The following is a 72,089-nucleotide window of genomic DNA, read 5'->3' as shown; positions in this document are numbered from 1 at the left end:
ATGCTGATGTTCACAAAGTTGACATTCCTCGCATTTTTACATCTGTAACGGGACAAACAAACTTTTTGGGAGACAACGACGAGAGGAAGACATACGGAAGGGATCAACGACAGACATGGAAATGTACAACAAGAGGAAGACATTCGATACGGGGTACGACAGACAAGGGAATGGGCAGGTAATGATAACAGTTTTACATCGGGAACTTTCAAAAATTGGTGGACCAGGGACATGTACTCGAGATCAAGGCCCGACAACACTTCCCTAATAGGCTTTGGTTGTTTTCCTCGGAACCGGAGATGTTAAGTTAGCGCAGATCTGGGGCCACGATGCTCCTCGCACGCCCACACGACATGATCGATGTCCTGATAATCCTCGCCGCAAACACAGAGATTCCCTTCCGAGAGCCCCACTCTGAAAAGATGTGCATTTAGAGTGTAGTGATTGGACATTAGACGACACATGTATCGAATGAAGTCTCGTCCCACATTCAATTTTTTGAACCATGGACGCTTCGACACCTGCGGGCGAATTGAATACAGCCATCTACCCAACGCCCCATTTGTCCATTTCTGTTGCCAGCTGTTCAAGGTTTCCTGACGAACTAATGTGAAAATTCATCGAAGGTGATTTTCCGATCGTAAATATCACCTTCCATAGCGCCCACCTTAGCCAAAGAGTCCGCTTTCTCATTTCCCGGGATCGAGCAATGAGAAGGGACCCAAGCCATGGTGATTGTGTAAGACCGTTGTGATAAGGCACTCAAAGCTGTCCGTATCCCATTCAGAAGATACGCTGAGTGCTTAATCGGTTTCATTGACCGAACAGCCTCCAAGGAACTTAGACTGTCGGTGAAGATGAAAAAGTGGTCAGGAGGTAGGGATGCGATTTGCTCGAGCTAGCTCAGCAGTATACACGGAACAAGGCTCTTTGAGCTTAAAGTAGGCGCTATGAAAAACGTTGAAAACACCGAAACCAGTGGAGTCATCAATTTTTGACCCGTCTGTAAAAAAGCTTCTCTCCTCACTGGCGTGCCCGTATTTGCTTGCAAATAATGGAGGTATGACCTCCGCACACAGAAAGTCTGGTATTCCATGAACCTCCTGCTTCATGGACAGATCAAAGATAACAGAGGAACTGTAAAAGTCTACGAAGTTAGCACGATTGGTATCTACCGAAGAAGGGCTTACCTCCAGCGTTATGTACCAATGATAAATACTCATGAATCGAGATTGAGGGTGTTGTTCGAGCAGCTTCTCGAAGTTGTCAATGACCAATGGATTGAGAACCTCACAGCGGATGAGGAACCGGAGCGATAATTCCGCGAAACGATCTGTTAGTGGCAGTACTCCCGCAAGTACTTCCAAGCTCATCGTATGTGTCGAATTCATACATCCTAACGCGATACGGAGACAGCGGTATTGAATCCTTTGAAGCTTCAGCATGTGTGTTTTAGCCGCGGACTGGAAGCAGAAACTACCGTATTCGAGGACCGACAAAATGGTTGTTCTATACAACGTCGTAAGATCTTCGGGATGCGCTCCCACCATGTTCCGGTTATTGATCGCATGAAGTTGATCCGTTTCTGGCATTTTTGTGTCAGATACACAATGTGCTTCCCGAAGGTACATTTCGAGTCGAACCAGACCCCGAGGTATTTAGAAGACATGCTATGAGTGATTGTCTTACCCATCAGTTGGAGCGGGAACTTTGCCGGCTTATGTTTTTTTGAAAAGACAACCATCTCAGTTTTCTCCGGAGAGAATTCGATACCCAGCTTCGTAGCCCAAGTGGACAAATTGTCCAAAGTATCTTGCAATGGTCCTTGCAGATCAGCTGTGGTTGGCCCCGAAACGGATACAACACAATCATCTGCAAGCTGCCTTAACGAGCAATTTGGCATGAGACATTCATCAATGTCTCTGACGTAAAAATTGTAAAGAAGGGGGCTTAAACATGAGCCCTGGGGGAGACCCATGTAGCTAATTCGTGAAGTTGCCGAGTCACCATGAGAAAAACTCATACGCTTCTCTGACAGCAAATTGTACAAATAATTGTTTAAAATTGGTGAAAGTCCACACGAGTGGAGTTTGTCGGATAAGACATCAACGCAAACTGAATCAAAAGCCCCCTTAATGTCCAAAAACACTGAGCCCATTTGCTCTTTTTTAGCGAAAGTAAGCTGAATTTCTGAAGAAAGCAACGCAAGACAGTCGTTCGTTCCCTTGCCCCTGCGGAAACTAAATTGTGTATCTGACGAAAAACGATTCGATTCAACCCATTTGTCTAGCCGGAAGAGAATCATCTTCTCCTACAACTTCCGAAGACAGGACAGCATCGCGATTGGGCGATACGAATTATAATCCGACGCAGGTTTTCCGGGCTTCTGGATGGCTATCACCCTCACTTGCCTCCAATCATCCGGAACAATGTTGCACTCCAGAAACTGGTTGAACAGGCTCAATAAGCGCCTCTTCGCGACGTCTGGGAGGTTTTAAAAGCAAATTGAACTTGATTCTATCCATCCCTGGAGCGGAATTGTTACATGAAAGGAGAGCAAGTGAGAATTCAATCATCGAAAAGGGACGATCCATATCATCCCTGTCAGCAAAAGCATCACGTAGCTCTTGCCTCACCGGTACCGAATCCGGACAAACTTTCTTTGCGAAGTCGAGTATCCACCGCGACGAGCTTTCACGATCTTCGTTTACGGACGACGCGTTGCGCATTCTTCTCCCGACGGTCCACAGAGTTTTCATTGAAGTCTCGCGCGATAAACCTTCAACAAAAGTGCGCCAATATCCGCGCTTCTTCACTTTAACCAGTTTCTTGAACTGGATTTCGAGCGCGGTGTATCGTTTGTGAAGAACGATCGCCCCGTGTTTCCGAAATTCTTTGAACGCGGCGGATTTCTCGCGATAAAGTTGCGTACACTCGATGTCCCACCACGGACTGTAGGGTTTCCTACGAACCGAAGCTCCTGGCACCGGCCGACGTTGTGCCTGAAGAGCGCTTTCAAGAATCAACTGCGATAGAAACTTGTACTCTTCCCGCGGGGAAGTGCTTCTATCGACTGTATGCCATCGCTGATGGCGTCCGCATATTTGCCCCAATCGATGTGCTTCGTGAGGTCATATGAAAGATCGATGGAAGCAGATTGCTTATGTCCATTGGAAATCGAAACTTCGATCGGCAAATGATCACTACCATGGGGATCTTGGACCACCTTCCAAGTACAGTCCAACGATAATGAGCTCGAACAAATGGAAAGATCTAGACGGCTATCTCTTGCTGGAGGAGCCACTCGTGTAACTTCTCCTGTACTCAAAATTGACATATTGAAGTCGTCGCAGAGGTCGTATATCATTGATGAACGGTTGTCGTCGTACAGTTCCCCCCAGCCTGTTCCGTGGGAGTTAAAATCTCCCAGGAGCAACCGTGACTCGGGCATAACCGAGCAGATGTGCGAGAGATCTCTTCGAGATATCGCGGTGTTTGGAGGAAGATATATCGAGGCGATACTGAGGTCTTTTCCTCGAATAGTCACCTGACATGCGACAGCTTCGGTGCCAGACATCGACGCAAGATCGACTCTATAGAAGGAGTGCTGTTTTTGATCCCTAAAGCACCCTCCATATCGATTTGCCCGATCGCGGCGGATTATGTTGGAATCAGGAAAATGAAGGTTCACATCAGGTGTAAGCCATGTTTCACATAAAGCAAAAGCATCGCATTGTAATTTGTTAACTAAAAATTTAAAAATATCTAATTTTGGAAGAATACTTCGACAGTTCCACTGTAGAATCGAAATCATGTTACCCTTATTGACTAAGTTAGCCATCGAAGGATACAAATGACTCGAGGAGGGGCATTTTCGAAGCCAGCTGCTTCAGGAGAGGAGTCAGAATAGGAAGAACAGTTTTGACCATGTTCTTCACGGGGTCGGAAGCATCAAAGAAGTTGAGGATGAGCTCCACGATGCCAGAAAGTGTGAACATTGGAGCAGCCCTGTCGTCGTAAAATATGAGCTACTTAGTCGCCTATTTTTAAGGGGGCGCTGATACAATGAGGTGGTTAATAGGGCGCATATTCGAAAACTACGGATGTCCGTGGGATTGGGGATTGAAAGTTCGATTCGTGGAACTACAAATCTCTCAACTTCATCGGTAGCACACGGATGCTCGCGGATGTGTTGGAAGGAATCAATGGTGTGAAAGTTTAGTCCTCTATAATCATACCATCTACTAGAGATGGCTCGACGAAGAGTGATTCGGGAGAAGAAGGGCGCATCGCAGGCGGTCGCGCTGTAGCAAGAATCCCGGAAGAAGGTGGAACGCTTTAGACGGAAACGGAGAAGCTCATCATATCCCGCAAAGGCTCCATGTTGCGGCGAGTTGTGCAGGATTAAGTATGAGAGCATTTTGGCGTATGAAAGGTAGAAGCAACACTTTCAGGAAAAATTAAATGGCGCTGAGAGCACAAGCAGTGAGGGTCAATGCAGCAGAAGAAACGACTACATCAGTTAAGTGGACGATGGAAACCTACCAGCCCACATCTAAAGCACAATACAGCAGCTAGTAAGGATAATATCGGAACTAAACTCATCGAGATGAAAGATGTCCACTTATTTGCAGAGACTGATAGTCTGAATCTAGAATTAAGAACAGTTTCCCTAGGAGTAGAAGGAAGGGGTTAGAACAATCAAGCAATCATGATCTTGAATGCTGCCTATGAAGTGATATCCCAAATCATATTTCGGCATCTGACACCAATAGTGAATGAGTTCGTAAGAAGTTATCAAACCGGCTCTTCGAAAATATTGTAAATGGTTATAACCATTAACATTAATCACTATTAATCACTAACATTAAACGTATTTTCGGTTTGTTATTTTAAAATAACACTGCGCATTGAACACGCGTGCTTAGGGGCAAGAGTGGCGGTGTGCAAAAGAACGGTGTGTAGAGGCGAAAAATGAACCACGAGCTCGCCTAACTTAACGGCGCACCCAGTATCCATAAGATAGCAAAAGCTGAAAGAATACGATGGGCAAGGGTTGTTGCAAGAATGCCGGACAGCAACCCTGGCTGGAAAGATGGCGAAGACCTTCAATACGACAGGCGGAAAGTGCAGCGAGCTAGATGGGCAAACCTGTTAAAAACGTTCAAAACAAAGCAACCGAGGATGAAGCTAACTATTGTGAATTTTAAGACTTATACCTATGTTTCTTACCGAACCTTTCCGCAAAACCAAAATTTTAGATATTGATATACTGGAAACGAGGTATGAAGCGTACCTCATTGCCTTCTGCCAAGTCGATCGGGCTTACGTGCCCGGCTTACCACCATCGTCCGATTTGTGCAGTGTGAACAATGAATGGTTCTCCCAACAACTGATGTAATCTGTGGTTCTTTTTCCTTTTACACATACAGTATTCATTTTGCAACCCACCATTCCTGCCCATGAACGCATATTGGAAAAATTTCGAAGAATTCGACTAACAAAATTCTTTGTGCAATTTTTGGCGAATTTTAGAAAATTATCTAGATTTTAATACTAATACGTTTCACAAGGGCCCCTTCTTAGCCTTAGCCATCGCGCTCCGGAGTTATTGAAAAACATCGTTTTTTCTCCATTTTTTCCAAAGGTCGTTGAAAAAAATTCAAAATCGATTTTTTGTTTTCAAAAACTGCTGTAATGCATTCAAATGAACGCAAATAAATGTGAATTGGTGGAAATAACTGAATCTATCTCCCTAATGTTCAATTTTGACCTCTCTTATTTGCTTTTCTTGTTACATTTTATAATACATGAAAAAGGCACCATAACCTCTATTTAGGTGTGGTAGAAGTGCTGTAAGTGCAGTGAGAACTAGTAATTACGGTTCAATTGAAAATTCTGGAATCACTTTCAACAAACTATTGTCGCCGCTATGACTGATTGCCGATAATGATTCCTATTCACATATAACACTAGATACGCACTGGGTTATATAATCCGGAAGTTTGTTCATGGATCCATTGTCCAATTGATAATGGTAGCATTAACGGACGGGCTTATAGTAAGTGAAAGTGGCCTCGGACTGGCCATAAAATACTAGGCAGTCTGAAATGGGTCACTGGATCTGCAGTAGAGGTAACACCTTCTAACTCCCGGATTAAATCTATCTGTAAAACAGACAGCTTTCTTCCATGACATCACTGCCAGCCAGTGGGGGTTAGAATGGGCAACCACGCAGGAAGGCACCATAACCTCTAGGTGGATAATTCTGGGTTTTCATAATTCATTATCGGAATCTGGGAAACTGCTACCGGAGGAGTGGAAGGAACGGGTCATTGCGTCGAAGACAAAGTACATGCAAGTGGGCGGAACCGAGCGTGACGAGGTGGTCGATGAATTCGTCTACCTTGGATCCTTGCTAACGGCTGGTAATAAAGTTAGTCGTGAAATGCGAAGGCGCATCATCTGTGGGCTTAGTACGGGCTTCAGAAGAAACTGCAGTAAAAAAAAATTACACCCACATCAAATGTATCATGCACAAAACGCTCATAAGATCGGTAGTCCTCTACGGACATGGAACTTGGACCATGCATGCTTGAGGAGGACTTGCAAGCACTCAGAGTATTTGAGAGACAGGAGCTTTGGACCATCTTTGGTGGTATGCAAGAGGACGATGTGTGGAGGCAATGGATGAACCACGAACTCGTCCAGCTCTACGGCAAACATCGGGTATCATCAGCATGGCATGTTTCAAGAATGCCGGATAGCAAGCCTGCAAATATGATGTTCGCTTTCGATACTGCTGATACAAGAAGGCGCGGCGAGCGAGGTAGAATACATTCGAGGATGGAGAGATGTGGCTTCAAAACGTGAATTGTTGCGTCAAATTGTTGATTCAGTGTTATCTGTTAAAGTGTTAAAGCTAAATTCAAAAATGAATATCCCGCAGAACAATCTTCAAATTCAATTTTAACCTTGGAATTGCTTTGAACATTATCCTATGAACGGTTTTCGGCAGTGAAGTAATCAATTACGAAAAAAATAGTTTTACAAAATATTTTGAGTTTTTAGTGGAATGTCTTTATTTGTCAGTAGCAGACCCGACGAACTTCGTTTCGCCTAAAACCGATCGTGTTATTTCGAAATTTCTGTTTCATTTGTATGGGAGCCCCCCTTTCCAGAAGAGGGAGGGGTTTCGAACCACCTTAAGAACCTTCCCCGGTCCCAAAAACCTCTGCATACAAATTCACGCCGATCGGTTCAGTAGTTTCCGAGTCTATAAGGGTCAGACAGACAGAAATTCATTTTTATGTATATAGAAGAAGATAAGATGAGTTCATCTTCTTCTTCATTGGCATTACACGGGACATTGCTGCCTTGCAGCTTGGTGTTTATTAAGCACTTTAACAGTTATTAACTGCGAAAGCCAAGCTACCATTTTTGCACCATTTTTGATGATACACGATGATAATTTTATTCCCAGGGAAGTCGAGACAATTTCCAACCCGAAAATTTCCTAGACCGGACCGGCAATACGAACCCAGCCACCCTCAGCATGAAGAAGAATTTGAAAATAAGCTTTCAATATTTTTGCTGCCCACTGCATTGATAAGGTTTCAAAAACTTTCAAATGAAGTGAATACACAGGATTCTGTTTTTACACGATTTTTTTTTCGCTCGTATTTTTGATTGTGTGACTTCAGTCACAGAATCCAGTGTAATTTATATTTAATACGTCTTTTATTGACAATGGCGACTCTACCACAGGCGCTGTCAAGACAATCATTATATAGATAACATAAGGATCTCTTCTAACGAAGAGTCCTAAAAACGTTTAAGTTATAAAGGTAATGTGTACATTATGAACTGTTAGAAAGTTGAAAAATTCATCATCCTTACCCATTAAAGAGCGGGCAATTCAGTCAAACACCATTAAAAAACAGATTGATCCGCCTAGCGGCGATGATTGTCGTGCATCGTAAAATGTAATGAAAAAATCATCAGTTTTTATCCAAATAAGCTAAAATTTTCAGAGGGCACGGAAAATATGAGACAGAATCGATTGAGCATGGTGAAGCAAAATCAATTAAGAAGATAGATTTTTGGTATAGCTTAACTTGAACCTGTTACTAATACAGCTATTACCTGTACATCGACCCTATTGATTTTAAAATATGTTTCTTTATTTCAGTTAAATGCTCCCCCGAACACACGCTACGCGGCTATCGCATTGATTCTATCACTGGATCGTTGCATTCTATAGGTTAAAATAACGCTTCGGTACCATCGCGACAAATAGTCGCCGCAGTCGTCCAGCGATAGTGACAGTGCGTTGTGTTTGGGGAAATTATAAGCACGTCAGGTAATCACTGATGATTGTAACTAACCAAATGGTTGATTAGAAAAAAAAAATCGTTTACGCATAATAGTAGCAATAGTGATAATAATTTTAAAGATTTCAAAATGATCTTAAGCGTGCAAACTCAAGTACTGACCGAAATTTTCGTGCGGTTCGTGTGACCGTTACTCTCGGCAGCCGGTAAATCGAATGAAAAACAGTTCAAGTTATTCGTCGTTGGGGCTTTTTGTTTACCCAGTCAGTTATCGGAATCTATTTGTGCCGTGCGGTTCGCGTTGTTGTATTTCGTGATAGTTTTGAAGAAAAAGCAAAACACAACAGTTTCATTAGCAGAATATTGACTGTTTTTGATGTAATTTAACACGCAAGTGACGGTCGTTTCGGTCGTGTGGTGGGCTTTTTTTTAGTGAATTGGGGCTTTAGTTTATAAGAGTTTATAAGTGCACTTCGTTTTGCTGCGGAGTAAATGAATGCGAATATATGGATTTCGCAGAGTGGAAGTGATATATTCTGTGTATGGAAAAAAATAAGGAATTTGTTTTGTAAAATATGTCTGCAGTTATGAGACGTCGCAACTCATTAAAATTAGTACACATGATAGTGCATCCGATGCGTGCACTACTATTGACTATTCTAATTGTCGCGACACGCGTCGCATCGCGAGTGCTCAATTGCGCGTCTGGTTTGGCCCGATAATATGATCGTCGGAAAGTGTTTTTTTGCAATTCCTCATCATAATATTTGATTTACAGTTCGTCTTTGAGTGATAGAACGGCCTACTTTTCCATACTTACGAAATGGGTGCTTTAACTAACATTATGCAACTGAAATGGGTTGCATAATATTCATTATAACACTCATTTGGATGCTATAATGAAAAGCGAACATCAGAACAGTAGTTACATGACTACATTTTGCTGAATGAGCTTAGGTAAGTGTTCAAATAGTGTATTCTCAGCGTCGCGTAATAAATGAAATAGTTTGATGGACATGACATCAAAAATTTCCAAAAGCAAGTAAACACTTCATCACTTCACGGTTTATCGAATTTTGCAATGTGGCACGGCAATATAGAATCTCTGCAGCAACATAATTTATTGGTAAGAATGTTCATGTGTAGTAAATTCTGGAAGGAATTAAACAAGTACAAGTCTCGCGCTTAGTTTCATAGGGGCATAGCTGTATTGATCGATTTCTCTTCATCGATGTTTTCTTTTTATTATTGTACCGAAATGCGCTAGTTTTCCGATAATTTAATGATTTGGTGTGATAAAGGATGATTATATCTTGCACCAGAATCAATAATCACGGTTGTAGCTTTTGAAACAATTGAGTTATTAACCAAATATATAATCGATTAATAGAAATCGATCAATACAGTTACGCCCCTATGAAACTAAGCGCGAGAAGTATAATTTTGGTACAGATATTTCATATTAAAGTCCATTTTTCGTCATTGAAAAAAGCCTGTGCAGCTCGTTGCAAAACTCGATTTTTTCAGCACTCGTAGTATTTATCCAACTCGGCAAGCCTCGTTAGATAAACGTACGACTCGTGCTGTAAAAATCATCTTTTTGCAACTTGTTGCACAAACTACTATTTTCGTCATTGCAAAAAATAGAGTGTGTAACTTATTGCAAAACTCGATTTTTTGCAACTTGTCGCACAAATTACTATTAGAACATCTATTTGTGAAAAATAATATGAATTATAATGAAGTTAGCAGCTAAAAATATGTAGAAGATAAGAAAAACGTTATCTAATTGTTGAACTGTAGAAAACGGAGGAGTGTTATTGCTCGGAACGCCAACCCCACCCCTCCCCCCAGACCAATTTTCTGGCTACGCCACTGGTGCGAACACATTATTAAATGTATTATTTGAGAACTAAGATTTAACTTTCTAACTGCAAGTTGATTGCAGCGTCGCATTCTAGATGGATTTTAATTCAGGTTTGATGGCTTCTTCCAGAACACATGAAAACGTTGTACACCCAGTTTTTTTACGCGATTGGAGTTCATTAAGTTCTTAACCGAGAAATTGATTAATTTTCTTTGATTTTTAGTAATTTTTTTCGTGGGAATAACTCATTGCTTCATTATTGACGCTGAAGGTCTTAAACGACCTAAACCAAACCGTGTAAAAAAAACCTGGGTGTATTCTGATAATCCTCCAACTTTCCAAGCAATATTTTACATCTTTTCAAAGCTATAAACACAGCAGATCTCAATTGGTGATTTGGCGTTGCAACAAAAAGAAGAAGCAGAATGTCGCGCATTCAAAAAATTAGCACGGGAAAAGATAGGAGGAAAAATTTCAAACCCTTCTCAAAAATTCTAGAAGTATGTAATTTAATTAAAAACGGTTATCAGCGCGTTCTTGGAATTCTCTTGCACTGCGTAATAGACGAATAATTTAGATTTCAAAATTTTGGTTTTGATTTTTCGTTTTATTCACAGTATTAAATATTTCCAACCTCGTACTGACAACCGTTTTTAAATAAATTACCTCTAGAAATGTGGAGGAGTCTTTTATTTTTTTCCATTTCCCGTGCTTATTTTCCGAATTCTGCTTCTTTTTTTTCTTGCAATGCCATATCGCCAATCCGAACCGATACGTGAGAAGACCATCCGTTCGGGAGTTATATTGCCTCAAAGGAAAGCAAACTTATTTTTATATTTTTAGAGCAGAGCTTGTACATACAAGCTCTTAATACTTAAACTTTGCATCGCGTGAGTGACGAGCTGTAAACTGCAACATCGTTTTGCGCGAACTCGCTCTCTTTAAACCATTGTAGCTCACTTCCCGAAACAAAAAGCACGAATGAGGGTGGAGAGCGCAGAAGTAGTGCTCACCGACTTCTTGACTTTTCAGACAAGAGAGGCATCATTCAATAACAGCAATAATTTACACAGTAACCGTAAAAGAGTGGATAGCGTACACGCATCATTCTGGCGGTTTTGTTGGTGCTCTTGGTTCGAATCCAAGAGGCAGCCATGGGAGGGGGAAGGGGGTGGGACATTTAAAACCGATTGGTTTACTATTTTTTGTACACACAGTTGATAGTAACTATCATACTGAGACCTATATAGGCGACTCTGAGTTTTAATGAGCTAAAATAGACCAAAACAAATTTTTGCTTTAGGGGAAAGCTTCTTAGTTGTCGACTAAGCGTGACTAAACAGGACGGCAGGGCTGTATGACTCAAGTATCCCAAAATAAAATATGTTTTCAGGGGATGTTGGAATGCGATTTTAGGTGAACAATAGAATACTTTCAATGCAGAATCAAGACCCATATGGGCGCCGGCAGTGCGAAGCCGTACTCACGGATGCACAACATGTTAGCTTTGGGGGAGTTGATAGTAACTATCAGCGCTCAACTGCGACTCATGGGGGCGCCGGCAGTGCGAAGCCGTACTCGCGGATGCACAACATGTTAGCATTGGGGGAGTTGATAGTAACTATTAGCGCTCAACTGCGACTCATGAGGGCGCCGGCAGTGCGAAGCCGTACTCGCGGATGCACAACATGTTAGCATTGGGGAGTTGATAGTAACTATTAGCGCTCAACTGCGACTCATGGGGGCGCCGGCAGTGCGAAGCCGTACTCACGGATGCACAACATGTTAGCATTGGGGAGTTGATAGTAACTATTAGCGCTCAACTGCGACTCATGGGGGCGCCGGCAGTGCGAAGCCGTACTCACGGATGCACAACATGTTAGCTTTGGGGAGTTGATAGTAACTATCAGCGCTCAACTGCGACTCATGAGGGCGCCGGCAGTGCGAAGCCGTACTCGCGGATGCACAACATGTTAGCTTTGGGGAGTTGACAGTAACTAACACCGCTCCACTGCGACTCATGGGGGCGCCGGCAGTGCGAAGCCGTACTCGCGGATGCACAACATGTTAGCTTTGGGGAGTTGATAGTAACTATTAGCGCTCAACTGCGACTCATGGAGACGCCGGCAGTGCGAAGCCGTACTCGCGGATGCACAACATGTTAGCTTTGGGGAGTTGATAGTAACTATCAGCGCTCAACTGCGACTCATGAGGGCGCCGGCAGTGCGAAGCCGTACTCGCGGATGCACAACATGTTAGCATTGGGGAGTTGATAGTAACTATTAGCGCTCAACTGCGACTCATGGGGCGCCGGCAGTGCGAAGCCGTACTCGCGGATGCACAACATGTTAGCTTTGGGGAGTTGATAGTAACTATTAGCGCTCAACTGCGACTCATGGGGCTCCGCCAGTGCGAAGCCGTACTCACGGATGCACAACATCGCGGATTTAAAACCGATTGGTTTACTATTTTTGTACACACAGTTGATAGTAACTATCATACTGAGACCTATATAGGCGACTCTGAGTTTTAATGAGCTAAAATAGACCAAAACAAATTTTTGCTTTAGGGAAAGCTTCTTAGTTGTCGACTAAGCGTGACTAAACAGGACGGCAGGGCTGTATGACTCAAGTATCCCAAAGTAAAATATGTTTTCAGGGGATGTTGGAATGCGATTTTAGGTGAACAATAGAATACGTTCAATGCAAAATCAAGACCCATATGTGCGCCGGCAGTGCGAAGCCGTATTCGCGGATGCACAACATGTTAGCTTTGGGGAGTTGATAGTAACTATCAGCGCTCAACTGCGACTCATGGGGCGCCGGCAGTGCGAAGCCGTACTCGCGGATGCACAACATGTTAGCATTGGGGAGTTGATAGTAACTATTAGCGCTCAACTGCGACTCATGAGGGCGCCGGCAGTGCGAAGCCGTACTCGCGGATGCACAACATGTTAGCATTGGGGGAGTTGATAGTAACTATTAGCGCTCAACTGCGACTCATGGGGGCGCCGGCAGTGCGAAGCCGTACTCACGGATGCACAACATGTTAGCATTGGGGGAGTTGATAGTAACTATTAGCGCTCAACTGCGACTCATGGGGGCGCCGGCAGTGCGAAGCCGTACTCACGGATGCACAACATGTTAGCTTTGGGGGAGTTGATAGTAACTATCAGCGCTCAACTGCGACTCATGGGGGCGCCGGCAGTGCGAAGCCGTACTCGCGGATGCACAACATGTTAGCTTTGGGGGAGTTGATAGTAACTATCAGCGCTCAACTGCGACTCATGGGGGCGCCGGCAGTGCGAAGCCGTACTCGCGGATGCACAACATGTTAGCTTTGGGGGAGTTGATAGTAACTATTAGCGCTCAACTGCGACTCATGGAGACGCCGGCAGTGCGAAGCCGTACTCGCGGATGCACAACATGTTAGCTTTGGGGGAGTTGATAGTAACTATCAGCGCTCAACTGCGACTCATGAGGGCGCCGGCAGTGCGAAGCCGTACTCGCGGATGCACAACATGTTAGCATTGGGGGAGTTGATAGTAACTATTAGCGCTCAACTGCGACTCATGGGGGCGCCGGCAGTGCGAAGCCGTACTCGCGGATGCACAACATGTTAGCTTTGGGGGAGTTGATAGTAACTATTAGCGCTCAACTGCGACTCATGGGGGCTCCGCCAGTGCGAAGCCGTACTCACGGATGCACAACATCGCGGATTTAAAACCGATTGGTTTACTATTTTTTGTACACACAGTTGATAGTAACTATCATACTGAGACCTATATAGGCGACTCTGAGTTTTAATGAGCTAAAATAGACCAAAACAAATTTTTGCTTTAGGGGAAAGCTTCTTAGTTGTCGACTAAGCGTGACTAAACAGGACGGCAGGGCTGTATGACTCAAGTATCCCAAAATAAAATATGTTTTCAGGGGATGTTGGAATGCGATTTTAGGTGAACAATAGAATACTTTCAATGCAGAATCAAGACCCATATGGGCGCCGGCAGTGCGAAGCCGTACTCGCGGATGCACAACATGTTAGCTTTGGGGGAGTTGATAGTAACTATCAGCGCTCAACTGCGACTCATGGGGCGCCGGCAGTGCGAAGCCGTACTCGCGGATGCACAACATGTTAGCATTGGGGAGTTGATAGTAACTATTAGCGCTCAACTGCGACTCATGAGGGCGCCGGCAGTGCGAAGCCGTACTCGCGGATGCACAACATGTTAGCATTGGGGAGTTGATAGTAACTATTAGCGCTCAACTGCGACTCATGGGGGCGCCGGCAGTGCGAAGCCGTACTCACGGATGCACAACATGTTAGCATTGGGGAGTTGATAGTAACTATTAGCGCTCAACTGCGACTCATGGGGGCGCCGGCAGTGCGAAGCCGTACTCACGGATGCACAACATGTTAGCTTTGGGGAGTTGATAGTAACTATCAGCGCTCAACTGCGACTCATGAGGGCGCCGGCAGTGCGAAGCCGTACTCGCGGATGCACAACATGTTAGCTTTGGGGAGTTGATAGTAACTATCAGCGCTCAACTGCGACTCATGAGGGCGCCGGCAGTGCGAAGCCGTACTCGCGGATGCACAACATGTTAGCTTTGGGGGAGTTGATAGTAACTATTAGCGCTCAACTGCGACTCATGGAGGCGCCGGCAGTGCGAAGCCGTACTCGCGGATGCACAACATGTTAGCTTTGGGGGAGTTGATAGTAACTATCAGCGCTCAACTGCGACTCATGAGGGCGCCGGCAGTGCGAAGCCGTACTCGCGGATGCACAACATGTTAGCATTGGGGGAGTTGATAGTAACTATTAGCGCTCAACTGCGACTCATGGGGGCGCCGGCAGTGCGAAGCCGTACTCGCGGATGCACAACATGTTAGCTTTGGGGGAGTTGATAGTAACTATTAGCGCTCAACTGCGACTCATGGGGGCTCCGCCAGTGCGAAGCCGTACTCACGGATGCACAACATCGCGGATTTAAAACCGATTGGTTTACTATTTTTTGTACACACAGTTGATAGTAACTATCATACTGAGACCTATATAGGCGACTCTGAGTTTTAATGAGCTAAAATAGACCAAAACAAATTTTTGCTTTAGGGGAAAGCTTCTTAGTTGTCGACTAAGCGTGACTAAACAGGACGGCAGGGCTGTATGACTCAAGTATCCCAAAATAAAATATGTTTTCAGGGGATGTTGGAATGCGATTTTAGGTGAACAATAGAATACTTTCAATGCAGAATCAAGACCCATATGGGCGCCGGCAATGCGAAGCCGTACTCGAGGATGCACAACATGTTAGCTTTGGGGGAGTTGATAGTAACTATCAGCGCTCAACTGCGACTCATGGGGGCGCCGGCAGTGCGAAGCCGTACTCGCGGATGCACAGCATGTTCGCTTTGGGGGAGTTGATAGTAACTATCAGCGCTCAACTGCGACTCATGGGGGCGCCGGCAGTGCGAAGCCGTACTCGCGGATGCACAACATGTTAGCTTTGGGGGAGTTGATAGTAACTATTAACGCTCAACTGCGACTCATGGGGGCGCCGGCAGTGCGAAGCCGTACTCGCGGATGCACAACATGTTAGCTTTGGGGGAGTTGATAGTAACTATCAGCGCTCAACTGCGACTCATGGGGGCGCCGGCAGTGCGAAGCCGTACTCGCGGATGCACAACATGTTAGCTTTGGGGGAGTTGATAGTAACTATTAGCGCTCAACTGCGACTCATGGAGGCGCCGGCAGTGCGAAGCCGTACTCGCGGATGCACAACATGTTAGCTTTGGGGGAGTTGATAGTAACTATCAGCGCTCAACTGCGACTCATGAGGGCGCCGGCAGTGCGAAGCCGTACTCGCGGATGCACAACATGTTAGCATTGGGGGAGTTGATAGTAACTATTAGCGCTCAACTGCGACTCATGGGTGCGAAGCCGTACTCACGGATGCACAACATGTTAGCTTTGGGGGAGTTGATAGTAACTATCAGCGCTCAACTGCGACTCATGGGGGCGCCGGCAGTGCGAAGCCGTACTCGCGGATGCACAACATGTTAGCTTTGGGGGAGTTGATAGTAACTATCAGCGCTCAACTGCGACTCATGAGGGCGCCGGCAGTGCGAAGCCGTACTCGCGGATGCACAACATGTTAGCATTGGGGGAGTTGATAGTAACTATTAGCGCTCAACTGCGACTCATGGGGGCGCCGGCAGTGCGAAGCCGTACTCACGGATGCACAACATGTTAGCTTTGGGGGAGTTGATAGTAACTATCAGCGCTCAACTGCGACTCATCGGGGCGCCGGCAGTGCGAAGCCGTACTCGCGGATGCACAACATGTTAGCTTTGGGGGAGTTGATAGTAACTATCAGCGCTCAACTGCGACTCATGGGGGCGCCGGCAGTGCGAAGCCGTACTCGCGGATGCACAACATGTTAGCTTTGGGGGAGTTGATAGTAACTATTAGCGCTCAACTGCGACTCATGGAGGCGCCGGCAGTGCGAAGCCGTACTCGCGGATGCACAACATGTTAGCTTTGGGGGAGTTGATAGTAACTATCAGCGCTCAACTGCGACTCATGAGGGCGCCGGCAGTGCGAAGCCGTACTCGCGGATGCACAACATGTTAGCATTGGGGGAGTTGATAGTAACTATTAGCGCTCAACTGCGACTCATGGGGGCGCCGGCAGTGCGAAGCCGTACTCACGGATGCACAACATGTTAGCTTTGGGGGAGTTGATAGTAACTATCAGCGCTCAACTGCGACTCATGGGGGCGCCGGCAGTGCGAAGCCGTACTCGCGGATGCACAACATGTTAGCTTTGGGGGAGTTGATAGTAACTATCAGCGCTCAACTGCGACTCATGAGGGCGCCGGCAGTGCGAAGCCGTACTCGCGGATGCACAACATGTTAGCATTGGGGGAGTTGATAGTAACTATTAGCGCTCAACTGCGAGTCATGGGGGCGCCGGCAGTGCGAAGCCGTACTCACGGATGCACAACATGTTAGCATTGGGGAGTTGATAGTAACTATTAGCGCTCAACTGCGACTCATGGGGGCGCCGGCAGTGCGAAGCCGTACTCACGGATGCACAACATGTTAGCTTTGGGGAGTTGATAGTAACTATCAGCGCTCAACTGCGACTCATGAGGGCGCCGGCAGTGCGAAGCCGTACTCGCGGATGCACAACATGTTAGCTTTGGGGAGTTGATAGTAACTATCAGCGCTCAACTGCGACTCATGGGGGCGCCGGCAGTGCGAAGCCGTACTCGCGGATGCACAACATGTTAGCTTTGGGGAGTTGATAGTAACTATCAGCGCTCAACTGCGACTCATGGGGCGCCGGCAGTGCGAAGCCGTACTCGCGGATGCACAACATGTTAGCTTTGGGGAGTTGATAGTTACTATCAGCGCTCAACTGCGACTCATGGAGGCGCCGGCAGTGCGAAGCCGTACTCGCGGATGCACAACATGTTAGCTTTGGCGGAGTTGATAGTAACTATCAGCGCTCAACTGCGACTCATGGGGGCGCCGGCAGTGCGAAGCCGTACTCGCGGATGCACAACATGTTAGCTTTGGGGGAGTTGATAGTAACTATCAGCGCTCAACTGCGACTCATGGGGGCGCCGGCAGTGCGAAGCCGTACTCGCGGATGCACAACATGTTAGCTTTGGGGGAGTTGATAGTAACTATTAGCGCTCAACTGCGACTCATGGAGGCGCCGGCAGTGCGAAGCCGTACTCGCGGATGCACAACATGTTAGCTTTGGGGGAGTTGATAGTAACTATCAGCGCTCAACTGCGACTCATGAGGGCGCCGGCAGTGCGAAGCCGTACTCGCGGATGCACAACATGTTAGCTTTGGGGGAGTTGATAGTAACTATTAGCGCTCAACTGCGACTCATGGGGGCGCCGGCAGTGCGAAGCCGTACTCACGGATGCACAACATGTTAGCTTTGGGGGAGTTGATAGTAACTATTAGCGCTCAACTGCGACTCATGGGGGCGCCGGCAGTGCGAAGCCGTACTCGCGGATGCACAACATGGTAGCTGTGGAGGTGTTGGTAGTCACTATCAGCGCTCAACTGCGACTCATGAGGGCGCCGGCAGTGCGAAGCCGTACTCGCGGATGCACAACATGTTAGCTTTGGGGGAGTTGATAGTAACTATTAGCGCTCAACTGCGACTCATGGAGGCGCCGGCAGTGCGAAGCCGTACTCGCGGATGCACAACATGTTAGCTTTGGGGAGTTGATAGTAACTATCAGCGCTCAACTGCGACTCATGAGGGCGCCGGCAGTGCGAAGCCGTACTCACGGATGCACAACATGTTAGCATTGGGGAGTTGATAGTAACTATCAGCGCTCAACTGCGACTCATGGGGGCGCCGGCAGTGCGAAGCCGTACTCGCGGATGCACAACATGTTAGCATTGGGGGAGTTGATAGTAACTATCAGCGCTCAACTGCGACTCATGAGGGCGCCGGCAGTGCGAAGCCGTACTCGCGGATGCACAACATGTTAGCATTGGGGGAGTTGATAGTAACTATTAGCGCTCAACTGCGACTCATGGGGGCGCCGGCAGTGCGAAGCCGTACTCACGGATGCACAACATGTTAGCATTGGGGGAGTTGATAGTAACTATTAGCGCTCAACTGCGACTCATGGGGGCGCCGGCAGTGCGAAGCCGTACTCACGGATGCACAACATGTTAGCTTTGGGGGAGTTGATAGTAACTATCAGCGCTCAACTGCGACTCATGAGGGCGCCGGCAGTGCGAAGCCGTACTCGCGGATGCACAACATGTTAGCTTTGGGGGAGTTGATAGTAACTATCAGCGCTCAACTGCGACTCATGGGGCGCCGGCAGTGCGAAGCCGTACGCGCGGATGCACAACATGTGAGCTTTGGGGGAGTTGATAGTAACTATCAGCGCTCAACTGCGACTCATGGAGACGCCGGCAGTGCGAAGCCGTACTCGCGGATGCACAACATGTTAGCTTTGGGGAGTTGATAGTAACTATCAGCGCTCAACTGCGACTCATGAGGGCGCCGGCAGTGCGAAGCCGTACTCGCGGATGCACAACATGTTAGCATTGGGGAGTTGATAGTAACTATTAGCGCTCAACTGCGACTCATGGGGGCGCCGGCAGTGCGAAGCCGTACTCGCGGATGCACAACATGTTAGCTTTGGGGAGTTGATAGTAACTATTAGCGCTCAACTGCGACTCATGGGGCTCCGCCAGTGCGAAGCCGTACTCACGGATGCACAACATCGCGGATTTAAAACCGATTGGTTTACTATTTTTTGTACACACAGTTGATAGTAACTATCATACTGAGACCTATATAGGCGACTCTGAGTTTTAATGAGCTAAAATAGACCAAAACAAATTTTTGCTTTAGGGGAAAGCTTCTTAGTTGTCGACTAAGCGTGACTAAACAGGACGGCAGGGCTGCATTGGAGCGCTCGGGAGTTCTTCTGCTCGCTCTGTATGCTCTCTTTCTGGCTGAGAAATCGCAAAAAATGGGGCATCTGGGATTTTAGATGTTCCCGGAAGCGGTGGAAACTCTCGATCATCCCGATGTGAAACCACAAAAGTTGAACGTTTTTGAGTATTTCCACCCGCTTTGAATTTGACCATGTTGGATTGGGGCTCACTTTGAGGCTGTTTTCTAGGCTTTTTTGAGGGTCGCTGGCTCTGTTTTATTCTCTTCCTCGTTGAGCCATTGAAAACAAAGGGAACCCCATTTCCAACCTCGGAGTCAGAGCTACCTTGATCGTCCAAAGGAAGAGATGAGTAGATGGTGTCAGAAACGAGTGGAGGAGCGGCCTTCCTCAACATTTCGGCGTAACTTCGCCGAGAACGCTGCTGAAGAGACCGCTTCTGGTGTATTCGCTGCTGTATGTACGTTGGGCAAGCTTCAAGAGCATGTGGAGGGCTTTCGTTACAATAGACACATTTCGGTGCAGTCTTGCACGCCCGCTCCACATGCTTCTCTCCGCATGATGCACAGCGAGGTTTATTGCAGCAGTACTGAGCGGTGTGGCCCAGCTGCTTGCAATTAAAACAGTTTTCACAGAAGTTTTCCAATCACTACGTAGTCAGGCAGTGCGGACCAGCAGAAAGAGTCAGACAGGGAATAATTCCGTTTCTCTCCCTCCTGCGACACCGAATATATTTGTTTGCAATCCAATATCGCAACAGGAGGCAAAGAAACGTTCTTGAAACGACCGTAACCTTGTTTCAAATCGTCGCATGTCATACGATCTCACACACTGCTGACGGTAAATACACCCTATATTCGAGAGTGAAAAGCTCACAGGTGGCAATCTCGTTGGCCTGTTTGCGATCACTGACCGTGACACGGAGTTTACTGGACCCAACCATGTCAATGGTCGTGACAGACGAAAATCGCTTTTCCAGATCTTTGCTAATCTGGCTGATATTCAAACGTTTGCCTTTGGGTCGAAAGAAAACAACATACGGCCCACTAGAGTCGTGAGGGTAGACCTTGGGACGGGGGCTCGTAGAGGAAATTTTAGCGTTGCTGGTGTCCATTTCGTTTTGGTTTGGAACACCCGAATGCAACGAAACATCTGACATGGAATACGAAGTACCGTCAACTTCGCCTTCGCGCATTGCGGACACGAAATGCGCCGCTGCAGCGAGGCACAATCTATTTTAAAACTAAACAATTAGGGCAAACAAGGGCAGAAAAAAAATACACACACACACAAACAAAATAATGATTTGGTACAGAGGGGAAGACGAGTAAAAAAGAAAGAAAAAACTATTCCAATAAGATGGTGAAGAGAGGGGAACAATGAGAGGAAGCTCAATTAAATACTTGCGTTCACACTGCTGTGTTGCTGGCTAACAGTTCTGGAAGCACACACTAGCTCGATGGACATTCGCCGGTGGTCGAAGCGAACCACGCTATTGTTGGTGCTCTCGCCGCACCCAACACTGCAACTGGGTGGATGGATGGTGGCAGGACGGCAGCGTCTGTGTTGGTGGAGACGCACGATGGATGATGATTGTCGGCGTGGGACGATGATGCCTGCGCCTGCGATGGACGCCGAATAAACTGCAAAGTTTTGCGTAGTTGCAAAACCAACGAAATGGCTACTTAACTGCTACAGCTAAGCACCACTTCCACTCAAACCCTATGCTTCAAAACACTTTCGGAAAAAACCACTACCTGTACTTCAGGAAAAAAACCGAAAGAGAAGCAGACCGTACGCGGACTTACAACCGTCTCGCATGGATGCTCGACGTGGAATGGGCCGCAGGAACTCTGAGAATGTTGTGATTTGTATATACTGGTGTACTGATGTACTGATGTCCTGTGGGATTCCTCCAACTATCACACAAGCTCAGGACCCTATGAATCACTCCGTTGGTGTTGTAGACTTCCAATATCTGAACTCAAGAATGGTTTGGAGTACCGTAGCTATTCTGGGAATGTTGAATTTCTTATTAACTGATGTAATGATGTCCCATGGGGCTTCTCCATCTAAAACACAAGCTCGGGAACCTTTTGAATTACTCTGTTGATCTTGTACACCTCCGAAATCTGAACTCAAGAATGGTTTGGAGTACCATAGCTATTCTGCAAATGTTGATTTTTTAAATACTGTTGTAATGATGTCCCATGGGGTTTCTACAACTAACACACAAGCTCAGGAACCTATCAATCACTCGGTTGGTCTTGAAGACGTCCAAGATCTGCACTCAAGAATAGTTTGGAGTACCGTTGATGTTCTGGTAACACTGCGATTTGGAAAAAAATAGTTTAATTATGTCTCAAGTACCATTTCCAACTTCATATTAGGATTGAGGCCCCGTAAAATGCTTTATTGTTTATGTAGATCATCAAGTTCTGTACTCAAGAAGGGTTTGGAAGCCCTAAAAGATCTCAAAAAATTATTTTCTCCCATATTTCTACTTTTTTTATGGTTTGCATCCGTGTTTGAAGCAGTATGTCCAAAATTTATGTTGAAAGTGATTGAAAAGTGATTTTCAACAACTAAATCTGGAGATACACACTTTTTAATTTCCGGTATATATCACAGTGGCAATTTCGTTGCCAGGAAAATTGGTACACATACAGTTCTACCCACTAAAATCAGTTCATTGAAAAGAAAATTTGACGACAAATCTGTATCCATAATAGATTTTCACCCTGTTTTGAATTTCAAGATGGTTTACTGCCGTTTAAAATAATTTTTTAAATGTACATGTACCACTTTTACCGGCAACGATTTTCGGTTTCTGTTGCATTTTGTTCCCATTAAAAGTGGTACGTGCATTTTGTTCCAACAAACTTGAAATTTGTCAAGAAACTTCGCATATTTTTCATAACTACCTTCAAGCACATCAGTCATAACATGTTGGTACAGTTGAGTTGCAGAAAAATGCAAACTTGAATTTTATTTTCGAAGTTTTTGAAAAAATGCGTAGCCTGCAAAATTTACTCAATGTAACATGTACCAGGCACGATAAATGCTGGCTAAAGCGAACCAATGGTACTTCGCGTACCTGAAGGACTAAAAAGACCCCATTTCGCGGTCCTTAGCCTCTTACCCAGCAACTCCTATCCCTACCTCCTCATGGCGCTGGCCGGAATACAAGCAACTTTAGGGAACATCGGGTAGCCAACACCTGTGGGAACTATGGACGTATGCTGACAGGGAAGGGGGGATATGCTGCTTTACGGATTTGCAAATCTAATCGAGCGTCTGTCCTCCATGTTAGGATCGGCTCACAATAGCGTCTGTTCGCCATTTTGGGGACTATAAACTAAACTGTGCACACCATGTTGCATCGTGTCAGCATCGAGAAGGCAGCCCCTTCAACGCGATGTAGGTAGTGCAACGTAAGGTAGCCACCAAAGATTCTACAGTTACCGAGAAAGGCAAAAGTAGAGTAGACGGATTGATTCAACGGCAGGAAACCCAGCAATGAATGAAGGACAACGATTGGAAAGTCGGATCTTGGAACATGAGAATTTTTAATGAACCCGCACGTGTTGGGCTCCTGGCTCGTGAGCTGCAGAAGATCGGCGTGAGTGTGGCAGCAATCCAGGAAATACGGTGGCCCAAAACTGGAGAACGTGAATTCTGGGCGGTGGATCCCATAGCGAACACTTCATTCAAGTACCACATCTACTATAGCGGCGGTGACAGAGCAGAACGAGGAGTTGGCTTCATGGTGATCGGGAAGCAGATGAAGCGTGTTATCCGGTGGAAGCCGATAAATTCTTCAACTATAGCCTGATCAGCAACCATGCCCCAACGAACGATAAGCCTGATGACGTAAAGCATGAGTTCTATGAGAGCCTTGATAAGGCCTACAGAGAGTGCCCAACACATTGTGTAAAGATTGTCATTGGGGATGCAAATGCGCAGATCGGAAAAGAAAGTTTCTTTCGCCCTGTCATTGGACGAGCGGATAGGAGATGCCACTGGATCTGGCGACGTCAACAGATTGTGCGAAAATATCCACGAAGCTGTGACTACAACAGCGCAGGAAGTGTTAGGCACTGCATAGCGACGCCAACGAAATGGTTTGTTCGATGAGAACTGCTAGTGAGTGACGGACGAGAAAAATGTTGCTAGAAGTCGAATGATAGTTGCTCGTACCCGGTCCAATAGAGAAAGGTACAGTGTAGCAAGGGCAGAAAAGAAACAAATACATCGCATGAAAAAGGCAACACGTAGAGAGTGTGTTAGCTAAAGCGCAGGAGAACATGGATAGAAACGATATGCAGAGGTTTTACGCAACTGTCAATGACGCACGGCATAAGACTGCGCCAGTGCCCGTCATGTGCAATGACCGAGAGGGAAATTTGCTGACAGACAAGACTATGGTGGTAGAGCACTTCGAAGATTTGTTGAACTGTGAATATGAAGGTGTATTAAGGAGCATGATAGTCATAGTCGGCGACGGTCAAGCTTTAGAAAGAAACAAACACTGTACGATGTAAAGAAGTAAAGAAACAGTGAAGCTAATGGGAAGGACGAGATCCCAGTCGAGCTTCTCGAACACAGAAGTGAGCGGCTGCATCAATCAATCCACCACATAATCCAGAAAATATGGGAGGATGAAGAACTGCCTGCCGGCTGGTTGGATGGCTTCATATGTTTAGCCTGCGGATGATCCTTGATAAAATCCGGGAGTACAACTTGCAGACTCATCATCTGTTCATTGATTTCAAAGCAGCGTACGATTCAATGAAAAGAAATAAGCTATGGCAGATAATGTCCGAACATGGTTTTCCGGCGAATCTGATTAGACTGATACGTGTAACGCTGGATGGCTCGAAATCAAGCATTCGGATAGCAGACGAAGTGTCACAAACGAGACCTTAGACGAAGAAGGATGATGCACTTTTGAATTTATTGTTCAACATTGCACTCGAAGGCGGTATTAGGAGATCTGGCGTGCAGAGTAACGGCACTTTCATCACACGGTCGCATATGCTCCTAGGCGACCTTATTGGAATCGATCACAGAGCAGTAGTGGAGGCTTTTGTCCCACTGAAGAAGGAGACGGCGAGGATAGGCTTAACCATTAACTCTACCAAGACAAAATACACAGGATTTTATTTTTACACGATTTTTTTTCGCTCGTTTTTTTGTTCGTGTGACTTCAATTTGCCACCAAAATCTTTGCAACATGTTTCAAAAAATCCTAAATAATTCAAAGAAATATCACATGGTAATTAATATGCGTTAAGCATTTAGGATGGGTGAAAAATTAAGAAAGTGTAAATCGTGTGTGTGTGTGTGTGAGTCATCCTCTACCCCTCACCCGGCTGGGGGTGTTGGTCAAGTAGTACTACGAATAATTTGATCAGATCTCATGCTCCTTAATGGTGCCCTTTTTGTTACGAAGACTAGTACTACAAAAAGGATTCACTTCTGAAGCAAGGCAAGTTTCTTAAGTGAGTGTAGGGAATGGGATGTACTAGTTGTTCATAACAGGTACAGCAAAACTTCACAAGGACGCCCTTATTCGTACTAGCTACTCAGGGAATAGAAGGTCGAGAAGAGCCACCGTTGCTAGCTAAAGCTTGAACCGGATATCTGGGACTCCCACAATATCCGCGGCAATAGAAGCAAACGATGCCCTGTACGTATTTAGTTGAGTATTTTATAAATTCGTAGTTTGGTGAAGCATTGAGAGAAAAAAAGATTAAATAATTGGAACGTGCTCACCAATTTAGTTCATCCAGAGTTCTGCATCCTTCTTTGTTTCCAATGAAGACGTGATCGCAATGCCGAACTATGGCCGATTCGAAGGCTGCGTTTGTTCACGTGGAAGTTCCTTTTAGTATCGTGGCTGCTGACTCTTTGAAATTGTATTAAGTGCGTTCATAGTATTGAGTCCTTATCTTGAATTGCTCAATTATTGTAAAATAAAATTCTTGAATTCTGAAAAGATGGGATTAAAATAAGGAAAGCAGTATCAAACAAATTAACATTTTTCTTAACAACTATTTTTCTAACTTTCCATTTTCTACGTTTTCAAGGAAATTAAACGGAACCTCACATTTCGGATCTGATTCTGATTAGGCAATGTAACAATAGCACGAACAATTATTATACAATCACAGTTACTATATCCAAGTAAAACTTTTTATGGTGTCCAATTATTCATCAGTTGTTCAATGTGAGAGATTGTTCATTTAAAATTTATAAGTTTTCTATGGGTTCTAGTATCGTTTTTGCAAAGCTTTCAAGCCGATTTAATTAAATATCAAGAGATTTTGTTAGAATCGGTCTAGACGACGATGATTAATTTGTTTTCTATTTGGCTTTAACAAATTAAAAGTGAATTAACAATATGATCTGAATTACTATCCAATTTTCATTTCGATCTTCTTAAGTATGTTCAAATATTGTTGAAAAGGGAAAATGTTAAGAAAATTAAATAACCTAATAACTGCCCAATAAGACATCAGATGCTGATTGTTGTTTATTTCTGTATTTTTTTAAAGAAACATATTTCGGCAATATATGAATCTCTATTGCAGTCAGCTTAATCGATCGTAATTCATCAATTTTGTATGCTTTATTTATCATTTTAAAAACAGCTAAAGCAATTTGCACAAATCACTTAGTGCATATATTCGAATTACTAAGAATATTAATGTAAATTATTTTTATTTTCATTTTATATTGGTTAAGTACAAAAATTTGAGGATAAATGAAGCTATGTATTAGAAAATTACCTTGGTAGAAAAAAATAAAAACAATTTCCTGCGTGATTTTTGAAAACGTCCAAAAAGTCCAAAAGAAAGGCTCTCTTTGTTTACTTTCTCTTTGAATTACGAAGCCATACTAATCGGATATCGTATTTTTAAACAGAGATCTGAAGAAAATAGCTTTGTTTAGCGTGTTTTGGTGGAAATATTGCAATAAATGTAAAGAGAGTATCTCAAAAGTCATGCTAATCAAATTTTGATCACTTATTCGAATCAACGAATTCAAACAATCAAAATCGGTGAAGTAAGAAAGCATGAGGAATACAATTTCATGTTCTTTGTAGTCTGTAGAACTTCTAAAACAATAAATAAAGCTATCGTATTTAATTATACCAAGTCACCGATGATAAAGATAAAAGTATATTATAAAGTGCTAATATAATTCTATTTGTCACAGAGTATTTGACGGGATTTCATTCCGTAGAAAGGATGAGCATTTAGTAATAGCAACAATATTTCACTTTTTGGTGAAAACTCTCGTGAAAACTAGCCATTCTTAGTGCGTTCTGTAGAAGCAAATTAAAGCTGTGGCTATTTAAGGTATAGCCTGATATTAAAAAAAAATGTTTCTAATATAAGGTGATAAATAAATAAAATTATACTCAATAATTTCCAATCAAAAGATGTCTATAGTTGGGAATCTTGAATTGTTGAATGAATATTTTCGCTGCTTGAGTGCATTGGTCGAAGATGGTGCTGTCCGCCTTCGGATTTCTATGGAGATTCATCTGATTTCATTGCGGGCTCGGCTACTGTTGATTCAGAAGCTAACGTTGCGACGAAAAGAGCTGAAGTAACAACTGTAGTGCTGAGTGTTGATGACAATGACCATTCAAATTGGTCAATCTTGACGAAGTAGATGAAGTGCTGTCCGCTTCCTTCTTATGCTGGAGCATTGTGTAAATCGACTTATGGTTTTTTTTTATATTATTTTACCTTTGGTCAGAAACATGATAAAAAATGTCACAAAAAAATAAACACTTTTAAGAAAGTGTAAATCGTGTAAAAATAAAATCCAGTGTACATGGTGGCAGGTAGAGATAGGGGAAGACTTAGTGGTGTTGGTGCTGAGGTAGTGCTTGATGGGGATGTGTTTGAAGTTGTTGAAGAATTTGTTTACCTTGGAACGCTTGTGAAAGATTCTACTACACTAACCAATTTCTTCTGAACTATACGTCATAGGACTCCAAACAAAATTTCATTATGGATTTAAATGCCGCATTTCATTTTTAATCTTCTCTACCGATCGTAAGGGACCTCAAACCTCAGTTAATTTGAAGCGAGGTCCCGGAAAGAAATCAATGAGATTTTTCAAAACTAACCAATTCCTTCTGGACTAAACATCTCAACAACTCAAAAAAACTTTCGGATTGATTGGAAGAGGATTTAGTGCTTTTTGAGAGAGATACAGTCAGGATTGGGCTCATAATCAATACCTGCAAAACGAAGTACATGGTCGCTGGCAATCAACGTGGGTTTATTAGTGGTGGTGGTAGTGGAATGGTGCTGGATGGTGCAAAATTGAAGTAGTAGGAGAATCTGTGTATCTTGGAACATTAGTGACGTGCGATAATGATGTTACCCGCGAGGTGAAAAGGCGTATTGCAGCTGCAAATAGGGCTTATTACGGACTTCGTAACCAGCTTAAGTCCCATTGTCTGCAAACGAGGACAAAATTCGCGCTGTATACTAGTCTGATTCTTCCGGTGGCCTTATACGGCCATGAAACATGGGCGGTAAAAGAGGTTGATCGGAGAGCTTTCCAAGTGTTTGAGCGTAAGGTGCTGCGGACAATACTCGGCAGTAAACAGGAGAACGGTATCTGGCGCCGTTGCATGAATCACGAATTGTACCAGGTATATAAAGGGCTGGATATTATTAAGCTTATACAACACGGCAGGCTACGGTGGGCTGGTCACGTTGTTCGTATGCCGGAAGAACGTCAAGCGAAGATAATATTTAGTAGAGAACCCGGAAGAGACGGCAGGCTTCGTGGAAGACCACGTACACGATGGCTTTTTGCAGTTGAAGAGGACCTGAGGGCATTCGCTGTAGCCCATCAAGTATCAAGTCAGACTCAAATAAATTTTTAATAAGGTTTAAAAAAAAGAATCTAGTATCAAAGCATGTAATTTGAACAGAATAGCCATAATAGGATGCTAACGGTTTAACCAGATTTAGATGACTACCAACGGCATGGTCTCCAGAGTAATTTGAAGTGCCTGGAACATTTGCGCAGGGCAAAACTAAATTGTACATCATGCCCTTGGACTCTGTGAGCCTGTATGGACATAAACAGTTAACTTCGATTCCATATCAGCTGTAGTTTACTAAACTCTAGATAATTTGGAGAACCTAGAACATCTGTAGTAATACTTACTGTAGCATGCCTGTTCACATTTCTGAGATTGTTTAAAGCTTAATTCTCGAAAAAAAAAACAGAATCAAAATCAATCGAAAAACGACGAAAATACTGAAGAAACATGAATGCAGTGCCGGGTTGATAACACCCGTAATTTGGCCAATTATTGGTCAACCAGCAATGTTTGACATTCCTCTTGGCTTGAACATCCCTAATTTTCCAAACAAACTTGCGTCTTGGATTTTGAAGCCGCGTTCTAATTTGTTTCAAAAATTCTTTCATCTGGGATCACTAGAGACCCCAAACCTCAGTTAATTTTTGGTTTCATCTTGAAGCGCGATCCAGTGTTGCGCAGTGTAATTGATCGTTATAATTAGTAATCGATTTCAATCTTTGTCGTAGTTCTCTGAAGCTAATCGAATATCTAATCAGCAGATTGAATTGTTAAAGAAATGTAATTGTAGTCATGTACCTGAAAACATGATTAGACAATTAATTTTTTAATCATGCCTAATGAATCAACCATAGAAATAAATCACTGCAACTTCAACACATACGAGCAACCCAATCGAAAATATAAGTCATTTTTCAAGTAATCTAAACAAATAAATCACAAATTAGTGGTCGTCCAAAACGTGAAAAGAGAGGAATAACATGCCAAACAGAGGGCACAAAGTTTCTCATAGGGATCGATAACCGCAATCCTGCCGCTCAACTTACAGCACCAAACTCGGCAACTGATAGTCGAGGTGTCACATTACAGTTGGGACTTCTTCCTATCTCAGCCGCACCACGTGTTATGCGGTTCCATTGCCACTGACTTTACACACTTTACAGCCTTCCGAGTCGAAGAAAAACTCACTACGCAGAAAGGCGCCTAGCTGAGAGAACGACCTGCAGCAGGAAGGTTCACACGGATGCATGCACGCCACCAGATGTGCCCAAGGAAGCGATTAGCGTCGTCCTGTGCTGCGTAGGCGTTCACTCGTATAGGTCCCAAAAATAGGACGGTGGGAAAAAATTTAAATGACCTGCGCTCTCGTTTAGCAGGCATGTTGAGGAGCCCTCCCTGCGCCAGGGCACGTCGAAAATGTTCCGCATTTTGCGGAAGCGTTTAATTTGTTACCCGCCAGGGACGCCGTTGTCCGGATCGGATGAAGTTCACATGGCGTGGAATCGAACGCGTTGACAAAGCAACGACACAGAGCTGTCTAGACAAGATAAAGAGTGTATATGTGACGATTCGACAGTCTTGTCAACAGGAACGGTGTGTATTCGTTTTCACTCGAAAATAGATTTTTAATTGAATTTTTCTCGCTGACACCATCCGTCCGTGACATATCCGAACTGAGTTCAGGGAGGGGTGGCGTACCTTTTTTGATTAAATTTGATTCGTTTTACACCCTTGCATAATAGTTACTCTGGGAAACCAAAAGAGCCTATGCGAGCGGTGGAAAAATCGGAAAAGATACCTCTGACATTGCTATACTTGGTGATATCGTTGTCATGGGCACCAAATATTCGGAGATGGTCAAATATGCTTTTTTTGTTTCAATATGTCCATGTTAAAAAAAACCGTGCCCAACACTTTATTCATGAACATATATGTATACTATAATAGCAACCCTATAACCAGAGACCGGCGGAGTGCAAAACTGTTCAATTGGCAACGTATGGAAAGGTATGAAATCGTGAAAATACTGGCATCACTTGACCTTTTTGCTTGCTTCTTATAAATGAAAAAAGTAAACAAATTGAATTGGAATCGCTTCTGACAATTCTATTGGAAACAAGATGGCATCTTCGCTGATCTCTTATTCTATGTAGTATTTCTATACTATAACAGATGTAAATGAATCTACTGACCAAAAAGCTGTTTGCTTCGTCGAATAACACTTATTATAGGGTTTTCTTGAGAAATTGGTTAAGAAAACACAGACGTAGTCCCACGTTAAAAAATACCTTGCACGAATTGTTTACGGTCGCGATCCCACTTCGCCCGGAAGAGCAGCCGTCTTGGGCCACTTGTTTTCAAGCTCTACTGGATTATAAAATAATCTCGGCGATGCGTCGTTCCTACAATAACAACTGAAATTGTATCAACAATCTTACGGGTAAGCTGGAATAATCACAAATCGTTAAATTTGAGTGAATATGAAGGGATTTTGCTCACTTTTTCCAATGGAGCTCAATAATGAATAACTAATTTATGAATTGCAATGATAATATTCGTTCATAAATGTCCTACAACAGGTTATATGAGTGATTTATGAGTGATGCCTTTTTACCCCAGGGGTGCATTATGCACTGTTCTCCCCTACATAAGCTTTTGTGAAGTCTTGGATACATGCCTAAGCGTCCCCTTTCTTATAGGATCTGGCACTGCACAATGGTCGGAACCCGTGATTTGATGAACTTAATTGTTTTGTGCCCAAACGGCTGATGTGATCTAAATAGTGTCTTCAGAGAAAAAAATCACAAAAATAGTGCCCATATTCGAGTGGATTTTATTTTTCAATAGTACCTACTATTGAAAAAGTTGAAAATCTAACTTTTTCACAAACGCGATAAAAAACAGTTTCTTTGACAAAGTTGTGGATCTAGCAAAAATATGACATTTTGCCATAAAAACTTTTTTTCCTACGATGAATACTTTTGGAGATATGAGCGTTTTTATGGAAACTCCCTTAAATTTAGAATTTTAGTATAACTTTTTTTCTAAACAAAACTCAGATTTTTGATGTTCTACAAAAATGTGAGCACTAAAAAACTACGCGTTTTGATAAATATAAAACTTTGCTACGACAACTATATCAAAAGTTATGAAGCTTTTAAAGTCAATTTCACACTGATTTCAAATGCGTATAGGGGAGAAGGTGGCAAACCGAATCACAATGTCAAGTACTCTTCTGAAAGTTCAGACTTCATACTATAAAGTAGTGAAAGTTTCGTGAGTGCCATTTCATAAACGAAGAATTGGCGTAATTCAAAAATATGGAGTTTTCTGTAGAAAAATACACTATTTTTCAATAAGATGCGTATAGGGGAGAGGGTGGCACATTGGGACACAATATTAGGCACATTTTAGAAAGTTTTCATTCTATAGTTTATAGGTGTGAAGGTTTGGTGAGTGCCTATTTACACATAAAAAACTAGAATTGTAATAACAGTGTCTCACCTTTGACAACTTGTGCTTATTCTGCGTCTCGTATGAGGTGAAGCGTTTCGAATGAAGTGACAATTGTCGATACCTCCCATCTGAAATACACTGTCGTTTTACGTGAGTTGTGTCGAAATCGACAATTCTCGGGTCATTTGAGACTCAGAACAAGCACATCTACTTCGTTAACTTCATATGCGTATATGCGTATATGCGTATATCGAAGAAGTTATGACCTTTCTCGACCTATAGCGGTTAGATGTTTGACTGCAATGTCGATATGGCTGGGTTCATTTGTCGGTCTGGTCAAATAAATTTTCTCATGGCATAAGAGTACTATTAAGCTAGTTTCTTGGATATACAAATGCATAAATAGTAGATTGGTATAGAATCCTGAAAATTGGTAAATATGAAATTACTTAATAAACATTGAATAAGTAGTTATGTGTAGTGGCGGATGTCACAGAAGAAGACAGGGAGAGAAATGGCAAACATTGTCGAATAGTTATGTGATAGCTTGTGCTGCAGTGCTGCGGTAGTGATAGTTATTTCGTGGGTGCTAATTAAGTGAATAATTATGTTAAATATTTATATATTTTTAAGCCACATTTATTAAATTGTCCATTGGAAGACAGATGGCGCTTCAACTTTCTTGGGAAAATAATATTGATATCATTGATTTTTTAGTCAATGCCTGGAATGGGAGATCAACAACATCCCATCTTCCAGGGCCGGATTTAGCCGGAAGAGGGCCCCGGGGCCGACAGCTTGTGCCAAAATGTACAAAAAAAGTTAGTTTTGATACATAATATTTGTGGAGGCCCGGGTCCATGCCCCCCCCCCTCCGGCCCCTTCTAAATCTGGCCCTACTTCCATATATGCATATCAAATTACGGAGAAGAGTATAATAATGTCCTGTGGGGGAGAAAAGGTTTAAAAAATGTGCGTGTCAAGCTGAGCCGAGATCTAGCTGACAGTCCAAGCCAATTCTCTAAGGCAACATAACAACGCAGAACAAAATTTGGCCTTTCAGGTGGCGCACACTTTGATTGTTATTTTCTTGTTTTAAATTTAATTGTTGTCTGACGACAGTACATATTTGTTTAATTTTATGCGTTTCGAGAGCTTCTCTCAGGTACTGTCGAAGCCGACCCTAGTGGTTTGTGTGTAAATTGGCACTCACTAAACCATCCCACCTTCAAACCATAAAGTAAAATCTTTCTAAAATGTGCCTGACATTGTGTCCCGGTGTGCCACCCTCTCCCTTATACGCATCTTATTGAAAAATAGTGTATTTTTCTAAAGAAAACTCCATACTCTTGAATTACGCCAATTCTTCGTTTATGAATTGGCACTCACGAAACTTTCACTACTTTATAGTATGAAGTCTGAACTTTCAGAAGAGTACTTGACATTGTGATTCGGTTTGCCACCTTCTCCCCTATACGCAATTGAAATCAGTGTGAAATTGACCTTAAAAGTTTCATAACTTTTGATATAGTTGTCGTAGCAAAGTTTTATATTTATCAAAACGCGTAGTTTTTTAGTGCTCACATTTTTGTAGAACATCACAAATCTGAGTTTTGTTTAGAAAAAAAGTTATACCAACAATTCTAAATTTAAGGGAGTTTCCATAAAAAACGCTCATATCTCCAAAAGTATTTATCGTAGGAAAAATGTTTTTATAGCAAAATGTCATATTTTTACTAGATCTACAACTTTGCCGAAGAAACTTTTTTTTTATCACGTTCGTGAAAAAAGTTAGATTTTCAACTTTTTCAATAGTAGGTACTATTGAAAAATAAAATCCACTCGAATATGGGCAATATTTTTGTGATTTTTTTCTCTGAAGACACTATTTAGATCACATCAGCCGTTTGGGCACAAAACAATTAAGTTCATCAAATCACGGGTTCCGACCATTGTGCACTGGTGTAAACGAATCATTGTAGTTCAGGAATTTCAAGCTAAGTAGCACATTGATTATCTTGACAATATTGTTTTAATCATATTTAATTATCAATGAGACCACTTATTAAATCAGTTTTCTTTGTTTTTAATTAGTTTTTATATAGGACTGATCTAGACTGATTTAGATTTAGAAATCTGTTAAGGAATCTTGGAGGCATTAAGAAACTTTTAAATAAATCCCTAGAGAAATATCCGAAGTAAGAATTCCCTTTTTCTTAAAAATGCCTCCGAGATTCCTTAACAGATTTCTAAATCTAAATCAGTCTAAGTCGATTTTTTTTAGACTATTTAAGGAAATTTTCTTAGGAAATCCTGAACAAGTTCCTGCAGAAATATCCGAAGAAATGCCTGAAGGATTTTTCAAAGTAATTCCTGAAGGAGCTTTCGACAGTTTTAGATTTCTCCGAAAATTCCTTTGGACATTCCGTCAAGACTTGGTTTAGAAATTCGGATATACCTTTTGAAGATCCTTCGCAAATTTCTTTTGAAATTTCTACTGAATATGTTTTAGGAGTACTTTCGGATATTGTTTCAGAAATCCTACAAATATTCTCTAAGACCTCCTTAAGAAATTCATTTACGGATTTCTTCGGAGATTTCTTCGAAAATTAATTTAAAATTTTTTTGTTTGATGATTCTTTTAGGAATCCCGCCGGATTTTTTTTTTTTTGAAATTCCTCTAGGAGTTCCTTTGCAATTTCCTTGACAATTTTTCCTAAAATTCCTATAGGAATTCTTTCACGACTACCTTAAGCGATTTCAAGAGAATTTCTTCGAGTAATCCTTTGAAAATTCCTCCAGTAAATTCTTTGGTGAAAGTATCGTGGATTCTTTTATCAATTTCGCATGAAAGGCAGCCATAAAAGGATGTTGTGCTTTGTTTTAAAATTAAAATGTCTAAATTATTCTAATAGACATATGCAAAGAATAATGACTAGTCGATCAATTAAAGACAGGCATCCTGGAATCTATAACAAAATTCACTCAATACGGAAGCAACGCTCAACTGGAATTTTTATTATTCCAGCTTTTCTGCGTTGCAGCAACCGTGGGATACTACAGTTGTTGTTCCCTCGGTGCATTAAGGAGGATGTTGAAAAAAATCACATAAGAAAGGTCTAAAATAGCATTTCAGGTAAATGGGTTTTAATTTTTCATTGATTTACGTTTTATTGGTATGCATCACAATCAAAAAAATCCTGATTAATCACCCTAGCGCCAATAGTGCCTTTCTCGTTCATTTCAAAAAATAATATTTTGGCCATAAATTTTGATCCCATAATCCGATCTGACCAATTTTCAATAGGAAACAATGGGAAAGCATTCCCCGTCGAATGCAACTTGTTGCAAGCAAATCGGTCAACGCTTTGTTCCAAAAAGTGTGTATAATGACTAGACATGCCCAAAGAACAAAAATATTAAATAAACTCATTATTTCGAACAATTATGTCAAACTAATTATAAAAACTGCCTTAAAACGTTATTAAAAATAAGTTAAGGGACAAGTAAAACGATATTGAATGATTTATCAATAAAATGAGGGTGCCCATAACCGAACCAATAAAGGTGCCCACAACCGAATTTCGCAGCCTTTTTGGAACGAGAAGAAAAAAAAAATTCGCGCTAAAATTTTGATGGCAATCGACATTGGGCCTCAAAATAGATTAAATTTACTGTGTAAATACGCATTAGAACTCACTTTTTGAATTAAATCCTTTAATTTATGACACTTTGAAAAAGGCCAAAAACTTTCGTGTTGTTTTTCTTGTACGAAAAATTTATTTGTTTCTAGTTCAAAGTAGAGATGCCCATCCGGTTTGATATTGAGCACAAAACATCATACTATTATAGCAAACAAATGACGGTTGTCAGAATGACAGCATCTCTTATCTGTCAAAAGATACATAGGGGTGCCCATAAACGAACGGTGCCCACAACCGAACCTCCTCCCCTATGATTTTACAAGTCTGGTATTACAAGTAAACCGCACTTATGAAATTAGTGGAATTTACAAGTGACTGTTGCATAAAGCAAATACAAGTAGAAATTATTAGCGTTGGCTTGTAGTTTCTTTTAAAAAGTACCTATGTATGATGCTGTAATTTAATTTACAAGTTGCTTTTATTTATTTTTTTAAAGCTGTGTAAAGTAAATATGCTTCTTTTTATATATTTAAACGATTTAATAGAAAAAAAAACTATTTTTATCCAGTGCTTTAAATAACGATAGAGTGAAATACTATGAACGAAGCTTAAATTTCTCATTCCTATTCAAAACTGAGAATTATGTTTGGAATTATGAAATGACTCTGGAGTAGGGTGGCTCAAAAAACACTTTTTCAAATTTCGCCCTCTTATTCGGTTCTATTTGATGCCCTGATGCTCTGGACAAAATTTCAGCCAAATCGGTCAACGTTTGGACGGTGCTAAACACGTTGGAAGTTTATATAGTAAAATGTATGCAGAAACATCCAAAAACAGTGATTTGCAGTTGGACGGCACAATTTACGACCAAGAACCATGATACTCATTCAGTTCATCAAAAAAATTGAAAATTGTTTTTCCCATACTAATTTGAGCCACCCTACTCTGGAGATAGCAGAAATACTTTAACCCTTTCAGGCTCAAATTTTTCTAAGCGGTATTACCCAGTTAATTTGATGGATTCCATTTGTTTTCGTGATTAATAATGGAGAAATGACAAAACAAGTTTGAAAAATATTTTTTTGGGATGTGCTAGATCATCCAAATTATCCTTGAGTCCGGAACTTGTGATCTACAGTTACCATGCTAGCTTTTTTCGTCACTCCAAGCTTGGATATGTATTCAACCATATCCATAACATATATAACGTAAGATCAAGATACATGGTCAGATGGTTATGGGATATCCTGAGTCATCAAGACCACCCTTGAGTTCAGAACTTGCGATCTACAGCTACGACATTAGCTTTTTCTGTCGCTCCAAGCTTGGATATGTATCCAACCATGTCCATATCTTATTCCTTAAGATCAAGAGTCATGGTCAGATGATTTTGGAATATCCTGGGTCATCCAAAAGGTCCTTACATTCAGAACTTGCGATCTACAATAACGACACTAGCTTTTTTCGTCAATAGAAACTTGGATATGTTGTCAACTTTATCCAAAACATATTATGATATGATATGGTAAGATCGTCTTGGGAAATCCTGGGTCATCCAAACCATCCTTGAGTTCAGAACTTGCGATCAACAGCTACGACATATTCCTGAAGATCATGAAACATGGTCAGATGGCTTTGGGATATCTTAGGTTATTCAAATCGTCGTTGAGTCCAGAATTTGCGATCTACAACCCCAGCAGTAGATTTCCCAGATAACCGTAAGCGTTTTAAAAAGCCGTACATCGCGACTATAGCGCTGTCTCAATGCAAACATGCTTCATATTGGCTCTATAATAGCTTTATATTTGCCGAAAAAGCGAAATATAGTGCTAATGGTTACTTGGGTTTCCTGTTGCTCAAAGCTCCAATATATTTAAATGTAATAATCACATGCATATAGCAACTTCGAGAGAACATTGTTTGGCAACTGTAGATTTGTAGTCCCAAATAAAAAAATAGTTTGAATGAGGAAAAGCAATGGATATAGTTGAATACGTATCAAAAGTTTGAGTAGTGAAAAAACCCTCTGCTCCAACTGTTGATTGCACCTCAAGGATAGTTTGGATGACCCAGAACATCTAAATTATCTGGCGATGTATGTTATACTTCCAGGAGATGTAATGGGTGTGGTTGATCACGTATCAAAATGATGTGTAACGAAAAAAGCTACTGTCAACTGTTGATCGCAACTCAAGGACAGTTTGGATTACTCAGACTATCCCAGAACAACCTAGCGGTGTTTTTAACCTTCCAATAGATGTGATGACCAGGTTCGAACATATTTCGAGATATTGTGTGACAAAAAACGCTACTTTGAAAGCTTATGGTCGTAGGTTAAGTGCTAACAGACAGTTTAGATGACCTAGAAAATTCCAAAACTGTCTTCCAGTGCCTGATGACCTTCCAGGAGAAGTAATACTAGAAGAAGAATAGAAGAATGGTTGAATACATAAAGAAAATTTAAGTGACGAAAAAAGCTTTTTAGTAGCAATAGCAATAGATATGAAGCCCCGAACTCAAGATTAGTTTTGGTGATCAACAGTATATCCAAACAATCAGCAAACTATGTTAAAGAGTTTGACGACCCCTCCCCAGGCCATCTGCGAGTTGTGGCGCCTGCCTAGGATGTGGTGGGGTTTGACAGTGGGCCCTGTTAAACCTCTATAAAAAGCCGCATGAATCCGCTAGTAGGCTCCGCCAAAGCGACCGTGTGCCGCTCAAAGCGCACAAGCCCAAGTCCTGGTGTTAGGTGGGACGCTAAACAGTCCTGACACGACGGCCCTCCGACGAGACAGGAGGTTTGCGCAGGCCCAATAAGCCGCCTTTGAAAACAACTATTACGAACGACATAGAAGATAATACGACTCGATACAATCGGCAACGACCTAGGCGACGAATAAAGGATCACGATTGGAAGCTTGGAACATGGAACTGCAAGTCGCTAGGCTTCGCAGGTTGCGACAGGATAATCTACGATGAATTACATCCCCGCAACTTCGATGTCGTAGCGCTGCAGGAAATCTGCTGGACAGGTCAGAAAGTGTGGAAAAGCGGGCATCGAGCGGCTACCTTCTACCAAAGCTGTGGCACCACCAACGAGCTGGGAACCGGCTTCATAGTGCTGGGAAAGATGCGCCAACGCGTGATTGGGTGGCAGCCAATCAACGCAAGGATGTGCAAGCTGAGGATAAAAGACCGTTTCTTCAACTATAGCATCATCAACGTGCACTGCCCACACGAAGGGAGATCCGACGACGAGAAAGAAGCGTTCGATGCGCAGCTAGAGCAGACATACAATGGATGCCCACTGCGGGACGTCAAAATCGTCATCGGTGACATGAACGCTCAGGTAGGAATAGACCGGTCATCGGACCGGATAGTCTGCATACCGTATCGAACGACAACGGCCAACGATGCATAAACTTTGCAGCCTCCCGCGGAATGGTAGTCCGAAGCACTTTCTTCCCCCGCAAGAATATCCACAAGGCCACATGGAAATCACCTAATCAAGTAACGGAAAACCAAATCGACCACGTTCTAATCGACGGTAAATTCTTCTCCGACATCACGAACGTACGCACTTACCGCAGTGCGAATATTGAATCCGACCTCTACCTCGTTGCAGTATGTCGGCGCTCAAAACTATCGACGGTGATCAACACGCGTCGGAGTCGTCCGCCGCGGCTAAACATTGGGCGGCTACTAGACGGTAGACTACGCGCAGCAGTTGGAAGTCGCACTCCCAACGGAAGAGCAGCTAGGCGCAGCATCTCTTGAAGATGGCTGGAGAGATATTCGATCCGCCATTGGAAGCACCGCAACCGCTGTACAAGGCACGGTGGCTCCGGATCAGAGGAACGACTGGTATGACGGCGAATGTGAGCAGTTAGTTGAGGAGAAGAATGCAGCATGGGCGAGATTGCTGCAACACCGCACGAGGGCGAACGAGAGGCACGATATAAACAGGCGCGGAACAGACGAAACTCGATTTTCTGGAGGAAAAAGCGCCAGCAGGAAGATCGAGACCGTTAACAGACGGAGCAACTGTACCGCGCTAATAACACACGAAAGTTCTATGAGAAGTTGAACCGTTCACGTAAGGGCCACGTGCCACAGCCTAATATGTGTGAGGACATAAACGGGAACCTTCTTACAAACGAGCGTGAGGTGATCCAAAGGTGGCGGCAGCACTAGGAAGAACACCTGAATGGCGATGTGGCAGACGAAGATGGCGGTATGGTGATGGACCTGGGAAAAGCGTGCAGGACATAATTTTACTGGCTCCGGATCTCCAGGAGATCCAGGAGGAGATTGGCCGGCCCTGGGATTGACCAACTACCAGGAGAGTTATTTAAACACGGTGGTGAGGCACTGGCTAGAGCGCTGCACTGAGTCGATATGGCGATATGGCAGACAACGGTGGCGGTATGGTAATGAACCTAGGAGCACGCGGGGAGGACATGCGACTTCCGGCTCCGAATCTCCAGGAAATCCAGGGGGAGATCGGCCGGCTGAAAAACAACAAAGCCCCTGGAGTTGACCAACTACCAGGAGAGCTGTTTAAACACGGTGGTGAGGCACTGGCTAGAGCGCTGCACTGGGTGATTACCAAGGTTAGGGAGGATGAGGTTGTGCCGCAGGAGTGGATGGAAGGTGTCGTGTGTCCCATCTACAAAAAGGACGATAAGCTGGATTGTAGCAACTACCGCGCAATCACATTGCTGAACGCTGCATACAAGGTACTCTCCCAAATTTTATGCCGCCGACTAACACCAATTGCAAGAGAGTTCGTGGGGCAGTATCAGGCGGGATTTATGGGTGAACGCTCTACCGCAGACCAGGTGTTCGCCATACGTCAGGTATTGCAGAAATTCCGCGAATACAACGTGCCCACACATCATCTATTTATCGACTACAAAACCGCATACGATACAATCGATCGGGACCAGCTATGGCAGCTAATGCACGAAAACTGATTTCCGGATAAACTGATACGGTTGATCAAGGCGACAATGGATCGAGTGATGTGCGTAGTTCGAGTTTCAGGGACATTCTCGAGTCCCTTAGAAACGCGTAGAGGGTTACGACAAGGTGATGGTCTTTCGTGTCTGCTATTCAACATCGCTTTGGAGGGAGTAATACGAAGGGCAGGGATTGACACGAGTGGTACGATTTTAACGAAGTCCGTCCAGTTTTTTGGTTTCGCCGACAACATTGATATCATGGCACGTAACTTTGAGAGAATGGAGGAAGCCTACATCAGACTGAAAAGCGAAGCTAAACGGATTGGACTAGTCATCAACACGTCGAAGACGAAGTACATGATAGGAAGAGGCTCAAGAGAGGTCAATGTAAGCCACCCACCACGAGTTTCTATCGGTGATGACGAAATCGAGGTGGTTGAAGAATTCTTGTACTTGGGCTCACTGGTGACCGCCGATAACGATACCAGCAGAGAAATTCGGAGACGCATAGTGCCTGGAAATCGTACGTACTTTGGACTCCGCAAGACGCTCCGATCGAATAGAGTTCGCCGCCGTACCAAACTGATTATTTACAAAACGCTTATAAGACCGGTAGTCCTCTACGGACACGAGACCTGGACGATGCTCGTGGAGGACCAACGCGCACTGGGAGTTTTCGAAAGGAAAGTGTGGCGTACCATCTATGGTGGGGTGCAGATGGCGGACGGTACGTGGAGGAGGCGAATGAACCACGAGTTGCATCAGCTGTTGGGAGAACCATCCATCGTTCACACCGCGAAAATCGGAAGACTGCGGTGGGCCGGGCACGTAGCCAGAATGTCGAACAGTAACCCGGTGAAAATGATTCTCGACAACGATCCGACGGGAACAAGAAGGCGAGGTGCACAGCGGGCAAGGTGGATCGATCAGGTGGAGGACGATTCGCGGACCCTCCGCAGACTGCGTGGTTGGCGAAGTGCAGCCATGGACCGAGCTGAATGGAGAAGACTTTTATGTGCAGCACAGGCAACTCCGGCCTTAGTCTGATAATAAATAAATAAGTCCAGAAAGCGGGTACCAAAAATGATGTTGAGTAGAATGACATTGTTCCGCGGATGACATGAGTTTCACCCTGCTGTGGAAACCATTTGTATTGTTCATTTAGCTCAAAATTTTTAAGTCCGTACTGCGCTGAAGCGTCAGATATAGTTGAAATTCGCTCGTCGATTTCTTGTTAGTTAGGTGTTCTCTGGTTAAGCCGTACCCAACAAGCAATTTGAGTTGAACAAGCTAGTTTTTTAGCTGAAGAAGACAATGTTTGTTTGAATAAGCGCTTCTCCCGGTTTTGAAGTTAGTTGGGTAGACCGAATATGAAGTACTTTTGATCAAAAGTTTGTTTCACAATCCAAATGTTAACAGATTTTTTTCCCATCGGAAAACAAGAGAGCTTGTAATTAAATGGCTGATAGTAGAAATACTAGAACAAGAAGTAGGTGGAGACAACATCTTGCTTCCAATCGAAACGTCAAAAGCGGTTGCAATCCGACTTGTTGACATTGTTTTTATGCACAAGAAGTCAACTTGAAGGTGCTTAAAGTTCGACAGCTTCTCTGTCGGGGAAAAGGGACAAAAAATGCTCTGAAAGCTTCAAGCTCAACACATCGCATGGACAGGCGAATGGCTTTAAATAAGAACAGCAATGGACAACTACGAAAATAAAATATCGGATTCGTTGATTGAAATATAACTAATCGGGTGCCCTTAGAAAGGGAAGATCCTAAATAAGCATTTCTTCTTCTTCTTGGCATTACATCCCCACACTGGGACAGAGCCGCCTCGCAGCTTAGTGTTCATTAAGCACTTCCACAGTTATTAACTGCGAGGTTTCTAAGCCAGGTTACCATTTTTGCATTCGTATATCATGAGGCTAACACGATGATACTTTTATGCCCAGGGAAGTCGAGACAATTTCCAATCCGAAAATTGCCTAGACCGGCACCGGGAATCGAACCCAGCCACCCTCAGCATGGTCTTGCTTTGTAGCCGCGCGTCTTACCGCACGGCTAAGGAGGGCCCCAATAAATAAGCATTTATTCATCCTAATATTTAATTAATCAATGATTGCAATTCGCGGGATTATTTTTTAAAAGTTCGATAATAGTATTAGGTCGACAAATTGAAGCGGGCAGTTTTTTTATAGAGGAGAAGGAGAATGTGAGGTACACACCAGTCTTATAACATCAGTTTCCTTACCCTTGTTGATACAACACAAAGTCATCTTCATTCTGTTGGTATCACTGACTGTCGCAAGTCGATCGCGAGCAGGCCGAGGAAAACCATGTCGCCGACCTGCTTCGCCCAACCCAGCATAAGCAGGCCGTGAGCGTCGGTTAGCGCAAGCGACGCGTCCAGAGCAGTCATACCAATTTGGAGCGCAAATAACGAATTATAATTCTAGCATATTTACACTAGAATATCTCAAAACTATCTTACGATGTCCGTTGACCTCCCAGGAGGAGTAATGAATATAATTGAATCATATTGAAGTTTCAAGTATTGAAACAAGATTTTCTTACAGCTGTAGATCTCAAGTTCCGAACTCAAGGTCAGTTTGGATGACCCAGAATATCTCAAAACTGTCTTACGATATTCGTTGACCTCCCAGGAGATATAATTGAATGCATATCGAAGCTTTGAGAAGCGAAAAAAGCTTCAACGTAGCTGTAGATCTCAAGTGCCGAACTCAAGAATAGTTTGGATAGCCCAGAATATCCCAGAGCTACCTTGCGGAGTTTTTCTCATCTTTCATAAGATGTAACGAACATTGTTGAATTCTCAAATAAACTGTAAGTAACACAAAAAAACCTTTTTTGCTGCTGCAGATTTCATAGCCTGAACTCAAGGATAGTTTGGATGGCCTACGATGTCCAAGGAAGATTAAACATAGTTTATTGTATATCATGGTAACTCTACGGATACGTTTGAATAAAAATCTTTTTTTGATACAGTACAATTCACTGCCAATATACCAATTATTTTCATGTTCTTAGTTTCACCGCGTTCATGACGTTCTATGTTTCCGTAAGGTCATGATCGCCCATACTTGATAATTTCAAGCAATTTTGCTGAAGACAGTATTCACTTTTATCCATCACGCGATTTTATACATCCATTTTTCTGTTAATGTCATATATGTCCCCGTGGGCCTAAAAGGGTTAAGTGCTGACATCAAGCATTCGAATGGTGAGCTGTTTAAGCTCATTAGGAATTATGCACTTCAAGGAAACTCAAAACTAGGTGGGTTGTTTTCGCTTAAAACCGTACTTTGGCCCAATAACTCATTTTTTTACTTGTAACTTGTATCTAATATTATTAGTCTGATTATGCTGGGTAAAAAATGATGCTAAAAATGATTTTTATAATTCATCGATATGTTAAATCTTTTCCGAAATTGTTATAAGTTATTATTTCTAAACAATGTTTTTGACTTAACTTCAAGAATTCCACAAACAAATATTTTAAAAACCTATATTAGCTAAACCTATTAGCTTTGTTATCATTCTCATTTGAGAGGAATTAACGTACAGCGCCATCTACAAAGGTTATAGAGCATAGGTGTCCTTGGAGCATGGATGCAGAATGTCAAAACATACAACTTTGTAGCATAAAAACAAATCAAAATAATATGGAGAGTAATCGATTAAATCCATCAGCGTAAAAAGTGACCCCAGTGTAGATAAAATAGAACGTGATTTTATACATTCATTGGTAATGCTTTCATTATTTAGCAAGTATACTAGCCCAACGTGGCACAAATTTAAGAAAAATATATTAAGCTCGTTTAGTGGAATGTATTAAACCGTCTAAGACTAATTAAGTACTGTCCATTTAATTCCACCAGTTAATTTTCGTTATCTTTGCAGATACGTATTTCGACCACAACTGTGTGGTCGTCTTCAGTGTCTTGTACTTGACTCGACTTTTTTTTTCACAAATTTAAGTTCTCATATAATGCTGCTGACGCCATTAACTCGTGAACCCGCTAAACTCCCGCCATAATATATGAACTTTTTCCGAGACCCTGCTGGCGCAGCAACATGAAGATCGACTTGCTGATTAAGTAATTACATACCTAGCTACTACCCCCCTACCCTCGAATGTTGTGTCGTCGGGAAAATGCTCGTCGTTGCCGCATGCTACCAACTTCATCGTCGTCCAAAATTAATGTTTCATCGAGCCCATTTTGCAAAGAGCTTCTTCCAGCGGAACCGAACAAGTGCATCACCTTGGCGAAGTACTCCAACGGAAATAAAAATAATGAGTACCAGCTGGGATGGTAGGAGTTCTCTCCTGCACGCAGCACAGTACCCAAATGGCGAACAAAATTTATATTTTTACATTCGTTGAAATCATTAAATCTGTCTACATTTTTGCGTTTCAATTTTTTTCAATATTCGGTTTAATGTGTTCGAATGAGTTTTCGTTAGACTCCTTTAAATATCAGAATATATCGAATGTTACAGTGAAGGAAATGATTAGAAGTGACCTTCGAAAACCTCTTTCGGCATAGTGAATTTTATTAAATTTGTAAATGAAATTTTGTTTTGTCAAATACTTAATTTCCCGAATATTTTCCGAAAGCTTGATGCTGTGCACCACTACGTCACAGCTTCCAGGACATCATCACTAGATAACAGAGGGGTGGCGGGAGCGAGATTTTTAATTCCTCCGACTACGTTAATCTTTTTGTTTCAGAGGGGGAAGTAATGCTAAAAGACTACATGGACGTGGGTGGGTTCGTCCGGGGATGGCTCAGTTGGATGGAAATTATTAAGTGCTTAACATAATGGCGGGGACGGTCGGTCGAGCATCTCGGTTTTGCCCCAGTACGACCAAGTCGAAGTCATTCGTTGGATGAGAGGTAAATAATGATTATTATGATTTACGGAAAATTGCGTTCTGACCAGCACGGGGTGGCGATTAGTCGGATGCAACAGTCGGGTGTCCTTTCGAGGGTACAAGCCAATTGGCCTAATGGTCAATTTGTCTCTAGGGGTAGCAGACGGCATTGGTGGCAAGATTGATGTTTGGCCCCACGTTCCATTCAGCGAATAGATTTTGATTATGATATAGACAATAGTTTATTTAAAAAATAGGTCTCTATTCTCTCCATTGAAATACCGTGCGGGACCGAAATCCGTACAGCACCGAAATCCGTCCACCTCATGAGATATCAATAAATTAAAGGGGGTTAAAGGTAATTAATTTAGAAATAATACATCTTATCCTGTTCAGATTCTTGGCAGTAAGCTTTTAGGGCATAGAATTGGAAAGAAGGCTTTGATAATAAAACAACAAAAAACAAAAACTAATCTCCACCCACCAAACGCGGAGTTTGTGCCGCCATTTTGTTTTCGGGTAGAGCATAATTGCACCAAAAGTAACTGTGTTTTAATTGCTAATTGCGAATCATTACATAAGATAAGCGGAATACAAATCGAAGGGATCGCTTCTCAAGGTGCGTATCGAACTATTTACAGTGGTAGTTTAGTCAATCAGACTGTTTCAATTTAAATATTTAGTTAAATAATAGCTGTACGGATTTTGAACCTTTGATTCGAAATCCGTCCACGGTGAACGGATTTCGAGTCAGGAGTAGTTGATTTAATTCATTATTTTATCATGCTTTTCGTAGTTTTTAATGAGTAAGTGTGGAACACTTCAAAAATAGAAGCCTTCATGCTCCTGTGTCGATGTCAAACGTTTTATTTACATTCGATTCCTATTTTCTAATGACTTTTTCATATACTAAGGTGCTTAAGTGTACGGATTTCGATGCCCCACGGTACACATTTTTGGAGCAAAGTTAGGATTTTTTAGTAGCTCCATATATCAGGGCTTCCCAGTTAGATTGATCCAGTCCAGGGTAGAGGATTAGATTCACGTCGTCAATACCGATCTCTGTCCGTTAGTACTCATATATATATATATTTTTCAAACAAAGCTCTTCACCTTAGTTTGGAATAGAATATGTTCCAATATCGTTTACTATCATTGAAATGAAAATGCTCACATCGATGATTCTTATTGAATTATGACGACTGCTAATCACATCTGCCCGAACTGTTGATTTCATCATTATCAATCTCTCACACTAATATACAGAGAAATGAAGTCAAAACAAGATTCTTACCGCCCATCCTCTGTTTTGAGTCAGTAGCTTTCAGTTGGTGATAAAGTAAACTACATTGATGGCGCCAAAAGGCTTCATTATTATGTGAGTACTGAGTATCTTCCTACGGCAGTAGTTGTTCGTTACAATGCTCCAATTTTCCAGATGTTTTCTAATCGTAAATTGCGCCTCGTTCGCATTACCGCGAGCTTTTCCGAATCAACGATTACAAAACGATGGGATAACTTACGTTCGACCATCAGAGTTTTCGGATTGCTTCGAATTCCCTAACGGCAGGGAGCTCATAATTGATGGGCTCGCCCAGGAACACTGGAATGAATCCTGTTTTGCGCAGCTGACTGATACGAAACACCTTTCGCTAGTCAATGGATCCATCCCCATGATAACATTTCGGTCAAACAAATTGTTATCGCTGTCCGTATTGCAAACCAATCTTGAATGGTTCGAAGTGAGGTCAGAGAAAAATCCAACTCTTAAATCTCTACAAATCAGTAGAAACCGTCTACAGGAAGTGCCATCGAACATAAAATTCCTCGTGGGATTAACTTTGTTGGATCTGTCTCAAAATGCGCTGGAATTCGTCGATTTGCAAATGCTGCGCAGTATGTCGCAGCTCAGAACATTGGACTTGTCGGTGAACAAAATAGTATTGATTGATGCTGACTCGGATCTCAGGCTCACTAATTTGAGAAACCTCGATGTAAGTTACAATCAGTTGGATCGCCTCGACGCATTTCCGAGGGTTTTTCCGGTTCTGGGTACCATTCGCTTAATCGGAAACCGGTGGAGTTGTGAGTGGGTTGATCGCGCTAGGAGGAATATTATGGACAGAAGAATCGTAGCATTCGGCGTGGACTACGGATGTGATCAGCATCGCCAAGGTGGACTCTGTTGCTATGGAGATTTGGTGACGGATGGCACCACGGAGGCCAACGCCTTGAAGGAAGGATCACTGGTGCAAGAGATTTCGAAGTTGGCCAACGATTTGGCTGAAAAGCCTCTGGCCTTTGGGTCGGATCAGTCCACACTGGAACTGCTGACACGCAATGATGGTCGGGATAAAATTTTAATCGGTGCCAAACTAGATGAGGTGAAGGTTTTTCTGCCAGATTAGTGATGAAACATTGAAATATATTTCATAGTAAATAGGTGTTTGTCAATTACCTAGCACGCATAAGTGCTCCAGTTTTATTAAACACTGTAGTTATCTAATTTCGTTTCCGGATATAGTATCGCGCAGTGAGCTTGTCCTAAACTCATTTACTCTTCGAGTATGCACAACTATTTAAATGTTAATAAATTAACCCTCTAATACCCAAGATCGTCTTTAGACGGGGTACTTTCTTCTCTTCTTCTACTCCTTCTTCTTCTTATTCTTATTCTTCTTCTTTTTATTGGAATAGAACCCAGCCACCTTCGGCATCTTCCTTCGTTGCCGCTCATCTTACCACACGGCTAAGGCCCACTTACTTACTTAGATTAGACTTACTTAGAATGATTTTAAATCTTGAACATGCATTTATCCAGGAGGCAGTTTCAGTATTGAAATAATTCACGATTTCTGGAATAAAATTCAATTTTTCCTCATTGAAGTTAGATTTGGAACAACCTTTGGTTCGAGAAAGCCGCTTCATATAACAGACAAAAGCCGAGGAAAAGGCAAATTTCAAGCAATTTCAAGACCTTTTTCGTGAATACTATTGAATAAATGGAAATTCCTGTCTAAATTTTGAATTATTTCTAAAAACTATTTGCTCGTGGATGTCCAGTAGAAATTTTTAAAAAAAATTCAGGAGCAACTCTAAATAATTCATTTTGATATCTCGGAAATACGATTGCGAAGAAATTAATTTTCTCGACACGACATAGTCGAGTCAAGTACGAGAAACTGAGGACGGCCTTACTGTTGATGTTGAAATGTCTGTAAAGTAAGACTCAAGTGGTTGAATTAAATGGGAAATTAAATGTGGAATTCAATCAGAGAAAAGAATGGATCACCGATGAGACCTGGAGGAAGATAGAGGAGCGAAGAGAAGCCAAAGCTGCGAATAAGCGAACCAAAACCAGAGGAGCCAAAGTCTTATCCCGCCAACGATACTCGGCTCTGGTAAATCGCTCATGTCGACGGGACAAGCGAGCCTGGGCAGGCTCTCTGGGTGACATTCGCCTCCTCTACGATATCACACATCTTATTTTGCCTTCTGACGATCAAATGCATCATTGGAAACAAGGGATAATATCTTGTCTTGCGTTAAACCGAGCAGTTGCCTTAATTGAACAAATGAATCATATCCTCTCTTGCCTCGTTACCGTTTACGTTAACAAAACGAGATGATTATATAAAAACTACTCAACGTGATATTGCGCTACTACCCAAAATACTCCCTCGAAAAATCTTCCCAATCCTATTCACTTCCTACCGAAAATAAATCGTCGAGGGCAATACCACATCCGGGCAAAAAGAATAAAAGAGGCGAAAGAGAGGAACTGGGGAGGAGGGAGTTCGGAGCAGATAATAGGAGAGAGTCGTGGAAAATTCTTAAACAAAGCAAGACGTGGAAAAAAGATTGCAAGCAAAAAGCCTGACACGTGGTAGCCCACTGTAGACGGGATAGTGAATTCTGGCATCTAGAACTAAACTCCAGCTGGTCAAGCCAGAGTACCAGATTGTGACTACAGCGGGCGCTCTCCTAACCCATAGGGATGCATCCCGACGAACCCAGCAGCTCGTGCCAGCCCCGGAAGTGCAGGTCGGTCGTCCGATCAAGCCGCAGCCGTACGTTTCGGCCGTCAGATTTAGCTTCAGCAGGACCATCACAGCGGTACAGTGTGGCCAAACGCGGCGTTCCACGTAAATCGGAAATATTTTCTCCGGTCGTCCGATGAAGCCCTAGCCATATGCGGATATTCCGTCGAAGTCAGGCCAGGACATTCTCACTTCGCGGCCATTTGATCAGGCCGCAGCAGTACGTTTCGACCATCCGCCGGTCCGATCAAGTCGTAGTAGGGCATTTCGGTCAATCGACAGATCCGTCAAGCCCAAGAGCTGCAGGTCATCCGCGCAGCAGTACGTTCCGACCATCCGGCCACCAATCCAGTCGCAGCAGTGCGTTTCGGCCAATAGACAGTAGGGTGGTTCAAAACATCGATTTTGCTCCACAGTGCTCATCTGATTCTTTACCATGTTCTGAGTGTCCTCTGAAAATTTGAGCTCATTTGGATTAAAACTGATTTTGCACAAGCCGTTTCAAATTTGCATGCAAATTAGTATGGGGAAATATATTTTTCATTATACTGTTAATGACACTTCCCCATTAAGCGCAGGTTAAAAGAAAACCTACATAGCTAAAAGGAATACTCAACAGCTTTCACCCAACGAAAACCGCATGTTGATTAATCGCCCCAATAATTTGTAATCGATTTTAAGACAGGTTGCGAATCTTTAGTCCATGATCGTTAAATTTCTTTGAGGGCATCACTGAAATGTGCAGTGCAACATAGTAGCCTGAATTTGTGTGTGCTATCTTTCGCGCCACGAGCAGCAATGTTGCCTATTGATGAGTTATGCAATTAGCTCCAGAAAACCACGGATAGATTAAATTCGATTATACTAATTGAACCGGTGCCTGCGAAAGTGGTACATAAACCATTTTTGTCAATTTTGAGTTTATTATACCAACGGCTTCTACTATTATTGGAACGATTAACCTTTCCGTCCCCAACGTGTGTTTTAAAGGGCTTTCAAAAATCTAAACTGCTGTAAAACCCGCAATTCTTGGCCGATTCTTTCGCAACAAGTTGCATTCCATCCGGATGGATCCCAATTTTCCATTTATACTGGCCACTACGATTTATACTGGCCGTACGAGGCCATCCACAGTACGGTTCCAGAATTAGTCCAGATTCCGTTGGGGTCAGTTGTCCCCGGAATAAGTGGCCATTTACAATTTTAAGGCAAAACAAGTCGTGCGACACCTGAAACTTCATGATTTCACAAAGCAATGATGGGAATGATATTTTTGGGGTTCCTGGTCTACTCGAACACAATCTAGCCACATCGGTCACAATCCGGGGCCCTACGGAATGGCCATTTTCTAAATTGATTCAAAATAGGTCGTGCGACACCTCAAACTTCATGATTTCACAAAGCAATGATGGGAATGATATTTTTAGGGTTCCTGGCTCACTCGGAATCAATTCGGCCACATCGGTCACAATCCAGGGAACAAGGAATTCCACCGAAAATGTATATAGAAATTATACCGTAAATGAAATCAACAATGGAATTTTCGGAGGAATTCCTAGATTAATTCCCAAAGAAATCCTGAAAGAATTCCGGTGTAAAAATTCAAGATTTCTACTGGGAGATCCCCAGGAGTTTTTCCGAAAATTCCTCCTGGAGTTCCTCCGGGAATTCCACCGGCAGTTCCTCAAAGAGTTTCTGCAGGATTTTCTCCGAGAATTATTCCGGTACATAGTTCTATCGGCAGATCCTACGAGGGTTCCTCTGAAAATTCTTCCGGGAATTTTCTCCACCCTTTCCTTCGGGAATTCATTCAAGCTTTCTTTCTGGAGTTCATTTAGGCTTCTTCAGGAATTTATATAGAAATTTCTCCAGAAGTTACACTGAGAATTTCTCTGGAAGCTCCTCAAGGAATTCTCCGGGAGGTCCTCTGATGATGATGATGATCCAGCTACATACCCCTAGAAAGGTTTCAGCTAGACCAGATTTGTCTATAAGATGAATTATCCAAGAATTTTTCCGAGAATTCTTCTGGTAGTTTCACTGGCAGTTCCTGTGGGGGTTCATTTGAAAATTCTCCTGAGAGTTTTTTTCAGAAATTCCTCCGGCAGTTATTTCAAGAATTCCTCCGAGAGTTCCTCCGGGAATTCCACAGGCAATTCATCCGGGTGTTTATCCGGGAGTTCCACCAGTAGCTCTTCCAAGAAATCATGCAGGCTTTTTTTTTCAAGAAATCATTTAGGCCTTCTTCAGAAATTTAGCTGGAAATTTCTGCCAAAGTTCTTCCAATAGTTTCTCTGGGAGTTCCTCTGGGAATTCTTCTAGGAGCTCCTGAAATTCCTCCGGGAGTTCTTATAGGAGCTCTCCCGGCAGTTTCTCCAAGAGATCCACAGGCAGTTTTTATGAGCATTCCTCCGGAAGTTTCTACGGCACTTCCTCCGAGTGTTCCTCAAGGAACTCCTGGAGTAATTTCCGGAGGAATTATCAGAGGAATTTTCAGAGGATAGGCCCGTTTGAGCCCATCAGTACAAGACGACCACTATCCGGTTCCAGCAGAGCAATCCGGCCCCACGACGTTCCAACCAAGCCTGAGCTGTATCTTCCGCCATGTCTTCCGGCCGCCCGTTGCACCGTAGTTGCCAACTGAAGAACCGTTTCTCGATCTCCTCCTCCTCTGGCATTTCTACCAGCGACGATGGTTCCAGCACCGAAGGTATGTCGTGCGCATGTGAGAGATGGGCCCCAACCCACCGATCGGCCGTAACAATCCTTATCCTAAAACTAACACAAACCCTTCCTCTTCAACAAGAAAAAAAAATGTACCGATTCCTCTTTTTCTTTTTTGAGTGCATGCATGTCCATTGGGTTTCTTGGTCCGCTTCGATTTGCCGGTGAGTCCCTTAAGCAGGAAAGGGTCGACCCTGAGAAGTTGGTTGAGCTGGCGTGAGGCGTTTGGACGACGTCGTGAACGTCACGGAGAGTTACAGCCTTATGCCTGGCAAATGCATCCTTTTAAGGATAAGCATCATAGAATCCTAATTTAAAAGTACTCGCATTTTCAAGGGAACTAAAAACACCTCAATAAAGTTTAAAAAGAAACTATTGTTTTGATAATAGCTACATGACCACATTTAGCTAAATAGGCTTGGGTGAGTGTTTAAATAATGTATTCTCTGTGCCACATAATTGATGAAATAATTTTATGTGCATGACATCAAATTCTCCAAAGGCAGGTTTATCTATCGCTTTATGGTCAGTCGAGCACACAATGGGACACAATAACATGGAATCTGTTTGTTTTCTGCAGCAACATGATTTTTTGGCAAGATTGATCATGTGAAGTAAAAGAATTTGTAGCATTTTGATACAGATTTGTCATATTTAAGCCTATTTTCCGTCATTGCAAAAAAAGCGTGTGCAACTCGTAGCAAAACTCGCTTTTTTCAGCACCTAGCACTGAAAACATCATCTTTTTGCAACAAGTTTCACAAACTACCAAAACCAGGGGAGCCAAAGTCTTATCCCACCAACGATACCCGGCTATGGTAAATCGCTCATGTCGACGGGACAGGCGAGCGTGGGCAGGCTCTCTGGCTGACGAAGGAGAGAGAGCCGCAGCAACCATAGCTCTACGCGGTCTATACTGTCGTATGCCGCCTTGAAATCAACGAACAGATGGTGCGTTGGGACCTGGTATTCACGGCATTTTTGAAGGATTTGCCGTACAGTATAGATCTGGTCCGTTGTCGAGCGGCCGTCAACGAAGCCGGCTTGATAACTTCCCACGAACTCGTTCACTAATGGTGACAGACGACGGAAGATGATCTGGGATATCACTTTGTAGGCGGCATTAAGGATGGTGATCGCTCAAAAGTTCTCACACTCCAGTTTGTCGCCTTTCTTGTAGATGGGGCATATAACCCCTTCCTTCCACTCCTCCGGTAGCTGTTCGGTTTCCCAGATTCTGACTATCAGTTTGTGCAGGCAAGTGGCCAGCTATTCCGGGGCCATCTTGATGAGCTCAGCTCCGATACCATCCTTGCCAGCTGCTTTATTGGTCTTTAGCTGTTGAATGGCATCCTTAACTTCCCTCAAGGTGGGGGCTGGTTGGCTTCCATCGTCCGCTGAACTGACGTAGTCATCTCCTCCGCTGCCTTGACTTTCACTGCCTGTACTCTCAGCGCCATTCAGATGTTTCTCGTAGTGCTGCTTCCATCTTTCGATCACCACACGTTCGTCCGTCAAGATGCTCCCATCCTTATCCCGGCACATTTCGGCTCGCGACACGAAGCCTTTGCGAGATGCGTTGAGCTTCTGATAGAACTTGCGTGTATCTTGAGAACGGCACAGCTGTTCCATCTCCTCGCACTCCGCTTCTTCCAGGCGGCGTTTCTTCTCCTGAAAAAGACGGGTCTGCTGTCTCCGCTTCCGTCTATAACGTTCCACGTTCTGCCGGGTACTTTGCTGCAGCGCGACCGCCCGCGCTGCGTCCTTCTCCTCCAGAATCTGTCTGCACTCTTCGTCGAACCAATCGTTCCGTCGACTTCGACCCATATACCCGACGTTGTTATCCGCTGCGTCGTTGATGGCTGCTTTGACTGTATTCCAGCAGTCCTCAAGAGGGGCCCCATCGAGCTCACCCTCTTCCGGCAACGCTGCCTTGAGATGCTGCGCGTATGCAGTGGCGACATCAGGTTGCTTCAGTTACTCTAGGTCGTACCGCGGCGGTCGTCAGTACCGAACATTGTTGATGGCGGATAGTTTTGGGCGCAGTTTAACCATCACCAGATAGTGGTCAGAGTCGATGTTAGCGCCACGATATGTCCTGACGTCGATAATGTCGGAGAAGTGCCGTCCATCAATCAGAACGTGGTCGATTTGTGATTCAGTGATGGTGATCTCAGTGGTGATCTCCAGGTGTACCGATACGGGAGGCTGTGTTGGAAGTAGGTGCTGCGAATGGCCATATTCTTGGAGGCGGCGAAATCAATTAGTCGTAGGCCGTTTTCGTTTGTCAGCCGGTGAGCGCTGAACTTTCCAATAGTCGGTCTAAACTCCTCCTCTTGGCCAACCTGAGCGTTCAAATCTCCTATGATGATTTTGACGTCGTGGCTTGGGCAGGTAATGGTCTTTCGTATCTGCTATTCAACATCGCTCTGGAGAGTAATACGAAGGGCAGGGATTGACACGAGTGGTACGATTTTCACGAAGTCCGTCCAGTTATTTGGTTTCGCCGACAACATTGATATTATGGCACGTAACTTTGAGAGGATGGAGGAAGCCTACATCAGACTGAAAAGGGAAACAAAACGGATTGGACTAGTCATCAACACGTCAAAGACAAAGTACATGATATGAAGAGGCTCAAGAGAGGACAACGTAAGCCACCCACCACGAGTTTGTATTGGTGATGACGAAATCGAGGTGGTTGAAGAATTCGTGTACTTGGGCTCACTGGTGACCTCCGATAACGATACCACCAGAGAAATTCGGAGACGCATCATGACAGGAAATCGTACGTACTTTGGACTCCGCAAAACGCTCCTATCGAATAGAGTTCGCCGCCATACCAAACTGACTATCTACAAAACGCTTATTAGACCAGTAGTTCTCTACGGACACGAGACCTGGACGATGCTCGTGGAGGACCAACGTGCACTGGGAGTTTTCGAAAGGAAAGTGCTGCGTACCATCTATGGTGGGGTGCAGATGGCGGACTGCACGTGAAGGAGGCGAATGAACCACGAGTTGCATCAACTGTTGGGAGAACCATCCATCGTTCACTCCACGAAAATCGAAAGACTGTAGTGGGCTGGGCACGTAGCCAGAATGTCGTACAGAAATCCGGTGAAAATGGTTCTCGACAATGATCCGACGGGAACAAGAAGGCGAGGTGCACAGCAAGCAAGCTGGATCGATCAGGTGGAGGACGATTTGCGGACCCTCCGCAGACTGCGTGGTTGGCGATGTGCAGCCATGGACCAAGCTGGATGGAAAAGACCTTTTATGTGCAGCACATGCCACTCCGGCCTTAGTTTGGTAATAAAAAAATAGCTGTTTCGTGGTTGATTTTGTCGAAAGCTGCTGACAAGTCTATGTAGATAGCCTCTACCTGTTGATCTTTTTCCATTTCACGTATGATGAACGCAGTGTACGATAACAAGTTGTTGGCGGTAGAACGTTTGGGTACAAAACCGTGTTGATTTGGCGAAACATAACGTGCGCAAATATCTACAAGTTCGTCGAGTACGATGAGCTGAAACAATTTAGATACAGCATTCAGTGCAGCGATCCCGCGATAATTAGCACCACTCTGTTTACAGCCTTTCTTATGCACGGGAAACACATATGACTGTTTCCAACTGTTCAGGAAAACTCTGAATTTGACCAGACGGGCTTCATTGGTTCACGGCGAATAATCATCGGAACGAATTGATCAACAGCATAGACTAGAACGTTCGACAATGATGAAGCAGCTTGATTGGCATCCATACTTATGGATCCTGTACACCTCCGGTGGTGCAAAGGGCCGACTTGAAAGATCTCTATCCTGAGCGTTGCCCGGCTATCGCTTTAACCTGTTGCCAGGATAGATTTCGGTCGACTTCTTTTATTTCTTTATTGGCATCCATGCCGTGTAATATCTCTGTCCAGTTCAAGTTCTGTGGAAAGTCATTCATGCTATTGAAGTCAGCCTTACGGAAGTCGTGATAGCTACTGTTGAAGGTGTCCTTGAACCGCAGTTGAGCCCTGGCATCCAGTGATATAAGTAGAGGGGGGTGATGTCTGCATTCTTTCACGGGTGGGGAAGGTGCACACATGACGGCACAAGTGCGCCACAGATCTTCACTTGCAAAACACAAATCCAGCGCCCGATTGTTGAAATTTAGCACTACATTTACTGCCGCTTCTCGCATATCATTCCCATTTCGGTTTTCGTCACTTTTGAGTTAACACCGTGAATAGCATTTAATTTTATCATACTTCCACATAACATGATAAAAAATGAGACTTTGTTCGGGAGAAATGTGAAAAAATACCAAACCAACCTTGTACCATATTGAATGTACCCGCATACCAGTCCCATTAAGAATTTACATAAGTGGATTGCTCAAAATTCAATTATTTTTCCATTGATTTGAATCGTTTTGCATTAAGTTATTGAATGAGGAATGACTCTGCAAAATTTCAACCAGATCGCAGAATGTTTGAATTTATTAGATTTTTTTAAAGTTTTGCATGGGAACTGCGTTTTGAGACTTTGAGAAAAACTAATATGGGACTGATATGAAAGTACCGGCAGCAGTGTTGTAAAATGTCATTTGCATTCGTTTGTATAATTTTACCAGAACTTGTTCATAAGTTAGCTATCGGTTCCTGAGGTATGTCAAACTTAAAGCCCTTAAATGTGCCTACAACTTCGTCTAATAAGGCATTGCTGTAAATATGTAATCTGGAGCGTGGGAGGGAAAATGTCATTCAAATGACATTATGTTAAATGACACGTGACATTTTGGAAAGTTTCCGCCTTAGATGCTATATTTAGAGCAATATACACTTGAACAAAAATAAAGCCCTACTCAAGCGTTATGAGTACATCTAAAAATATGAAGTAAATTTTTCTTCTGAAAAAAGTTATGAACAAATTAGTGAAATGACATGAAGATGACATTTTACAAGCCTGACCGGCAGTTGAGCTTACGGCAGATAACAATGTTAGTCGTGAAATTCTTGTGGTGATGGTGGACATGATAGTTTGTTTGCCTCTGTGCAGTGATAAAAATATAATTATTACGTGTGAAAGTGTACTTGTGCCACGAGAAATTAGTTTCTAAAGTGTGCCTGAAGTATTTTTATATCAGGATAAGTAGGAGATATATTATCTCTGTGCCTAATTATATCTAATTTTGTGATTTATTACCCAACACAGCATCCCGCGAAGCCGTAGTACAACCTATAGTTTCGTGCGGCAAGCTGTCGTTGTCGTTTTTTTTTTGCACCTTTGATTTTTCTATCTCTGTGTATTGTGTGGTGTTTTGCATATTGGTATCCACCCCATAAAAAATTTGACAGCTCCGAAATTTCACGATCATCCGAGTAAATCGGGTGCCTACCAAATCGTCCTATTTTTACACCGACGACGTCGATTGTCGTAGGCTACATATTTTCGTCGTCAGATTCATTGAACGATTATAACGTGAGCAATCGGTTGCCTATTTCATCGGTAAAATAATCGATTGATTGTGTATTTGGTGCTAATTTTGATAGATTCATGAACAGACGAAATCGAATCCCCATGTTCATAAACATAGAGTGAAAAAAAGTAAGTATTTGATATTTAATAAAGTGAAGATGACCTTTTTTCTAACATTTTCGTGACGTGACATTTTCCGGAACATCCTGGAAGGAAGGTTCTTCGCGAGGTTCTTCGGCAGTAAGCGATTAATAAAGGTAAGTGATCACTTTTGATCGATATTAACATATGTTTCTGATTCCCAGAAGAATTGAAATGTTAGAATACAAATCATTTTCAAAATCAACAAATATGCAAATGCTACAAATATGCAATTATGAGCTTGTTTTAAAATATCTTGTCATTTAAGTGTTCATAGACATGGCCATGGCTTCATGGATGGCCGCGTACACAATTACTTTTTGCAGTTGAAAAAGACCTGAGGGCGCTCAATGTTCAGGGCGACTGGAAGCGATTGGCCCAGGATCGAGTCCAGTGGAGAAGGATACTCCATTCGGCGTAGGTTCACCGAAGAGCTGTAGGCCTTCAAGTAACAAGTAAGTAAACATGGTCTCAAACAATTTCCGCCGGATTTCAATTCCCTTTTATTTTAAATGATGCCTGAGTATTGATTTTCCGTGATGAAGAATTCGTGGATCTCGCCACTTTGAAAATACATGAGGATAAGATCCGCGTACCAATTGAGACTATTTCAATTCAGAAATATCCTCAGATAATACCATAATTTATGCTTTTTTATAGAATCATGAAGTTCCTGCGATGACACATATGCCACCCGATTTGATAAACCAAATAATCCCCCTATTTCGTCGGATTACATTATTTTACACATAGACGAATTTATAGATTTAATCTAATTTGCTTAAAGATAAAATAAAATAAACCGATTAAACACCATTTTTCGTCTGATGTTATTATTTAAAAAACCGATCAATTCACAGATTTAATATGATCTGCTCCATGATGAAATGTATTAACCCGATTAAATACCCTATTTCATCATGATTTAATTATTTTCCGCACCGATCAATCTATAGACTTAATCTAATTTACTCCATGATTTAATTTAATAATTCGACTAATCACCCTATTTCGTCTGATTTCAATAGTTTCCATACCGATAAATCTATAGATTAAGTCTGGTTTGCTGTATAATAATATTTAAAAACTCGATTAATCACTCAATTTCGCCTGGTTTCGTCACACATCATTGAAATCGAAATTGACCTATTATTCACTCGATATAGTAGACGTTAGTCGACCGATTTCGTTTGGCGTCGCGTCGGTTGTAACCCCTGTAAAAATCCCATAAGGCTCGGTGAAACAATTTATAAATTCGTCGGGAATAAAATAGGTCGATCCTACCGACGAGAATCGATTTAGTTTGGGGGAAAATCGGGAGGATTTTTTATGGGGCACTGCTGTGTAGCGATAATGGAATGCGAAAAGTGCAAAGTGGGGATCGCTATCAACGATTTTCCGCTGTGTTGTTGTCAGTGCGATAAGCACTTTCACGCCCGCTGTTCTCCTATCGAGAATAAGGCAGCAGCGAGGTTGATAACGGAGAACGCAAATGTGCTATTCAAGTGTTCGGACTGTCTGTCGAGTCGGTTTTGCGACGGGCAGAATGTTAAGGTGTCGGATGTTACCCGTATTGAGGAAGAGATGAAGAAAATTTCTTCTCTCTCCGATTCGATTGGTGGCATCCGAGATCACATTACTGCCCAGATAGACAGCGCGTTGAAGCTCGGTATGGAACAATTGGCAAGTAAATTGAATTGCGTTTTGGGTGAGGCTATTAGTGGCTTCCAAAAATCTGTTGGTCAAGAGTTGGAAAATATGAAATGTTCATTTTTTCAATTTAATTCGAATAAAAGTTTGGCTGCAATGAATGCAATGCATGGTACTTCAAGTCCGGCCTCAGAGCCAGGTCAGACTCCCAGACCTAAAAAGCGTAAAGTTCAGGATGATGTTAATGAAGCGTCAGAGAATTTGTTGACTGAGAATGTTAGTTTCGCGGATGTTGTAAAAAAGAAAGCTGGGAATAAAGTTAAAATTAGTAATAAAATCGCTGTTTTACAGGAAGCGAAAACTAAACGTAAGGCTCGTCCGGTTATTGTGATTAAACCAAAAGAGTCCAACCAGAGTAGTGATGCTACTCGGAAATTTTTGAACGATAAATTAGATCCAAAAACACACAAAATCAGTAACTTTAGGAACGGGAAAGACGGCTCTATTATTGCTGAGTGTGCAACAGGATACAATGTAAATGTTGTGAAAGATGGCATTCAAAGTGATCTGGGTGAAAGCTATAATGCTGTTGTTCCCACTTCGGTGCCAAGGCTTAAAGTGATGGGCATGTGCGATAAATTATCCTCCGATGACTTCATCGAGATTTTAAAAATCAAAATGAAGACATCGCTATAAATGAAGTAAAGGTTATCAGGACGTACGAAAATCCACGTTTCAAGTACAACAAATACAATGCTGTGATTGAAGTCGATAAGGATACTCATAGTTGCTTGCTGACCGCGAAGAAAGTGAATATAAGGTTTGATCGGTGCCTTGTAGTTCCCGAAGTTAGTGTTCTAAGATGCTTCCAATGTGGAGAATTTGGGCACATGAGTACGGAATGCAAGAATAGTATTGCGTGTTCTAAGTGCAGTGAAGGTCACAAAACATCTGATTGCACGTCAACTGCTTTGAAATGTATCAATTGTTTGAAAATGAATAAAGAACGTAAAATGAATCTGGACGTAAACCACGGAGCATTTAGTACTGAGTGTAAAGTTTATAAAAGGTTATTTGATCGTAAAAAGAGCAGCTTACGTTTCAATGAATAGCAACCAAGTTCCAGTAGAAATGTGAATAATTTAGATATTTTGTATTTGAATATTGCTGGTTTGTCTACAAACTACGTTGCACTACGTAAGATTGTAGAAGATAAACGTCCACTTTTAGTATTTCTATCTGAAACTCATATTGTTAACTTAGAAGCATTTGATCAATATAGTATTCCGGGATATAGTGTTGCTGCTTGTCTATCACATTCGAGACACACCGGCGGAGTTGCTATTTATGTCAAAGAATCAGTTCAGTTCAAGCTTCAATTGAACGAAGTTTGCGATGGCAATTGGTTCTTAGGCATTGCAGTTGTACGTGGCATGAAGTTGGGTAATTACGGTATTTTATATCACTCTCCCAGTGCTAATGACCAGCATTTTTGGAAATTTTTGAAAACTGGTTAGAGTCGTTTATGGATCCTAGTAAATTAAATGTTATTGCTGGCGATTTTAATATCAATTGGTGTGACGATTCAAATTCGAATCATTTGAAGCGATTAGTAGACTTTTTAATTTAAAACAAAAGTAAATGAGTATACGCGTATTTCTCGGCACAGTAGAACTTTGATTGATCATGTTTACTCTAACTTTGATTCTGTCACTAGTGTTACGAATTGTGATTTAAAAGTAACCGATCATGAAACACTAGTCATTAGCATTACAGATGACAGTAGTAATAATAACGATTTGGTAAAACTTAAGTGCTGGAGAAAATATTCGAAACAAGCAATTACGAGCCTTATCGAAACAAACGTGGATTTTCGAGAAAATACTGGTAATTTAGATCAAAGAGCAGCTGTTATCACGAGCGTCTTAAAATCCTGTACCAATCAATTAGTTGAACAGAAATTAGTAACTTTGAATAATTCAAACAGCTGGTACAATCTAGATCTTTTACGTCTTAAACGTAAAAGAGATAAGTTGTACAAAAAATGTCGTAAAAGTAATAATGAAAATCATTGGAATAGGTACCAGGTTGCGCGGAATAAATATTCGCAATGTTTAAAGCATACTCGATGCGAATATATTCAGAGGAAAATTTATCAGCATCAAAACAACAGCAAAGAGTTATGGAAAATATTAAAATCTTTGTTAAAACCTAGTTCTTGTAAACCGCGATCCATAACTTTTAATGGCACATTAGAAGAGTCAGAAGAAGTAATTGCGTCTAAATTTAATGATTATTTTGTCGACAGTGTTTCAACCATTAACCGATCTATCGAGTTAGTGGATGAACCTGACGAAATAAAACAGCCAGTCAACAGTAACTTAAGATTCGAAAGTTTTCACCCCATAACATTTCAAGAACTTGAAACGATTTGTTTTAATTTAGGAAAAACGGCTGGTATTGATAATGTTAATGCTAAAATTATACAAGATTGCTTTCATGTCATCGGACACAACCTGCTGGACCTGATAAATGAATCATTGCAAACTGGGCACGTGCCGCAAGTTTGGAAGGAATCGTTAGTGATTCCAATTCAAAAAGTTGCTGGAACGATTAAAGCCGAAGAGTTTCGTCCCATCAACATGTTGCACACAGTAGAGAAAATTTTAGAACTTGTTGTGAAAGGCCAGCTACTTATGTATTTAAATAGTAATAGCTTGTTAATACCGGAACAATCGGGATACCGGGAGGGTCACTCCTGCGAAACCGCTTTGAACTTGGTATTAGCTAAATGGAAAGAAAGCATAGAGCGTAAAGATACGATTGTTGCTGTGTTCTTGGATCTGAAACGCGCTTTTGAGACAATTTCTAGGCCCTTATTGTTGAAAACTATAGAGCGCTTTGGAATTTCGGGTTCTGCATACAATTGGTTTAAAAGCTATTTGTCTGACAGAACTCAACGGACTGCTTTTAATGATTCTGTATCTCGTCCCGTGGAGAACACCCTAGAGGAAGCCACAGGGAAGTGTATTGGAGCCTTTTGTTTATTATGTATATAAATGACATGCGACGGGTTTTACGTTTTTGTGATATAAACTTATTTGCAGACGATACTGTGTTATTCATTGCAGCTAGAGACTTAGAAGATGCGATTGAACGCTTGAATGAAGATTTGCATTCTTTAAGTAGATGGTTGAAGTACAAACAGTTGAAATTGAATATTAGTAAAACAAAGTATATGATTATTTCACGAAATCGTTCAATAGATAATGTCTCTGTGAAAATTGATGACGAGACACTTGATCGCGTACGGGAAATTAAATATCTTGGCGTGATTATTGATGATAAATTGAAATTTGACCAACACATTGACAATGTCATCAAGAAAATAGCCAAGAAGTATGGAATCCTCTGTCGACTGAAAAACGAATTAAATATTGCTAGCAAAATACAGTTGTACAAATCAATCATCTCTCCTCACTTGGACTTTTGTCCTTCCATTTTGTTTTTAGCAAATCAGACACAAATATCGAGATTGCAGCGTTTGCAGAATAAGATTATGCGTTTGATTTTGAGATGTAGCAGATTCACTTCCTCAACTTTTTTGTTGGATGCTTTGCAGTGGCTCTCGGTGAAGCTAAGAATTGTGTATTTGACAATGGTGTTCATTTTTAAAGTAATTAACGGATTGCTGTCTCGATATTTGTGTGATCGAATTGAAAGAGGAAGTGACATTCACAGATATAACACTAGAAACGCGGAAGATATAAGAACACCGTACTTTTTGCATGGAGCTTCACAAAATTCTTTGTTTTCTAAAGGTATCAATTATTTCAATTCGATGCCTACACATATCAAACGTGCAACTACATTATCACAGTTTAAGAGACTTTGTGTTTCACACGTAAAAGCTGCCTTTTAAGCAGCTACTTAGTTGACTTTTTATAATTCAATAAATTTTGTATCTTGACGAAGTTTGACCTACGGATTGTTTGTTTGGACAATTGTATTTTTTATTTATTGAGGCACTGATAAACTGTTTTGTTCGCCTCGATGATGATGATGGATTTTATATATATTGACGTAATTGTAATTTGACCTTTTTGTGTAGTCTACAAAAGTTTGAGTCTCGCGCGCAAAGCAGATATGGATGATTTTTAAAATTTATGTACAGTCTTGCGCATTTTCAACTGTTTGAATGATTCTTCGGATTAGTAATGGGCTATCTGGTAGAGTTTTGTTCCCGTGGCTGATACCGAAACTTTTGATATCGACGGAGCGGTAACACAAGTTTTAGTTTTGTTGACGACTTAGATTATTAATTTTATTGATGCTTACGAGTGATAAACGTTAAGTGGTCTTGTAAAAACATGAAACGCGATTCTTGGTGGAACTTTTGAAATCTGTGCGAGAGGTAACTCAAGTTTTTTCATTTTGGTATAAACTCGAAGTATCACCACCGATGCTTATGAGAATCTGTAGATGAAAACAACAGTTTTTTTCTCAATTTATTTTTTTGCTGGATAGTAATGAAAAGTTAAGTAATTCATATCTGTGATGGTAATCAGATCGTTTTTGTTTTTTGCAAATCTGATTAAATTGTTATTATATCATTCAATTAATTATCTTAAAGATAAATCGTCTAGCTCAAACCTTTGTAGGGGTATGTGGCGGGACCATCATCATCATCATCAAATACGATGGCGCATCATCTGTGGAAGTCGGTCCTACTAGGGGCTCCAGAAGAAACTACGGTCAAAAAAGATTCGCCACCGCACCAAATGTATCATGTTCAAGACGCTGATAAGACCGGTAGTCCTCTACAAACATGAAACATGGACAATGCTCGAGGAGGACTTGCAAGCACTCGGAGTATTCGAGAGACGGGTGCTTAGTACCATCTTGACGGTGTGCAAGAAGATGATGTGTGGCTGCGAAGAATGAACCACGAGCTCGCCCAGCTCTACGGTGAACCCAGTATCCAGAAGGTAGCTAAAGCCGGAAGGGTACGATAGGCTGGACATGTTGCAAGAATGCCGGACAGCAACCCTGCAAAAATGGTGTTCGCTTCCGATTCGGCAGGTACGAGACGGCGTGGAGCACAGCGAGCGAGGTGAGCAGACCAGGTGCAAAACAACTTGGCGAGCGTGGGGAGTATTCGAGGATAGAGAGATGCGGCCTCGAACCGTGTATTGTGGCGTCAAATTGTTAATTCAATGTTATCTGTTTAGATGTAGACTAAATAAATGAAATGAAGCGGCTTATAGGCGTGCATCCCGGTGTTGGAAAAGTATGACAGATGGTTGTTGTGAGCTATGGACAATAATTTCACCAGAGCAGATATTGTTCGAATAGTGTTACTTGCCTGAACCAAACCCATACAAAGGATCAGGATCAGCTGGCTGCATGGTATCGACCTTGATGGGGGCTTCAGGGCTTCCAATGTGCTAGGTGTAATTGTGTGCCCATGTTTGCACTGAGAGTTGGAATTACAATTCAAAAACGGTGAAGTATCTTCCGCGGCTTCGGCGAGACATATACCACTGTAAAACTTACCTGATGAAACAGGAAGTTCGGCCGAGTGGCATGTATGAAGCAACTTGAGGCGAACAGGTTGAGCAAAACTGACAGAGTTAGGAGCAAATTCATTTTCCGAAAGACTTGCATTTGACTTATTTTGTAGACGTTAGCAAGGATCTAAGGTAGACGAATTCATCGACCACCTCGAAAATATCCCTGGCTATCGTAACACTGCTTCCCAGGCGGGCCCTGTCACGCTCGGTTCCGTCCACTAGCATGTACTTTGTCTTCCAGGCATTCGCCAACAGTCCAACTTTCGTTGCTTCACGTTTCAGGGTGTACATTTCTGCCACCTTTGTGAATGTTCAACCGACAATGTCCATATCACCCGCAAAACAAATGAAGTAACTGGTTTTGTTGAAAATCGTACACAGATGTTGAAGACTCAAGGAGTGAACATTAACCATCTTAGCTTAGTCACTCTCAACGATTTATTATCATTCACCTAATAATGTAAATGGATCGGTTGGTACGAGATGTCTCCGTTCTGTGCTTCAAACATAAATATTGACAAGAAAAGTCGAGTCAAGTACGAGACACTGAAGACGACCTTACTGTAAAGGTCGAAATACGTATCTGTTAAGGTACAATCAAGCGGTGGAATTAAATGAGAAAGGTACAAACTTGTCTTATGACAAGTGAGGACATTCCACTAAAAAGCTCAATGTTCTTAACAAAAAGAAAAGTAGTAGATGTAGTCGAATCTATTACTTTCTAGGATTCTTTCACGAACTGGCTGTGTATGTGTAGACTAGACTAGACAAGACTGCCTAAGTGATCACTTTCTTCAGGGCAACTAGTCCGGGTCACAACAAGATGCACACTGATTGAAAATATACCAAATTGCCAGCAACAATTATAAAATTATGAAGTTTGATGGGTCGCATGAAATTGTTTTATTCGGATCAATAAGTGGCCACTTCCAGCAGGGCACCTGATCCGGGGACATGGCCAGATGGACACAAACAGGAAATACACGAAATCGCCAGCAATGAACTGGTACTGTAATACAACCGATTATTTTTTTACACGGTTGGGTTTTAGTCGATTATGACCAGAATCAATGAAACAATGTGTTCACCCCACGAAAAAAAAATCAAAGAAAATTCAGGTGGTATTCCGAAAGCTGTAAAAGTTTCGATTAAACGAGAAATTAATAAATACCAACTGTGTAAAAAAAATATTGGGTCATGAAGTTTGATACGTCGCATGGCGTTGTTTGATTCGGATCGATAAGAGGCCACTTCCCCCAGGGCACCTAGTCAGGGGCATGGCCAGATGGACAGAAACAGAAATACAATGCCTGAAATGACCAGAAATGCACTGGCATCGCAAAATCGTGAAGTTTGAAACGTCACAAGACCTTGTTTCGATTGGGTTGGTGAGCGACCACTTCCCCCAGGGCACCAGGCACCAGGTACTTCCAAAGTGGCCTTTCAATCACAGGGAATCTATAATTCAGAATGACGAATTACGTATTTTAAGGAGAGAGAAAAGGATTTTTTCCATGAAAAAAATCTATTACCCCAACGGAATCCGGAACATCTCCGGAACCATGTTACGGACCGTCTCCAGATTCCGGGAACTATATGAGTTTCTGGATGTATCGATACCAGAAGCGTCAAAATCGGTGGATATTTGACTAACCTATAGTAGATTGAAGGAAAAAAGTTACTGAAAAAATGGTCGCTACAGTAAAGGTTGAAATAAGCATAGCTTTTCGAGTAGGTATTGCGAATTTCGACCTGGTTGTTTGTCAGTGAAACTTCATACTATTTTCCGAAAGATAGTGCCCGAAACCGTCGATATATTTTGTTGAAAAAATGTTCCACTAAGCCTAAAACGAACGACGAAATAAAGTAATAATATACATAAACAAACATTTCTGAAAGCTTATGTCGTAACTTATGAAAGGCAAATAGACCAATCCGTACATAATGAGCTTTCTACTAAAGTAGTGATCATCTCATCAATTACCAAGTATTGGTCAAGTCAAACATGAGTCCCGTTTGTGTTTGATCTTCTACAGTTGAACGATGGAGATATCTTCTCGTTCGACTGGCTAGTTACCAACCAACCAACAAGAAAGCATCGACAAATTATTTTCTTTCTAACAAATGGATTTATCTCGATCGCCATGGGGCGTTTCAAACTGCCGCCACGTTGAGTAGACGAGCACGGCCGAGTGTGTGGATGCCAAATGAGAAGCGTTAGCGCAATCACACCTCAGCGCGCAGGTGATCCCCCTGAGCACCGAAATGACCGCGATCGAGCAGAGATCATCACCAGAGTCGGGTTCAACGCGTAGAGCAGGTACCGTACGGGGAAACAACAATCATAATCAACTGATACCTCTTGGGTGGATTGGAAGATTGATGATCCTCACCACTCGCGGTGTGATGGTAACTAATGGTCAAAATATAATAAATTTTATTCAATAAATTAAACGAGTATGACGGTTTGGCGAAACATTTGAAATCATTCCTAAGAATGTTGCAATGTTTCATTTATGTAGAATGCTAAGTCTAGAAATGTAATCAACTATCGCAGATTATCAAGAAACAATTTTGTCTTATCTACCCATGATGAGTAAGTGCACAAAAATCTAGAAAAATGTCTTCAAATTTATCTAGAACCCATAATAAATCCAGCACCTTGCCTATCTCGTACCATAACAACTGGATGACCTGCGATCCACCCGTAGCGAAAATGCCGTCGGTCGTCTGTCGTCCGAGAACAAACGCAAATGGACTCACCTTGAGCGACACCGGTTGTTACACCTTACTCCTAGGGGCCACCGGTATGTCACACAGAGCTCATCCAACGAATCTTCCTAGACGATATCCCCAGCTGGAGTGATGAAGAGAGATGCGGCCGAAAATAATTAAGCAAGACACCAAAAGGCGACAAGCGCGAACACAAACTTTATGGCCCAGTTAAGAAAAGGTCGTAAAATTGCCGCCGCGCACCGGCAAAGTCTAGGCACAACAGCTCTGGGGGATGAGCATCGTTTGGTAATTAAATTATTTATGGGCATTTTCTTTCTCACAGAAAAAAAAGAACTACAGGCGAGTTACCGACGAGAAGGACAACTCTCTGGTGACTGAGGAATTGCGTTTACAACTGGTTGCACTGCTTCAAGCCACCACGATTCCTGACAGAGAAGATTGCACTGTTAGTACCTTCGAATGAAAATGAAGTAGTCATCTTTCTAAAATATGTCCATAAATGGTTCCGTGTGAGGCAGAAGCGGCATCAGAATGTAAAGAATTTGAGGAGCATAAGCCATTAGAAATAAAGGCAGCAGTTAGATGTTTTATAATTGATATGCCACTGTCTTATTTACTTCTTTCATTTTTACTGACATTAGATTATCCAGCTGGATGTTGGACCGGGTTTAGAATATCCAAACCATTATGCCATTATGCTGAACCACTCAGTTAAACTCAATTGACTTGCCAAAAATTGAACTTGTTCAAGTTTATTTTCGTTCAAGCTCTTTGAATGACGGTGTTTAGACGTTAAATTCAAGTTGCTTATGGATGTGGCTTTCTCAGTCTGAAGATAATCAAAACGGCTAGATTTTGAAATTACTTGAAATAATTTCCCTTGAAAAAGGCCAAATACATTCGGCCGAAACGTCGGGTAATTTCAAAATCTAGTCGTTTTGATTATCCTCAGACTGAGAAAGCCACATCCATAAGCAACTTTAATTCCAGTCGACAATTAACAATAAATACGTTAAATTCAAGTTCAATTCACATGCCTTGTCTAAAGTTAGCATTAGATATGACGTGAGCCTAATCCATCGTACAAATCTGGATCATATCGCAAAAAAGTTTGCACCATTTTACTCTATGGCTATTATTCCTTTTGGATATGACAACCACACGAAAAATGAGTTCAATGGGACAAATTGTTCATATATCCCGAGCTATGTACTCTGCGCCCCTACCCCCTAACTCCACCATTGTTGTTGTGTCAGCCACCCTATCCCTCCACTCGTGGAGTCTCTCCATCCCGATCCCGAGCATTAAATCTTATCGCGGTCGGTTGTACGCGCAACGAATAGCGTCAAAACTGCCTCAGAAACAAGCTACGGGAGCGTGAGAATCTACGCGAACAGGTAATGTGTTCCGGGAATGGTAAGTTTATTAAACAAAAATTTCAATGTCTCTGTTTCCATGACCTCAACTGCGTGCCCTTATTAGACCAGTCGTCGTCGTCGCCGTTATGGCATTGGAAGGTTAACTATTTGTCCTGCTGGCTCTGAGCGGCTGACAACTGCTTTCTAGCTATGTGACCTCTTGCTAGACTCTGTAAATAGAATCATCATCAATCGAGCGGGGTCGGTAAGCAGCTGCGGTCGAAAGCTAAGGAATTTTTTCATTTGAACTTACCTGTATCTTGATGGCGGCTTCCTCCGTTTGAATCTTCTTGCGGGTCAGATGACCTCTGGCAAGGGACTGCGTCAAAGTGGCTGCTTTTTCAAGGGAACCTTCGGAGCTGATTCGTGGTGGTGGGTCCGAAATTCCTTCATCTCTTTCTTTAGAGTAATTTGATGGCCCTGCTGTTGGAAGCTCCATTGCCATCACTTCTTTTCGTGTTTTACTTCCACGATAAGCGGATTGGATTTTGATTGCAGCATCATTTACGGTTTCTTCCGTTAGTTCCCGAGAGGGTTTTTCGTTCAAAACCATGTCAAGTATGCGCAACACCTCCTCCCGTGCTGAAAACTTTGGTTCTATCACATCGTCTATGATCTGATCCAAAACCTCGGTAGTAATTTGTTTGTCCTGATGTTTTCTGTACGCTTCCTGTATAACTGCAGCTTTACGGTCCAACTCTTGACGCTTCCGTGTGAAGTACCCTCGATAAGTTGCTTGTATTCTTACAGCCGCCCGTTCCATCTCCTCCTTCGTTGCTCCACTCTGCGCATAAATTCCAAGTGTATGTTTAGCCGCTTCTTCCCAATCGCTTGTTACCGCTGGTCGATGATAGTCCTTGTATACGTTTCTCAAGAAATATGTCTTGTAGGCCCTCTCAATTATTTTCCCTGCTTTCAACGCTTCACTCTCGGTGAATCCGCACTCCTCTATCAACCTTTTCAGCACTTCAGCTTCACGAAAAGCCTCCCTCAGATGTTCATCCGACATCCGAATCTTGAAATGTTTCTGAAAAGCGTCCCTTATCATATGAACCGCCTGTTCGGCTTTCTCCTGGTTCAATCCCATCTCATCCAACATGTTGATTATGTCCAAGCTGGTGTCCAAGACAGTATCCACGACCTTGTCCGCCACCACCTGATTCTCTCGACGGATCAGCTTCGCTTCTAGATAGTCGGCGATAAAATGAATGACACTTTTTGGTTGTGCCCGCAGTACTTCGCGGCTTATTTCCAGCATAAGCTCCTTCAGCTCGTTCGGAACCGGAATTACCTTTCCGGGAGTACGTTGACGGTGCAGGAGGAAGTTCATTTTTGGTAAATGCCCTCAAATGGCGCGTACGGTTTTCAACCTCTGTAGATTAGTATAATTGCAATGGTTACTAAGATTTCTTTGTAGCAAATAATATGTACAAACCTAGAATACAAACTTAAGTACTTAAGAACTTTCACAGGATTTCCTGGAGGAACTTCCGGAGCAATTGCTTCAGTATTTCCCGAAGTATTTTTTGTGAAAACTCCTGGAAGAATTCCTGCAGACATTTCTGGATGATTCCCCATTGAAACTTCCAAAGAAAATGTTTGAGGAATTTCTTTTAACTTCCTGCAGGTACATCCTGGGGATTTCCTGGTGAAACTTTATAAGGAATTCCTGGAGGATCTTCCGGATTCCTGGAGTAACTTCCGAAGCGATTCCTGGACGAATTTCCAGAGGAATTCCTGGAGAAACTTCCGGATGAATTCCTAGAGGAATTTTTAGACCATTAGATTTTTGAATGATATTCTATAGAAACTTCCGAAAGAATTCGTGTAGAAATTTCTGGAGGAGTCCCTAGAAGAATTCCTGGAAGAACTTCCGGAGGAATTTCTGGAGGAACTTTCGGAAATTTCTGGAGGATTCTTTATAAATACTTCCGAAATTAATATTTGAGGAATTTCTGGAGGTACTTCCAGGATAACTACTGGAGAAACGGGGGGGGGTGTTTGCTGGAAAAATTTCCGGAAGAAATGTTTGAGGAATTCTTGGAGGCAGTTCCAAGGGAAATCCTGGAGAAATTTAAATTTTAGAGGAATTTTTGGAAGATTTCCCGAATGATTTTTTGTAATTTTTGAGGAATTTCTAGAGGAATTCCTGGAAGAGCTTCCGGAGGAATTTCTGGAGGAACTTCGGGAGGAAGTCCTGGAGGAACTTCCAGACGAAATTCTGGAGGAACTTCCAGAAGAAATCCTGAGGAATTCTTAGTGGATTTTTTGAAGTATTTTCCGAATGATTCTTACTAATAACTTCCGAAGGAATTCCTGTAGAAATTTCTAGATGATTCCCTATAGAAACCTTCGAATTAAATTTTTTGAGGAATTTTCGGAGAACATCTTGGAGGAACTTCCCGGGGAATGCCCGGAGGAACTTCCAGAGGAATTTTTGAAGGAACTTTCGAAGGTATTCTTGAAGGAATTTCCGAATTTTTTTTTTTTGAATAAACTATTGAAGGAATTCCTGTCGAAATTTCTGAAGGATATCTGTACAAACTTCCGGAGGAAATTTTGTAGGAATTTCTAGAGGAATTCCGGAGTAATTCTTGGAGGAACTTTTAAAAGAATTTTTGGGGAAACTTCTGAATAAACTCTCAGAGGAATTTCTGGACAATTTGGTGGAGAACTCCTAAAGAAACTGCCGAAGGAATTTCTGGATAAAGCTTCAGAAGAATATCTTAAGGTACTTAAGGATGATGTCTAGGAGGATTTTATGAAGGAATCCCTGGAGGAGCTTGCGGAGGAGTTCTTGGAGGCAATTTCTGAAGAAATTCCTTGAAGGACTTGTTGGGAAACTTGTAGTTCTTATACAAAATG

General features: G+C 42.4%; 2 protein-coding genes across 2 annotated transcripts; one reads left to right on the top strand and one right to left on the bottom strand.

Annotated features, from left to right (window-relative positions):
- The first annotated feature begins 46,730 nt into the window (after window positions 1–46,730).
- On the top strand, window positions 46,731–48,129 carry LOC134228143 (protein artichoke-like). Its single transcript, XM_062709918.1, has 2 exons — window positions 46,731–46,853; window positions 46,914–48,129. Exons 1-2 carry the CDS (start codon window positions 46,828–46,830, stop codon window positions 47,881–47,883), a joined length of 996 nt encoding a protein of 331 aa, XP_062565902.1. The 5' UTR covers window positions 46,731–46,827; the 3' UTR covers window positions 47,884–48,129.
- Window positions 48,130–69,218: 21,089 nt separating this feature from the next.
- LOC134220386 (abnormal spindle-like microcephaly-associated protein homolog) lies at window positions 69,219–70,628 on the bottom strand. The gene is made up of 2 exons (XM_062699437.1): window positions 69,478–70,628; window positions 69,219–69,394 (listed from the first exon to the last, which is right to left on the bottom strand). Exons 1-2 carry the CDS (start codon window positions 70,552–70,554, stop codon window positions 69,329–69,331), a joined length of 1,143 nt encoding a protein of 380 aa, XP_062555421.1. The 5' UTR covers window positions 70,555–70,628; the 3' UTR covers window positions 69,219–69,328.
- Between the last annotated feature and the right edge of the window lie 1,461 nt (window positions 70,629–72,089).

This window comes from Armigeres subalbatus, chromosome 3, assembly GCF_024139115.2.
Source record: "Armigeres subalbatus isolate Guangzhou_Male chromosome 3, GZ_Asu_2, whole genome shotgun sequence".
NCBI classification, from domain to species: Eukaryota; Metazoa; Arthropoda; class Insecta; order Diptera; family Culicidae; genus Armigeres; species Armigeres subalbatus.
Note: the sequence above shows the minus strand (reverse complement) of the source record. Positions and strands in the feature narration are given on the sequence as shown.

What these genes read in the sequence shown, in the direction of transcription:
- LOC134228143 (XM_062709918.1), top strand. Translation starts at nt 46,828, where the DNA reads ATGGCGCCAAAAGGCTTCATTATTAT. An exon ending in CCAAAAGGCTTCATTATTAT is followed by an intron (nt 46,854 to 46,913) that starts GTGAGTACTGAG and finishes CCAATTTTCCAG; the next exon opens with ATGTTTTCTAATCGTAAATT.
- LOC134220386 (XM_062699437.1), bottom strand. Translation starts at nt 70,554, where the DNA reads ATGAACTTCCTCCTGCACCGTCAACGTACTCCCGGAAAGGTAATTCCG. An exon ending in AAGCCGCCATCAAGATACAG is followed by an intron (nt 69,395 to 69,477) that starts GTAAGTTCAAAT and finishes TTCTATTTACAG; the next exon opens with AGTCTAGCAAGAGGTCACAT.